This window comes from Misgurnus anguillicaudatus, chromosome 19 (assembly GCF_027580225.2).
Source record: "Misgurnus anguillicaudatus chromosome 19, ASM2758022v2, whole genome shotgun sequence".
Lineage (NCBI taxonomy): Eukaryota > Metazoa > Chordata > Actinopteri > Cypriniformes > Cobitidae > Misgurnus > Misgurnus anguillicaudatus.
In genome coordinates this window covers 7,659,810-7,731,898 of record NC_073355.2, presented here as the reverse complement: position 1 = coordinate 7,731,898, position 72,089 = coordinate 7,659,810, and the positions used below count along the sequence as shown (strand labels likewise).

General features: G+C 39.6%; 3 long non-coding RNA genes across 3 annotated transcripts; 1 reads left to right on the top strand and 2 right to left on the bottom strand.

Moving 5' to 3' along the window:
* Nucleotides 1–9,775: 9,775 nt before the first annotated feature.
* On the bottom strand, nucleotides 9,776–12,011 carry LOC141350810 (uncharacterized). Its single transcript, XR_012358938.1, has 2 exons — nucleotides 11,389–12,011; nucleotides 9,776–10,761 (listed from the first exon to the last, which is right to left on the bottom strand). It is a non-coding gene; the product is annotated as an uncharacterized lncRNA (long non-coding RNA).
* A 16,769-nt stretch (nucleotides 12,012–28,780) lies between these two features.
* On the top strand, nucleotides 28,781–33,713 carry LOC141350809 (uncharacterized). The gene is made up of 3 exons (XR_012358937.1): nucleotides 28,781–28,981; nucleotides 29,064–29,287; nucleotides 32,489–33,713. It is a non-coding gene; the product is annotated as an uncharacterized lncRNA (long non-coding RNA).
* Nucleotides 33,714–37,917: 4,204 nt separating this feature from the next.
* On the bottom strand, nucleotides 37,918–50,543 carry LOC129424280 (uncharacterized). The gene is made up of 3 exons (XR_012358936.1): nucleotides 49,989–50,543; nucleotides 39,651–39,791; nucleotides 37,918–39,532 (listed from the first exon to the last, which is right to left on the bottom strand). It is a non-coding gene; the product is annotated as an uncharacterized lncRNA (long non-coding RNA).
* Nucleotides 50,544–72,089: the final 21,546 nt, after the last annotated feature.

The window sequence follows — 72,089 nt, the reverse complement described above, 5'->3', positions numbered from 1 at the left end:
TAAATGCATGAAAAATTGCTTATTTACTATCTCCGGAGAAATCTAAAGAACTTAACAAAAGTCTGGATGCTCTCCTGTCAGTGGTCTCTTCGCATTTGGCGAGCAAGGGAACTGGAGCTTTCCCTGTCTCTCGAAGTAGCTCAGGTTAGTTTTTGATAAACGATTTTGATAATATGACATTGACGTGGTCTGTTTGTTTGTCTGTCTGTCTTCTTTTGTAAATACAGTAACCATAATCAAATGATAAGACAAACCCATATACCACATGCAAAACTGCAGCTCTTGTGGGGTGTTCCTGGTCTGCACTGGTCAGTACCTATCAAAGGCAGTCCAAGGAAAGAAAACAGTGAACCGGTGACAGGGTCATGGGAGCCAAGGCTCAATGATGCATGTGTGGGGTGCATGTGTGGTACGATGCAACAGGCGAGCTACTGTACCTGAAATTGTTAAAAAGTGAATGCTGGTTCAGATAGAAAGGTATATTAAAGCCCATGCCTCGACAGCTCAGGGCTGTCCCAAAATAAGGACCTACATAATATTAGGCATCTGGTCATAATGTTTTGGCTGATCTGTATATAACTATCATGACAAATGTCTAGCTTTTCAGGAGGACCTGTTCTTTTAACAACAGCATGCAAGCTTACCACAATGCAACAGAAATATCTGCTATGGATGAGTCTTAAAAAAACTTTTAAAACATTACATCTAGCAGTAACTAATCTAAAATGAACTTTAGACAACACCAAAAGTTGGTCTTTGCACAAACTCCCTCTGTAATGTATATTTTAAACATTTCATACACTGGGCCGTATCTTGCACCCAGCGCAATTGACTTTGTCAGTGACGCATGTATCATTTCGTATTTTGCACTGGCGCAGAGCGGGTTTTTCCCTCCACAGACGCACGTCGGCAAACTAGGGAATGAACTTGCGCTCCCTGGGCGGTTCAGCGCAAAAAAGGAGGCGTGCTTTAAAAAAAAAAAATAGTCTAAAGTCAGTGGCGCGTTGCCCGTGGTTCATTATGCTATTTTAAGGGCGCATGCTTGACCATAATGTATAGCGTGCACAACGCGCATTGCTTATCTAATCTACACAGATGCATCACTTATTTTTGCAAATCATAAATTGTTACAATAAAAAATATAAGATAAGGGAAATCATTAAATCATAAATTGTTACAATAAAAAATATTAATACATGAGATAAGGGAAATCATTGTGGTGAGCATTGTGGTGATAGTTTTTATTTATTTTGTGTGGCAGCGTTAAACAATTATCATGCAAATAACGATTAAAATATTTTCATAAGTTTGTTGTGTGGCTGTATTACGTTTATTTTATCTAAATAATAATTAAAATGTTTTCATAAGAAACCTTCATGTATGTGAACTTGATTTGTAAGTGTACTTTGGGGTTGGACCTTGCTTGCGTTTCTTGTGTCCGATTTCAAAGCCCCCAAACCCTTTCAGCAGTGAGGGTGGATGCAGCGATGTCCTCCTGTGTGCCCGGCATGCCCGATTTATGCTGGCAAGCTTGGGATCCCCCCGTCTCCTGACATCATTGTAGTGCTTGTTGTAGATTTTTGTAGTGATTATGAAAAATAATTTTCAGCAGAGGGTTCCATTGCCAAAAGATGACTTTATTGCATACAACAATAAGGCTGAGTTGGTGGCCAAGCAACTAAAGAGTCTTTTTCAGAATGCAACCTAATATACAGTTCTCTAAAAGTTGAAACCCCTCCCATGTAGTTGTTTTTAGCATGTTTTTATGTTTGACAGGTGTTGTGACTTCATTCCTTTCAAATGTCAGCCTATGCATTTTTAGCTCTGCTCTCAGTTACCATATTTTAAACCCTGCATACATTGCAGTCTTTACGACTGCTAGTCTTCAGCTTACAAGCTTGAGACATACATACTTGCAAAACACATTTAAATCTGAATACCATGTTCACCAAAGATATAGTTCTAAATTAAAAAATCTTCTTCATTCCACCCTTTGAGACTTTCACAAGTCTCACCCAAAGTGCAACTTCATAATCCAGTTCAATTTTGTTAAGCTAATTAATGGCCCAACTAAGCCATCTTTCCCTTACCAATGACTAAATCATGCTGCCGCACTTTGGTGGAGTGTGGAACAAACATCTTATCTTGGAGAAGTAAAAGAACCTACTCCTTAAATTAATAAACCTTTATGATCATGGAATATACTTCATTATGTCATTGTTGCTTTAAAATCAGAACTCATAAAAATATTCATCATAAGAGTGTAAATTAGTTAAATACCTTTTCAATTCTTATTATCTTTTTCTGATGTAGTATTACCATTTTCAAACTTTTGCAAAACCCATTTCTGATGCACTTTGTAATTTCTTATATGAAGTAACTTTTCATCTTGATATTTCAACATTAACATTTGTTTCAGTATAGGAAGTACACAGTAAAATAACAATCCATCCAATTAAAATAGCAAATCCTTAACCTCTGATAATTTGCATCATTTACCTTATACCTTTGATAATATTCATCCTTTAACCTATACCTTTAATCATTTGCATCATTTAACCTATAAATCATTTGACATACCAAAATATATCTTTGATAATTTGACAAACCAATCACCCAATTTCCCTAATTTTAAATCACACCAATTCCACATTAAGATTCTTTCTTCCTGTATTAGTTGCAGTTCCGATCCTAAACTCTTATTTGATAGCTTCAATGAATACCTATTTTGATATTGTATTGTTAGCATAACATTAATTTCCATACAATAAAACTATACCCCTTTGTAGTATCTCATTGTTTTTCTAAGATTGTTAAAACATCATTAGTTAAAGTTAATAAACCTTTATTGATTATAGTAGATATAACTTATTAATTCTAGATTAAATCAATATTTATTCTAACCATGATTTTATCTCATCTCTTGCTTAAATTGGAACATATAAATAGGAATATATACCAAACCAATTTAGAGATAAACTATTTTAGTTTTATCATTTGTTTTCTCTGTATTTTGTTCAATATACTTCAATATAATAATGATGATTTCTTAAATTAACCTTAGTCTTGTACATATATATTTCTTCTCTAATTGCAGAACCACCATAAGTTATCATTTCCCATCAAATCAAAATTAAACCAAAAGAATTCTGCTAACATTACTGTTTACAATCTTCATATGTCCAGTGCTATGATCTGATTCCCACATTCTTTTTACTGTATACTAGCATTGTCCACCCTTTCCATACCTAAAGCCAAAATTATTAAGGATTTATAATAGCTTTTGGAATTTTATATTTGATTTGTTCAAGTTCTATGTTATAGAATATTCCCTTTAAATATCCCTCATCTTTAGTTCCATCAGGTTTACTGTAGCATTTATAATCTTTAGTATATATTTTTTTTTTCCTATTCTGCCTTTTTCCTATTTTAATGCTTTTATTAACTTTCCAAAATTGAGACTATTTACCAAAATATGCCCTATAAAATGGATATTTAAACCAGAATTTGTCAATTTGTTAAATTGAACACCCCTATAATATCATGTTGACTTTTGATTATTATTACCTCTCATAATTCAGAGCATAATAAGCAATTGTTCATACCACTTTCTCTTAGCTTTGAAAATTACCCATTTGTACTATTCATTATGTTTTTTGTTGTTTCCCATAAAATGTCCAAAATATATTTTTTCCTTCCGTTGACGTCCTTTTCTTCTTTTGATGTCCTTGTCTACTTGTTGTTTTGGTTTTTTTTAGTATTCAATCTAGATTTTGTTCCTCCTGAGATTATTGTAGAATAAATTCTCACTGGTGTCCTCGCTGAAGTGTGACTGATCCTTGCTGATAGGTGAAAAGTTAATTGAAGAGAAGTTTGATTATTGACTGCAGTCGTGTGAATTTACCATATGTTGCTGATAATTGTCAAACTGGTTATAAGCTTTATTTTTCAATTTTCATGGCTAATTCCTTGAAGTTTTCTTTGTGTGTCCTTTACACATTACCAGCAACTTTGTCCCTGTGTATTGCTTGTGAACTCCACTGCTTTGCACTCATTGGTTGTTGCTCCTGAAAGTCTCTTCTCAATTACACATTTTTCTTAACTTTGTTGTTGTTGCTTGATATGCCCCGAGTGGTCATTACTTCGTTCTTTTATCTCTTTGTAGACTTGAATTGCTTGTCATTTTTCTGTTGTTGTCTTCTGTCTCATGTCCTTTTTTCTATTTTCTTTTCCTCAGCTCTCCTCTTCATTATTGTGTTTAAGTTCTCCTCTGCTCCTCAGCTCTCCTTTTGCATCGTGTTTTTGTTGTCCTCTTTTCCAGCTGGTATTTTAGGAACTTTGTGCAATGGCTCAGATGACATCAGATGTGCTCCTTCCCCCTGGCCTGCTGTTAGGGCTGCTCTCCTTGGTCCTTGTTTTATGTCACTCTCTCCTTAAGACCCTCAGATCCACTATATCCCATGGCACAATATAGCATATTATCTCCATCTCCTCATCAGGCTCCTTTTCTTTTTCCTGCACACAAATAGCTTATGCATACAGTTAGTTTTATCACATAAGATCTCATTTTTATTTGCAATTGTTCCAAAAGCTCCATCTGCAGTCGTTCCAGAGGCTGTCCTTTTTTGGGGATGAATTTTTGTTATCACATATAGTATAGCGCAGACATTGGTATTGGCATTGGTATTGGTATTGATATTTGCATTGATATTGGCATTGGTCGACCAATAAGCATTCCATGCAGTGTTAGTTTGCAGTCTTTCACTTGTTATTGCAAGAGACAAAGCATCCAGTCAGTTCAGTTTCATGCTTTCACATTTTGCTGAGTTTGACGTTGAAGGGATGGTATACTCTTTGTGATTAAGGCCGGTAAACACATCTTAGTCTTTCCTTTATTCTTTACTGTTGCAGTATTTGCTTTATTATTTTTAAATAAATGCTGATCTAGGGATTACTTCTTCTATATTTTTTATCCTTATTGTTTGGCACTAGCTTTACCTGTTGAACAGAAACTCAACCATAAATGCACTCAAATATTGAGACCATTTTTTTACATACGGAGAATAAAACCAAATTTTCCTCTTTTTAATCTTTTAATTTTAATTTGTTCTTTTATATCTCCGTTTTTAATTTGAACTTAAAAACCACCCATGTGGAAAGGTAACATTTTACTCTACTATAGAATGATTTATCCCCAATGTGTACATCAGGTGTCTTAAATGTCTTTCTTTGTCCTCCTTTAGGTGCCACAAAATATTCATAACATCCTGCTTGTCCCTCTTCTCTTCTATCTTCTAATTAAAGCTTTTGTATTAGCAATATATGAGCAATACTTCTGTATTGCATTCTGAGGCTTCTTTAGCTTCCAAATCTTCTGTGTTGTTCCCATTGATAAAATTATCATTACATTTTTATATAAGTTTAATATTTTATGATTGCCGTTTACTTTAATAATGTTCAATGCAGAAATTAAACCCCACTTATTCAGTACATTGATTATGTATACACTCATTCTTCTCTTTGTTCCCATACCGAATTGGATATTGTTTAGTTTCCCAAAAAACTCAAATATATAAAGCAAATATCAATTACAGTATTTGTCATCTGGGAAAACATTTGTTAGCAATGTGGATCTGGATATCAACTGTTTAGTCTTACAATCTCATTAATTGGATACTTCAATTAGTACTTTGTTCTCTACATCTTTTAACAATTAATACATCTTCTTAATCTTGCATGTTGTTATCATCTGCATTTATTGTTTTTATGAAAACTATTTCCTGACAAATGATTGACTATAACATATAATTCTAATGTGATTCTTAAACATTATGGAGATCCACTGGCTTTATATATTTTTTTTTTCCATCATATCCCATAAATTCTTTTCTTCACAATCTTTTCCAGTATACAAGAGACCTGTGGAAATAAGTCAGTTACATCAGTCATTATTCTATTAACTGATTTTCAACCATACTCTTTACTAATTCTTGTTTACCTTCCTTTGATGTTATATCAATTTCTTGTCATATAATTTATTTTGCCACTTTTTAAGTTGAATATCTTTCTCATGATCATATTATAATACAATGAAATTCCCACTTTGATAACTTTGCGTTAGAAATTTGTGCTTCAATACATTTTCCAATTTATTCGTTGTTTGTTGTACATCACTACTTATTATACATTTGCTTTGATTCAGTTAATATCACTTTAATATCATGCCTTACTTACTTTATATCTATATTCCCTATACCCTTCTGGAAAACACAAATTCCAATGGCTTAACCCAAATTATGCATATTTTGTTTAACAAGTAAACAGTAAAACAGGAGTGTGATTTTGATATGAGAATAGATATGGTCATGGTTTTGTTTATTGTGTATAGACATACATTGAATTACCACTACTTGTCCAGAGAATCATATTATTAACAACTCTTCTGGACCTTAAACTGGACTTTGAAAGGCTGCTGTCACCCTCCCCCCTTCACTCACAGAACTGGTACATGGACATAGTGAAAGTCTCTCTTAGCGTGGCCAGGCTTTTTGTAGTCCTCAGCATGTTTTCTTTGTCTCTCCCAGTTCAAGTTGTTTTCTTTCTAGGATGGTGATGCTGCAAAGTCATTTATGATGGGTACAGGATTCTGGCTTTTTGGAGGAATTGCTGAAAGTAGCTGAACACAGGAGTCATCACTGTTATTCACTTTGCATTTCAAAACAGTGTGGTCTTTCTAGGGTCTGGTTCTGGATTTCCCTCAGTCTCTTTTTTATTGTCTCTAAACAAAACTGGATTCTCTGTGTCTCCCAGTTTTCTCTTTGTGCTTTTAGAGTCCAAGCAGTGGCTGCCACACTGCTATGATATGTTCAAAAATAGTCCCTCCTCATGTAACGTTAGTCCACAGGTCAAAGGTTTCTTTCATTTCTCCATTGCCACAACTTAGTCCTTTTCCCAACCCCATGAATGCCTGAGGGTAAGTGATCAGCCTCCCAAGGTCCTTAATACCTTTATTAAACTAAGAAATTGTAAGGCCAGTAGCCTAAGCCATCCTTTATCTTTTTTTCCCATATCCACATTTCTCCATCAGATGACAACTCCTCTTTAACTCTCCCTCTCTACTCTCTTCTTATTTTACTTCATAATGCTTTCTAATGTTTTTCCTATTTTTATTTTTTATGTATATCTTCCTACCTCATCTTCTTTTCACCTTTTTTGTGTAAACAATGCATCTTGTCTTTTTACTCTACACTATTTACTCTCATACTCTTCCTGATAATGATTTAAATTTCTTTAATTTAGTATCTTTTTCACATTTTTAAGCTTTACTCCCAAACCTGTTTAATTTATTCTATTCTATATCTACTGATCCTTTCATTTACATTTTACCTATAATTTCCACAGTGCCCTTGAGTACTGGAAATCAACCTTCTACAGTATGCATGATAAATATAGAGTAACATTTAACACACTTTCTTTTGTTCCATTATCAACTTCCTTTAACATTCTATCTTATATATCTCCTTTATTCATGAATAATGCCAATGCTTTTTTCTTCAAATCCATCCTTCTTTTCTTTCTTTTGATTTAATATAGGTTTATTTACAATATCCATTTCTTCACACATTGCAACATCAAATGTTCCCTTCATGACAATTTCTTAAACACATTCTTTATCAGATTTCTGCCCAATAGATTTTCCACAAGAATAACAGCTATGTCTTTACACCACACCTGTTATTTCTCCATTCAATCTTTTCTATCTTATTTAGCAATTTTTTTTTTTTAACATTAGAAAATTAACAAATAAAACCCCTTTTATTCCAGTTAACTTTCAAGCTAAATAAACGACAACCATTTTCTCTCCAATATTACTTTTTCTACACTGCAAATGTTTTTCAAGCAGCTCCTTACTAATGTTTCTCTTTCAATTCAATTTGTTCTATTTGTCAGGTAATACTATTTTTCCCCCTTTACAATAGTATTAAACACAAATATTTTTTCATTGAATTAAGATATAAAATATAGATGTAAAAACCTGCTTTCAACCTATATATACCATTTACCTATAATTTTAATCTCTTATAATCTTTTATTACTTTATTATATAAATAATATATTATTATTATTTTACTTATATTAACCGGTATTTCACTTCACTGCTAGCTCTTTCATCCACAGCACTCAGTCAGGCCTGCACTCACTATTTATAACATACACCCAGTCATTCACACTTTAAACATGACACCACTTGTTTTTCACTGTTGAGGATCCTTTCCACTTTTACTCACACAAACTTTTTATCATGCATTAGGGCGGTATCTACAGAATAATATTTTATCCGTTCAGACCTTTATTATATAAATATATATATAAAGAGCTGTTTTCACAAAAACTAATTCTGCCCTTGCAGACCCCTATCCACTTTATAACACTTTTGTTTCATGCTCTGTTTATTTATTTTTTATCCATACACTCTAAAATATGCAGCATTTATGTTAAATCAACATATACATTTTTTGTTACCCTAACCTAACAAAGTAACACATTAATGGCTTGAAAAAGTACTTTTTCCTTTTGCTATCATTATTTTACAGTGTATCCGCTTATTTCATAAGCATTTTTAATAGTCTGTTCCAGTCTACCTGTATCCGTCAAGGCCCTCTTACAGAATAAACACAGATTATTTATTTTTATCCTTTTTTTTTTCCATAAGCATTTTTAATAGTCTGTTCCAGTCTATCTGTATCCGTCAAGGCCCTCTTACAGAATAAACACAGATTATTTAATTTTATCTTATTTTTTTTTTTCCATACACTGTAAATAAAAATGCAGTATTGGTGTCAAATCAACATCTGCTTAGATACTTAACCTAACAAATTGAATCATGGATTTGCTTCCAAAACCAAGTTACTTTTTCTTTATACAATTATTTACATTGTATCCGCTTATTACATCTAATCAATAGCCCTCTTGCAATAAGCATTTTTTTTTTTTTTTTTTTTTTAATAATCTGTTACAGTCTATTTGTATCCGTCAAGGCCCTCTTACAAATAAACACAGATTATTTTATTTTTATCCTTTTTTTTTCATACACTGTAAATGATACATTGTATTGATGTCGAATCAACATCTACTTAGTTACTTAAACTAACAAAGTGAAACATGTATTAGCTTCCAAAACCAAATCACTTTCATTTTTATACAATATGCATTTACAGTGTATCCGCTTATTACATCTATCAAAGCCCTCTTGCAATAAGCATTTTTATAATCTGTTACAGTTCATTTGTATCCATCAAGGCCCTTTTACAAATAAACACAGTTTAATTTTATTTCTGTTTAATGCTATCTTCGAAGCCCACTTAGCTATTAAACTATTATCTGTTCCAGGTTAATGCTGTCCAATCAAAGGCCCTCTCAGCAAAACCACAGATTATCCACCTGAGCTCAGGAATTTTTTCCTCTTTATTATTTCAAACAAATCACACCATACATCAAAATCCTTGGAAATGGAACCCTTTTTACCTTATATTAATCTTAGTTCTTATATTGGAAGAGCATTGTGAAAGTTTTTCCACCATAAACCAACCCAGATGAGCAACACAACAGTAAACCAGTAAATAAGCAAAAACTGCTTACCTGGCCCTGTGTATGCCGCTCATCCAAATTTAGCCCACAGCGGTCTTCCCCCTCCATGATCTTTTCCAATCCCATCCTCGTCGCCAAATGTTGTGGATTTTTGTAGTGATTATGAAAAATTATTTTCAGCAGAGGGTTCCATTGCCAAAAGATGACTTTATTGCATACAACAATAAGGCCGAGTTGGTGGCCAAGCAACTAAAGAGTCTTTTTCAGAATGCAACCTAATATACAGTTCTCTAAAAGTTGAAACCCCTCCCATGTAGTTGTTTTTAGCATGTTTTTATGTTTGACAGGTGTGGTGACTTCATTCCTTCCAAATGTCAGCCTATGCATTTTTAGCTCTGCTCTCAGTTACCATATTTTAAACCCTGCATACATTGCAGTCTTTACGACTGCTAGTCTTCAGCTTACAACCTTGAGACATACATACTTGCAAAACACATTTGAATCTGAGTACCATGTTCACCAAAGATATAGTTCTGAATTAAAAAATCTTCTTCATGCTTGGCGCAGCTGATGAGACAATTGCGTCTATTTCCTCTCACTTCTGTTTAACCTACGCTGATTTGGGCGGGTTTCTCCCATTCACATACAAAACAACTTCTCTGTCTTTGACTGCTCTTACAAGAACGTCGGTCTCCTCGGCTGTGAACCGCTCCTGGCGTGCACCTGTCAAATCCGTCATAATAATAGCAGCCCGCCATGGAACTTGCGCCCTTGCGTTTAAAGGGAATGTTGGATAGCGTCCTGATTGGTTTATTTGACGTTACGCCCAAACCACACCTATGAATAATGAACCTACTTCAGACCAACCCCTTATTGATTTGCGCCCGGCGCAAGACTTATTTCTCCCGCCGGGAAAATAGCAACAGCGCCCAAGATCCGCCCACAAAGTCACTTGCGCTTTGGACTTGCATTTCAGATCGTTAAAATAGGGCCCACTGTGTGTATTGGCAACTGAAGTACAATAAGGCAAGTATTGGCCTCTGGGAAGATTTTTCCATGATCATGAAGGAACTCTATTTGTGGGCTGTGGAGAAAAACCCAGTGGTGGCACTGTTGAAGCTCCAGTGGCAAACTCCATTAGCATCTCAAGGGTGATTCCATCACACTCTCCTTCTGCAAAAAGCAATTGTAAAGAAAATATCATAGTACAGTAAGCTTTTATTTAAACAATATTGCTCATGAGGAGTGTGAAATAGCTCCGCATGTGGCCTCGTGCCTCTGGCCTAATGACAGCCGTGATAATATAAAACTATATCACACGACTAGGAGAGCGAAATGTTTTTTATAAAACAGTTCGACGGAACAAGTTTGCTGTCACAAGTTTGCCGTCACAAGTTTGGTAAATGACAACTAGAAAACAACAACGTAGTGTTTAAAACCCTCTTGTGAGGAACTACTTTCTGGCGGCGGCTTTTGTCAAGTGTGTTTGTATAAGCGAGAACTGCTTCATTCGTTTTATACAACAACAATACTAATGGTGCTGTTCATGCCGACGTTTGCTTGTCGAATTAGAGTTAAATAAGTTTAAACAGCGGTTAAGTAGAGAGAGAGAGAGATGACGATCTATTCTAATCTAACGGTAATAATGTAACACTGTACTGCATGATTTGAAACGATTACACTGTAACATATGGTTTGTATGATTTACTAAATTCTGCATGCAACAACGTTATGATGTTTATCTATTCCTGGTTGTACACATCTCTAGGAATAAATCTACAAATAGTAATGTATACTTACTGGTTGTAATCCTGAAGCGCCGGCTTTCAACAAAGTAGGGACAGATCTATCCTTTAGGGGCAAAAGTATAAATATAAATTAGTATAAATCCAGCCTTGAAATCTCCGAGGTTAAGGAAGCAGTCATTACAAAAATGACAAGGGCATATATAAAGTTTCTGGCTGGAGTGCGAAGGAATTGCATTAAATATAAATTGTAACCACTGTTTTTTTCATCCTCTGCCTTTGGAATATTGTACAATGTTATTTTGCCCTCACATCTAATAAAACAGCATCTTCTAGAACAATAAATAACTACACAATTTCGTTATCAAACAGACTTGGAAAAACCGCCCCTTAAACAGTATTTTATAGTCTGAGCACATTAAGGAAACAGGGCGCCAATCTTTTTGGCAGGAGGGATAACAGCTCTATAAAATTCTGCTGGTGAATCATCAACTCCTGGCGACTTTCCAGTAGAAAGTTGTTTTTACAGCTTTTGAAAGTTCATCAAATGAGATCATTATGTCCAATGTCTTTTTGTCCTTGGGCTTTAATTTAGGAAGATTTTTTAAGAATTGGTCCATACATTAAACATCACAGTCTGTATTACCAAACAGTTCCTTATAATAATCCATACTCATATTTCTTACTTTCCTCTTCACATTAGCCATAGCATTGTAAGAAAACTGTTGACAAAAGACCTTTATCTGTGTTTTCCCCACTTCTCACCATTGAATCAGATTTTTTAAAGTTACTTTTTCTTCTGCCTCTTCTTTATCCTCTAATCATTTTAAATTAAATTGGTAATAAAAATTAGGTCTAAAGTTTTTAGATTATTGTAATCTAAAGTCACCTTACGATGATCTGAGAAACCATTTGCTAGTATTAACCCTGTTCATAGGGCTGCAAGATTAATTGAAAAGTAATCGAAACCGAAATTCAGAAACTTTAACTGACCCTATTTTATCATGTCGGTTATTTCATGTCAGTTTGTTTTTAATCTTGTTAATACTTTCCCTTTAAAACAGACGAGACGAGAATACATATGTTCGTCAAAGACCTTCTTTAAATGACTAAGACGATGACGTGATCAAAACATCGTAATATTTTTCTTTTTTTGCAAGTAAATAGTGTGTGGGATACCCTTTCTTTTTATATATATCTCTTTATCCAACGCACCTATCCAGAACTAACAGGTGTGCGACATTGTTCTTCTTACCAACAAACTCAAAATTGTTTTTATGATGGCTAGAGCCAACATTTTTATATTAAAGAAATATGTTCATATGCCAGAACATGACTGAAATTGTAGGTATGTGGAAACTAACATGTTATAGCAATAAGGTGCAGCATAGTTTCTCTATAAATAACTATCAAGTCCATCCAACCAATAGCTATACTTGTTTTTCTTTAGAGGGTCATGGCATGGGGGGTCTAGAGCCGTGAGTTGCCACATTAACAGGCTGTCACTGGATTTCATGGCTAAACCAAAAGAGTAAAAAAAGACTAAAAAAGTTCATAATTGTGCCATCCTATATCTAAATTGTAAATAATAATAAAAAATTCCACTGACCCTTTGGATTTCTTGAATCGGTAATGTTTTCTATTGCCGTCTGCAGATATAGCCAGCATGTCTGGTGTGCATGCTGGCATTTAAAGGGCTCCATCAAGCACAGATCTTCCTTTTTATAATTGCAGAAGGCAAACTCCCGAAAAACTCTGTTAAATGTATTGCCACAAATACTACCCATCTGGATAGAAGGATGAAACAGCTTTGGTTAATGAAAGATTTTAAAGTCTGAAATTTAAGAAACTTTCTAAATGAAAACAGCCCTTACCCGACCAGTGGAAAGAGATCGATGCTCAAGCATTTTGAGGAATGCTTGTTGGGATAAGGATGGGCTAGCTAACTTCATCTGCTTGAATGATGTGATCACATCAAACTTAAACAGCATTTGGCAGCTGGTGGTTGCTGGCCAATATCTAAATTCAAGCAAGTTACTAATCCCAAGAGTCCATTTAGAAGAAGAAAGTGGACAGCATACACTAGTTGTAAGGAGGCACAGGTTGTATGGACCTTAAAACAAACATGTGTTTACCATTTGACCAGTATTTGTACAGCACAGGACAACACAACACAATAGTTGTAATCCATTGTTATGCTTAACTTCATCTGGTGGGATATAAAAGGTAGAAGGAAGTGACAAGACATACCATTGATTGTCCCCAAGACAGTCTGCTTTCCTGGGATGATTTTGAGTCTTGGTTTGGACCGCAGGAGCAGATTTGCAGTGGTGGAAGAATCAGAAGCATACACACTGCAGTAAGTCAAATTTCAGAAAGTAATATCAGTAATGTCTTCACATTTACTATACAAATGAAAAAAACAGATAAAGGAAACAGCAGACATAGTTTTTATAGTTCCACTGTACATGTAGTGAACATTATGAAAACATGGTAAGAGGACATACTAAATTATCTGAACATACCTTGTTCACCTTGAAGTAATAGCAGTCACCACAAACCACCACAAAGGATCTTGGTGGAATAGGATTGAAAAAAACATCAAACATAACTTCTCTATTAGGCAAATTTTTTTTTCTGTGGAACAGAAAAACTGAATTCCCAAGGGAACACAGTCCAAGCACCGGACAACAGCATCAACAGTTTTGCATTGTTGACAGCAATGCTGGTTTACAGTCTCTGCAGTCAACATGCAATTTAAAATTTCTGGCATCGCAGCCTTGAATTTTTTTCAGCGATAGCCTGTTTTTTTGTCCACACAAACATGGTGGTTGTGTCTTCTTCCACCGATGCAGAGACAGTGACTGAATTTAGTGAATTTATTTGTCTTTTAGTCTCTGAAGATGTTGATCTATATTAATAATAAAAGATGCTTATAATAATGATAATAAAAAGACAAGACAGTTACAATGATGCATTTAATAAAGCAAATTTGCAATGTCTGTAACACTTTGCAATAAGGTTCATTAATGCAATGTGAACTAACATGAACAAACAACAAACAACTGTATTTTCATAAGCTAATGTTAACAAAACATTATTAAATACAGTAACTGTGCGTTCACACTGCACCGGCGAGAGCATCAAAGTGGCCAGAAGTCATTAATTTTTAATGAGAGTGGCGACGGGCTCCGGCGTGCATGTACAAGGTGAGCGTCAAGGAGAGTTGAAATCAGCTCAACTTTATGGTAATGAGACAGAGATGCTCACAAGTCTCTGAGCTCGAGTCCAAGTCAAGTCTCAAGTCTGAGCTTGAGTCCAAGTCAAGTCTCAAGTCTCTGGGCTAGAATCCAAGTCAAGTCTCAAGACTTTGAGCTCGAGTCCAAGTCAAGTCTCAAGTCTTTGAGATCGAGTCCAAGTCAAGTCTCAAGTCTTTCAGATCGAGTCCAAGTCAAGTCTCAAGTTTTTGAGATTGAGTCCAAGTCAAGTCTTTGAGATCTAGTCCAAGTCAAGTCTCAAGTCTTTGAGCTTGAGTCCAAGTCAAGTCTCAAGTCTTTGAGATCGAGTCCAAGTCAAGTCTCAAGTCTTTGAGATCGAGTCCAAGTCAAGTCTCAAGTCTTTGAGATTGAATCCAAGTCAAGCCTCAAGTCTCTGAGATCGAGTCCAAGTCAAGTCTCAAGTCTCTGGGCTAGAGTCCAAGTCAAGTCTCAAGTCTCGTTGTAACAAATAAAACTCTAATAACAAATAAAGAAATTACAAACATTTATAAAAAAAGAAAGTTGCACATTAAGTAAGGTCTAAAATTAGCATTAGGTACAGAAATCGAAGTGATTTTCTGTATTCCTTGGGTTGTTTGATTAACATTAATGACACAGACTTAAGTAGGTTAATTGAGGTTACTGTCTCTTTAATAACAAATAAGCACAGACTGGTTTCTGACTCTATAATTCACTTAAGACATAAACAAATGTTTTTATTAAAAAAAGAATAATGTGAGATCATGTTGTGTGCAGTGATGAAGTACTCGAGTCCTGGACTCGGACTCGAGTCACTATTCTTTGGACTCGAGTCCGACTCGAGAATCTATTCTCTGGACTTGTGACTCGACTTGGACTCGCGGATTGATGACTCGTACTTGGACTCGGACTCAAGGATATATACAATCGGACTTGAGCATTCATGACTTTGTTTTTGACTAAATATGTTATAAAAAATTATATAAGGTGTAACACTTTCCCTGTTTCGTGCCCAAGACCGGTCGCGATCTCCCTTCACAGACACTGCTACCTCTCGCTCTCTTTGCTTGACAACACACTCACTGACGTCACTCACTTTTACGCTCGTGCAATGCATGATTCACGGGCTAAATGTTCACATTTGTAAAATGCAGAAAGACATGCCCCGGATCGTGAAGTTCGTCTACGCGAATTTTCCTTCTAATGCTGGAAAGAGCAGCGCTAAATGTTGTGTGTGTAATCGCACAATAGAGGAAAAGACTGGGACAACCTCAAACTTTAACAGACACCTGTCACGGATGCACCCAGAAAAGCAAGTAAAATGTTTTCCATTGCCTAACGTTAGCTTTTTTTTAAAAATATTACTGACTAATGCATATATAACAAACAGAAGAAGCTAGGGTAAAGTGTTTCAATACTACAATATATAGTGTAAAAACGTCTGAGTGCTGCCCTCTTCAGGTTGAACGGTGGCTACTGCAGTTGAATTTTCCTATTGGATTTTTTTTATTTATTTATTTTTTTAAAAATTGACAGTAATATAAATATTACATCAATGTATCCAAATATAAATTGTATGAAAATGAACAAACATAACACAACATTATATAATTTAAAATGAAAATAAAGATATTGTTGCTAGGGAGGAAACAAAATATTATATAAAAATATGATAATAATTACATGCCTTAAGAATCTGACAGGCTTTCTGGTTTTTTGAGGGTAATATTAGATCAACATAGTGTACAATTTCTAATTTTCCTATTGGATGTTGGGACCAAAAAATGACTCGTGACGTAAGCAGGTTCAAGCTTACCACACCCTTGTTACGAACTTAGTTCGTCCCTCTATCTCCGTTGGGATCTGCCCACTTTTCTTGCATTTTTCAAATATTGCCAGTGGGTGGAGTCAGGCTCTGACCAGGGGTTTAGTTACGCTTTAAAGCTGCGGTCGGCAACTTATTTTATCATATTTTTTGATCATATTCACTGAAACCAACACTATGCTCCGATAGAACAACATCAACTAGACTGTTTAAGAAAAAACCCCGCCCTTCTAGCTCCACCTGGAGCCTGTTATTTGTTTTGCAAAAATCCACCGCTCCCGGTTCATTTGGTCCAATCAGCGCAGGCTGGTTCATTTGGTCCAATCAGCGCAGGGCTGTGTAAAATCTGCCTGTCAATCACAGTACCTGCACGCGCCACAGATCCCCCCCTCCCCCTCGTGCGCGTTACAATATCACGTGCATCCGCCTGAATTCATAGTTGTTTTGGTTTGAACAGCGTGATGGCGGAGAGAACTTTCAGTAACAAACTTCCGATTTCTCGGTTAACAACTAGAGCTAGGAAAACAACCAATGAAAAGAAGGAAACAAATATAGAAAGCGACTGTGATCGTATTAAAACTAGGATCAATATCGGACCGGCATTTGAAAGGAATCTACGAGATTTCAAGCTGGATGCAGAGCTTGCCACATTTCTTCTCAACAGGTAATTGTGCTTTATCAACCATTGATTGTGTTTCGGAGTGTTATGTAAGTAATCTAAGTATTCTTGCTAAGTATGCATTCACAATAATACTTTTGCACACGCGCTGACGAGAACGAGCTCTGAGGGAGGTTGCTCGGAGGTAGTGGGGGAGGGACATGAAATTGTAAACATTTGGAAACTGCTCAATCCTCCAGAGTTGCCGACGGCAGCTTTAAGTTATCAACAGACGTTTCTAGTCACTGTGCCAAGGTCACCCACACAATCTCTCTCTCTCTCTCTCTCTGCATATCGTATTGATTTTTAAGTTTTAAGTATCTTTAAAATACAGTGTCCTGTAAAATCCAGGTTTCTTTTTTTCGCTGAATGTTTTTCTGTAATACAGTGTTAAAGGATTAGTTCACACAATTATGGAAATTTCCTAATCATGTACTCCTCCTACTGCCATCCAGGATCTTTTTTCTTCAGTGGAAAATAAATTGTTTTTTTTAAAGAAAATCATTTCAGGATGTTTTCTTAATGGACTTCAATGCCAACTCAGTTGTTTGTTCTTGTTTCCTCAAAAAACAAAATACAGCATGATTAAACATGCAATTTGTAAATTTTCTACACTAGTTCTCAATCACAAGTTCACAACAATGGAAGTACACACATGCTTTTGATGGCGTCGTAAAGTTGCAAAGTGTGTAGCAAAGTGTATATGTCAAATCAGTAAATAAACTCCCTTTGCAATCGTGACAGTGGTGTCATTTTTGTTTAATGTAGAACCTCTTTAATACATTATATCAGTTTTTTGAAGGTCCCAGAGTGAAGACTGTGGGATTTGATTTTGTTTTATTAATCGTGCTGTTTATAATCTTAATTTATGTGTATTGTTACGATATTGATTTCTGTGCTGACCACAAGAAAGTTGTCTCTGTGTCTGGAAAGTTACCAAGGAGGGGGTGGCTGATGTGTGTGTGGGAGCCAGGGGGGCTATAGAAAAAGCCCTGAAGGGAAAACACACAGAACAGATAGTTTCAATAAACAAGTTGTTTGCTTTATAACTATGTTATATTTAGAGAAAGTGAAAATTAGTATGTTTAACTAATGCATGCATTTAACCACTTCATGAACAATGGAGTATTGTTGTGTTGTTGAATAATTATGTTTTACATATTTACTGCCAAAAGTGTTAAAGTTACAAAGATGTCCAAATAAGGACTGTGGAAATTGATTTTGTTCCATTTTATATTTCTTTAATTAATCATTTTATTCTACAAACACTGGGTGTTTCATATATGCATTGAGCTATTATGTAAAAACGAGGTGTTTGAGTTTGAGAGTGGAAAGCTACCAGCTTGGGTGTGTGTGTAAAACTGCAAGAAGGATTAGCTAAAAAATGTGGATCTGGAGATTGTCACAGATAAGAGAGAGACCAGAAGAGGAAAAGCAAACAGACAACTATGTATTAACTAATGCTTTAATATTCACAGGACAATATATGCAATTTATTTCTTACTTAATCAGTATTAATCAGTGAATAATTGATGTAATAAAGATATGATGTTGTCTTTGATAAATGTGTATTAACCAATGAAATGAAGGTTGCATACAGAATAATTTAATGGGGGGATGGCAGCTCAACTTTGAAGAACAGAATCTCCTGCGCTTGTTCTTTGTGTGTGTGTGTGTGTGTATTCTTCCCTAACAGATGGTTTTTTAATAATGATTAAAGTGTTTGCTTAGAAGTAGTATTGCAGTAAAAGATTTAATATGTGTTTATCTATCTAAAGAAGTTAATGTGTGCCTTATTCATATAACCAATTTTACGAATAATGAAATGATGTCATGATATTGAAATGTGTTTTACATAATAATCACTTTCATTTTACAGCTTATGTTTTTTGTATGAATAAATGAATGTTTTATTAATGATTTGTTTTTAAGAAAGCATTATAATATGCTATGTGAGGTCAATCATATGTGAAGTGGAGGAGTACTAGGGAGGAGGTGACGGACTGCATGGATCTCAGGGTTGTGTGGAGAACAGTTTGTTTTTTCTTTGTCTGTGTGTGTTTATCTTTGCCTACAGGCTAAAACTGGGTGTGGTGATGGAGTCAGATTGACGAGGGGAACGGCCTTTGTGGGTGGAGATTCTAAGAAGAAAGAACGACGATAAATACTCATGTTTTTCTGTCTTGAGCTGTGAGTCTGTCGAATCCTGCTGTTAGGACGTGAGACAACCCGGCATGCTGTAAACTTTTTCATATCTGATCAATAAATATTCAATTTAGATATTTGTGTCGTTCTCAAATTATGAACATGCTTTGGACGCCTTAAAGTCCAACAATTGGTGACCCCGACGTGATTGGAGGGAAAAGAAGATTAAGAGAAGTTTCGAATTGCTTAAGATCGAGTAAGGCAGGACTCCATTTCAACACAAAAGACCGGTCTTCTAAAACAAAGGTAAGCAGAAGCCTGTTTTATCAAATTCTGCTATTGGACATATACCAAATTAATTGTGTTGATAAGGAGATCCAAACTGAAAGTAATAATTGAATAAAAGATCAGATTGAAAAACTTAAAAGAATAAGAGATATAAGTTTGGGTTAGAGGCCCTTAAGGTATTAGACATTATAAATTTATTAGTTTGGGTTAGAGGCCCTTAATGTACTAGACATTATAAATTTATTAGTTTGGGTTAGAGGCCCTTAATGTATTAGACATTATAAAGTAACAAGTTTAGTTAGAGGCCATCGGGTTAGAGTCCCGTAAATTTTTTTTTTTTTTGGGTTAAAGTCCCTCGGATGAAAGTTCCGTAAATAGTGAATTGGTGTGTCCGGATATTTTTTAATTGTTTTAAGTTTTGCCAATACTCAGGTCAGTAGTCGCGCAGGTGTAAGTCCTGAAAACTACTGGTGTATATATCCTTTTGTTAGATAAGAGTGACGTTTTGTGCTTTTTTGAAATTTTGAATGCTTGTAAATTGTGTGAAAATGGCTAAATAAAAAAAAAATGTGATGAGTATGGTTGCCTAAAAGTGTATGTGCAATGGAAAAAAGGCAAGTAGTTTGGAAAGGGACCAACTGTAAAAGACTTAGAAACAGATTTGAGAATGGGGACGAGAATCGCTTTTGTTGCAGCTGAAGTCGAGACGATTACAAAGAAAAAAGGGGAAGTTGACAGTTGTGCTGTGAGCAAGCAAAAGGAAGTAGAACAAGGAAGCACTGAGCCGGTACCCTCAGCCCCACCCATGGCTCCTCCTCAAGTGAAGTCACTATACCCCTCAATGCACACACCTCCTCCTTATGAGGAAAAGTCTGTTTCGATCTCAAAGCAACAGCCGGTGTTAACAGTAAACAGCGGTGAACTAGATGTTGCATTTGATGAAATAAAGGCCCTGAAAAGAAAAATGGAAAGATTAGAACAAACAATTATGACACAGGGAGAGATAATCACAACTATATTAAGATTACAGAGAAATATAAATGATAACAACATGGGAAAGAGATCTTGTGTATTACACAGACAGGGCCATAAACAAATCACACAAACAGAACTTGTAGAGGTAGATAAGATTAAGAATGAGCTTTTGAAACTGCAGCTGGAACAGGCAAACACAAAAAAGAAACAAATGCCCCAGCAGGCTCAACCAACACCAGTAGCTATGACAACTAGTGTCCCGGACAACGTCCAATATCCCAATCAGCCCATAGATCCATATAAAGGCCCACCCTATACAGGAAACCCGTGGGAGGGATATAACGAACAGAGAAGGGGAAGGCCAAGAAGGAGTAGTAGACCAAAACGGGGAGGTTTTGGAGGTTTTGGCAGGAATACATGTTATGTGTGTGGACAGGAGGGTCATTGGGGACGAGAGTGTCCCATGTATTGGTCACAGCCCCAAAATTCAGGTGCGAGCCCACTTAACGGACCACCTGCGGGGGGATGGGGTCCCCGAGGAGGTGGTGCCGGGCGTGGAGCAGGTGGCTATGGCAGGGGGCCACCGAGATCGCACAACCCATCACAACCAGATTTAATGGCGCCTATGCACCCAACATGGGGCCAAAGGGAGTGATGCGGATGAATGACGGGGCACACAGGAACCCACCATGAGGGGAATGGCTGAGCCCCTCATGGACAAAGTGGTAAACGATACACCACTAAAAGCTCTAGTGGATACTGGAGCTACATACTCCACTGTAAAAAAAAAAAAGTTTTCAACAACGGTGGGGATAATGGGTTTCTGGTAAAATTGAAAAGTGACTATCAACAAATCACTACCCTACAAGGTAGCAAACCAGTCTAGTTTGCACACATTTCTGTATTCCTCCAACACACTAGTTAATAAGAGATAAGGACCTAGAAATTACAATGACCTGTCAATGTTGTAATGTGCCCCCGGACGGACGGGGAACAAATGAATGGCTAATTAAACTATGGTGAGATAGAGCCTTATGTCTGACCCAGGACCAGAGACTTATGTTGTTATTTATTTATTTTTTATTTTTTTTGGGCCTTATAAACAACAAACAATAGAAAATAAGGTATGTACCAATATATAAAACGGTGTTCTAGATAGAGTTTACCAAAAATCCTGGCCAGCTTAAACTGAAAGTATGTACATGAGGGTGTAAACATGACTGATCTAATCACTGAGGGTGAGCCACATGATTGCATACTATTGACTGAAAAAGCAAACAAATTGAGAGATTGTTTGTTAACGGTACCACTGACAACTCCCCCACCGGTAATCACGTTATTTATGGATGGCTTTGTTTTAGAGCATCAGATGGTATGCTAAAGGCAGGGTTTGCTGTGGTTGACCAGGTTGAGGGTGATTTTGTGACTAGAGTGAGTGGTAAATTGGAGGGTAAGCAGTCAGCACAGACAGCTGAAATGATAGCTGTTGTCAAAGCCTTGCACTACACTGGTGAAGAGAGGGTGATTATTTATAGTGACTCTGCATATGTGATTGGTGCAGTATGGAACTGCCATATGGCAGATAGGTGGGTTTTAAACTAGGAAAGGCCGGCCTATAATAAATGCTAGCGAAGCCTGACACATACTACAGGTTGTGAAGGTACCTAATGAAGTGGCTGTTGTCAACTGCCTAATAAGCCACTTATATCCCCAACCATGGTTTCCCAAGACAAAGTTAGATCTGACAAAATTGACAAACACGCACTGGAAGTGACATATAGTTTCGGGGCTGCTTATCGCCCCAATGCCAGAGCAAAGCTGAAATAATGAACCTGACTTTGACATTAAAACTTGACTTGACAAAATCTGTGCACAGACAAAAATAACATGGCTTGACGCATTGCCAATTGCATTAATGTCTATTCGCTCTTCTGTTAACAGGATTTCTGGTCTCACTTCCTTTGAATTGCTTACAGGTCGACAGTCTCCAGGCCCACGGAACGCCGTGGTGTAGGATCCAATCCTGCCACTTGCTCATGCTGTTTATTTTTACAAACTAACTGCTATGATTAAACATTTTTCCTGCCAGGCTACACGACACCGGGACAACGACCAAGCTGTTACAAATGATGATTGAGTGAAAGTGAAGGTGTTCAGACGGTGCTGGGCCGAACCGAGACGGTCCAGGCTATCAAGAGTAAAAGCAAAAACCTAACATTGTGTCCAGCTACAGGTCAAAAGCGACACCTGGTTCCATCTCTTTTCTTGTGTTAAATGTGATTATCCCAGCAGGTCTCTTACAGAAACCGGTGTGGACCTGAGGACTCAGGTCCAAGAGAGGGAGAGTGTTGAAAGTGAAAGTGAAAGTAAATCAGCTGGAATACAGAGAGAACAAACAGGAAGTGAAAAATCAGGGGTAACACTCACACAACACCAACAGCAAAGTCAATAAACACTCTGTAAAATTGTGCATAAAAATGGTGACATTTTTTCCAGCCCAGCAACAGAACCTTTAGCACACTGCATAGACTGTGCCTATGGAGCAGGTATAGCCGTACAATTCAAGGCCAAGTACGGAATACAAAAGGTTGTAAGTCAGAACAAACACACAGGTGAATGTGCAGTTACTCATGAGGACGACGGTGGACTGATTTTTCATTTAATAACAAAACAAAATTGTACTGATTTACCAACATATGAGAATTTTACCAACAGCCTCAGATGTATGAGAGATTGGTGTGAGAAAGAAAATATAATAAGTGTATCCACTCCCCGGTTGGGGTGTGGCTTGGATAAATCGGATTTCCACAAAGTGCTGGGAATCCTGACAGAAGTGTTCATGGACCTGAACATCACAATTACAGTTTATTCATTGTAAACGTCATATAAGTTTATTTTTTCTTTCCCATCGTTTTACTTCTTTTGCTATACTCTTACCTGTTATTAAGTTTCAATTTAAGAGTGTTTTTTGAATTAAGCCAATAGGCATAAGTGTATTTTTTCCACAGAGATGAAGCTATATGGAAATTGGAAGATTCTGTGGGCCCTAGGGGTTATAACTGCAATTATAATCACCATAATATTTAGCATAAACAATGGAGGTAATCTGAAAATTGACATAAAGTCCAAGACAACACCACAAGATCAGTGCTTAAAGAGATATGGGGGAATTGAATTGAATTACACAAAAAATTCAAGTACGTCATACACCTTTGATTTATGCAGTATGATAGACTGTGGAGGGCAATAGTAACCTCTATAGTAGTGTCTATTGGTCTATTAGTGGCTATCCTGGTGACCTGTGGATGTTGTTGCATTCCTTGTCTCAGATCTCTGTGTAACAGGCTGATAGTGTCTGCAATAGAGAAAAAAAGAAAATCCACCCCCATACAGCATGCCCCTATTAGGCCTACAGAACCTGGATGAGGAGGAATAAGAAAATGTGTGACCTCTTTCAGAGGTCAAGAGAGGGAATTGTGGGATTTGATTTTGTTTTATTAATCGTGCTGTTTATAAGTCTTAATTTATGTGTATTGTTACGATAATGATTTCTGTGATGACCACAAGAAAGTTGTCTGTGTGTGTGGAAAGTTACCAAGGAGGCTGATATGTGTGTGGGAGCCAGGGGGGCTATAGAAAAGCCCTTAAGGGAAAACACACAGAACAGATGGTTTCAATAAACAAGTTGTTTGCTTTATAACTATTTTACATTTAGAGAAAGTGAAGATTAGTATGTTTAACTAATGAATGCATTTAACCAATTCATGAACAATGGAGTATTGTTGTGTTGTTGAATAATTATGTTTTACATATTTACTGCCAAAAGTGTTAAAGTTACAAAGATGTCCAAATAAGGACTGTGGAAATTGATTTTGTTCCATTGTATATTTCATTAATTAATCATTTTATTCTACAAACACTGGGTGTTTCATATATGCATTGAGCTATTATGTAAAAACGAGGTGTTTGAGTTTGAGAGTGGAAAGCTACCAGCTTGGGTGTGTGTGTAAAACTGCAAGAAGGATTAGCTAGGAATGTATGTCTGGAAATTGTCAGAGATAAGAGAGAGACCAGAGGAGGAAAAGTAAACAGACAACTATGTATTAACTAATGCTTTAATATTCACAGGACAAAATATGCAATATATTTCTTACTTAATCAGTATTAATCAGTGAATAATTGATGTAATAAATATATGATGTTGTCTTTGATAAATGTGTATTAACCAATGAAATGAAGGTTGCATACAGAATAATCTAATGGGGGGATGGCAGCTCAACCTTGAAGAACAGAATCTCCTGCGCTTGTTCTTTGTGTGTGTGTGTGTGTTTTCTTCCCTAACAGATGGTTTTTTAATAATGATTAAAGTGTTTTGCTTAGAAGTAGTATTACAGTAAAAGATGTAATATGTGTTTATCTATCTAAAGAAGTTAATGTGTGCCTTATTCATATAACCAATTTTACGAATAATGAAATGATGTCATGATATTGAAATGTGTTTTACATAATAATCACTTTCATTTTACAGCTTATGTTTTTTGTATGAATAAATGAATGTTTTATTAATGATTTGTTTTTAAGAAAGCATTATAATATGCTATGTGAGGTCAATCATATGTGAAGTGGAGGAGTACTAGGGAGGAGGTGACGGACTGCATGGATCTCAGGGTTGTGTGGAGAACAGTTTGTTTTTTCTTTGTCTGTGTGTGTTTATCTTTGCCTACAGGCTAAAACTGGGTGTGGTGATGGAGTCAGATTGACGAGGGGAACGGCCTTTGTGGGTGGAGATTCTAAGAAGAAAGAACGACGATAAATACTCATGTTTTTCTGTCTTGAGCTGTGAGTCTGTCGAATCCTGCTGTTAGGACGTGAGACGACCCGGCATGCTGTAAACTTTTTCATATCTGATCAATAAATATTCAATTTAGATATTTGTGTCTTTCTCAAATTATGAACATGCTTTGGACGCCTTAAAGTCCAACAAGACATGTAGGCACTCTCAGACTCGAATACGGGACTCGAGACTCGACTCGGACTCGAACACTGGGGACTTGAGACTCGACTCGGACTCGAACTCTGGTAATGGTGACTCGGACTTGGACTCGAACACTGGGACTCGAGACTCGACTCGGACTCGACAGTTGGTGACTCGAATACAACACTGGTTGTGTGTATGTGCCCTGTCAAGAATTGAAAGATTTTATGTTGGCTTACATGTATGCTCATTTCAGATATGGGGACTCGATTTTGAGACTCGGACTCGAGTGCGACTTAACCCTCTGGGGTCCGACCATTGTGGGACACTGTCAGAGGTTCTGACATGCTCTTACATTTGGTCTTTTTTCAGTTGCTTTAAACATATTAATGGCAAGTGTCTCATACCACTGTGTTCGGCACAAACTGGGCTAAAATATTATATGAGCTACATGTATGTACATGTTTGTATTTTTGAGAGAAAAATGTTTATGCATGGTTTTTAAAAAGCAACATTTTTAAGTCACTGATATAAGTCCACAAAACCCATACTAAACATGTTTTAACAAGACTTTCCTAAACAGAATCTAGTAGTCTAGAGTTTTTTCTTTTAAATGATGTGAAAATCATTATGCTTACTCATTCACATAAACCAATACATTGATTTAGAAATTGTTTTTGTTTAGAGGGGCCGTATGCGAGAAGAATTGATTGACAGCTAGCAAACAAAGGCTCGCATAATGAGCTGCATAATGAGGCAGGAATGTTGGGAACTACAGTAAAGAATGTGAGGACAAATGTATACATGTTTGTTTAAGGTTTATTAAGAAGTTAACAATATAATCAAAATAGAAATGAAGGTCAGTAGGACATTTTCAGTTTATTTAGAAACAAACTCAATTCAAAAACTTAACTTGTATAAGAAACTGATAAACAACGGAGCTGCTCATGTGACTCATGTTACCATATAACTTTATGTCCAAAAAGTGTTATGTCCACTTCATAGTTTTGTACTGATGAGAGGGATGCAGACCGGTAAGAGAGTTATGGACAGCTGTTAGCATAAATTGTCCACAGAAATACCCTTACATATATAACTAATTGGTAGCTATAACTGATAGTACATTCATATAAACTATCATGTACATAAACTAAATTCAGAACATCTCAGATAAACATCTGCAGCGATTAGTTATATAAAAAACTGTTTTCAGATGACTGTTTTCAGATGTCCATCCCCTTATCATCTAGCTTCTGTTTTAAACGCGTTTCTGTAAGCGTGTATGAACTTTAAAAACACATCGCATATGGCGTCCATGTGCGCAAGCTCGCGTCTCTGTGTAACACGCGGTGCTCATAAAAACGGTGTCGCGTGTAAAGCGCAATGTATGGAATTACCTTGCATGTAAACAATATGGAATCATTTTACAGCAAATCCCGCAGTGCAGCATTACTCAAAGTTGCCATGAAGGATACGAAAGTGAATAACTGTGTCTAACACTGTACAACATGTAACAGATATCCGCCATTACAGGAGGTCAAGCGTACTCGTTTGTAAATAAGCATGTAAACATGGAATCATATTACAGCATACACTTGAAAGATACAGTGCATCCTTACTGAAAGTTGCCATGAAGGATATAAGTGAATAACTGTGTTTAACACTGTACAGCATGCAACAGTGAAATCCGCCATTAAGTGAGATCGCGTCCTCGTTTGTAAATAAGCATGTAAACATGGAATCATATTACAGCACACACTTAAAAGATACAGTGCATCCTTACTGAAAGTTGCCATGCAGGATATAAGTGAATAACTGTGTTTAACACTGTATAGCATGCAACAGTGAAATCCGCCATTACGTGAGATCGCGTCCTCGTTTGTAAACAATGCTAAACTTTTTCAATCCGAAGCGTGCAGTCTGTTGATGCTTACTGTGTGTGGGCTGAACTGCACAAGCCATGAGCATATTACATGATAGCAAATATAAATAGTATAAATTAACTGTTACTTACTTCCAATATCCTCCTCCAGTGCGTCCTCCATTGTTCTTCTTAGGTAACGTTAAAGATAAATGCTTCTCTTCCTCAATGTCCAGACATAAATGAAGAACTTCCTCACGTGTGTGTGTATAAAGTTTATAATCCAGACATGCGGTAAAGTCTTTAAATCTGAACTTAAATCAAACTTTACTTTTTAATGTTTGAGCTGCTCTTCATTACCATGTCAACAGCTGTGGGCGTGACCATAGTAAAGATAATGAAGTCAGCCAGGAAAAACAATACTCTCTTTACTTCAATGCAGATTATATAAACAGGCATTATTTGTTTTCGATTATAATTTTTGTTTAAAAGTAGACATTTCAGGCTTTCTTTGGATATGTGTATCATGTTTTTGTGACAAGTATTCGCGGAGTTCAATTGATTTTTGTAACGTGATTTGAGAGACAGCTGGCGGAGACAGGAATGTCTGGATGCACACCCTGTTTATTTTCTTTATTTGACAAAAACACAAAGATCTCTTGTTATTGTGAATGTATACATATTAAAGAAGACCCTTTACAGTTTCAAATGATGTCAAACACGTAAGTGTATGATTATTAATGATGGAGTATTTTAAGTTGATTCTGCCATGATAAGGAGAAAACACATCAAAACGCGGCGCCGAGGTTTGTCAAGGTTTTTTGCTGCTTCCAGCCATTGTCTGAATGCCTCATATGCCATTTGCAGATTTTTTTTAAAGATAAATAACAAAAGGATAAAGAAATAAAGAAATACAAAAAGGGAGAGAGATAAACACAAGAAAAAAGAGAGAAACAGAGAGGGGAGGAACAGTTCATAGAAAATAATAAAATGTGTAAAATGCATGATTGCTTGCTTAACATTCAAATTATTTGTATCCAAATTGGTACATTTTAAAAACTGTTTGAAAGATATCACTGTTTTAAACCTGCTTGTGACATTAGAGTTCTATGAAAATAATTTGGTAAATTGTTTAATAACTTTTGTCTCCCTTCTGTAGCCTTAAGACATAAACAAAAATGTGTGTAGAAATTACAGTATTACTGGGTATTAGTGGCAACTAGCTGCCAGTAACTTACTGTAGATTTTACATTTATGTTATTTACTGGCAACAGTTTGTTCAAAGTTAAATGAACATGAAACATTTTCCGTCTTTACCTTCTACAGTAAGTTACTGGCAACCAGCTGCATAATTACAACTACTTTTTTACAGTGATTGTTATTTACTTTTGTACTTGATACAGTATGTTTTAACTTCTTGCCAGAGGACAAATTAAAGCTTATACTCTAAACACAGAGTATAAGTTCAGATCAAATTAATACAGATTAAAATGCGTAGCACATTTATGGTTAAATTTCATTTTAATTAAGGTAAATGCAACATTTATGATTATTTAATTGTGTTGTTGATGAAAAATTTCTTATTTAACAGGACAGACGAACCACCTCTTATTGATGGACTGTTCATCGCACAAGATACCAAAGTATCTGTCTTTGTTGAGCAAATAAGAAGCCAGATGTGTAGTGTAAGGATTTATTCAACTCTATTAACCATAGTTTGTAAAAACTTGTCCTGGTATTACATGTACCATATTGTTTTAATTTCAGAGAACAGGTCATGATGTCTGTGGGCCAGCAACATTTACAGCAGGAAGTGAAATATCACAGAGATCCAGGGCCAAGGTGGATGAAACGGGCCTTGAAATAGCGGTGTGCAGACATGGAATCTTTTTGCAAGGCTTGAATCACTATCGTGGTGAAACATATGCCTACCCAAAGGAACTGGCACGAGCTGCAAACATGAGATTCTTCTGTATGGACATTGCTTGCAGGTAGATAGCCATTGCCAAATGACATCTGATGTTTTACAGTTAGTAATCTATGCCATGCATGGCAAAAACACCATGGCTAGCTACAAATAACACATTTAATATATTATGGACTTAGAAGGTTAATATAGCTACAGGGTGCATCAAAAAACACAATTCTTGAAATTTGATATGGCTGGGTGCTATAAGTGTTCCAATACATGTAGAAACAACACATGCAAAATATTTTTCCAGTACATGATGATTTAGGGGTGCCACCGCAGATCTGTTTTTGTTGGATAAAGTTGTTAACAGTGCTCCATGCTGGCCATGAAGATCTGTGGTAAACAATACTACAGCTCAAGAAAACTGAGTTGATATTTCTGTGTTGGGTATGTATTATTACATATTACTATAATACCCGTTGGAGGAGCATCTTACAGTGGTGGTTGGAGATGCAGCGTGGCTGAAACTGCTTGGTGTCCCGGCGTATAGACCCTTTTACAGCTCATGTGATCAAATAGCCTGCACGCGCATCTAGGCAACAGAAGTGGTGTTATTCCCTATTGGTTCTAACGTGTTAGCCACTCAGAAAGTTCATTAAAACGGTTTCCCAGCATCAAAATGTCTGGTTGTTGCGTTTGGTTGCACTAATATAATATACTAATATACGTATATATGTATGTGGCAACTTTATTTTTGGCCATCTGCTAACGTCTTCTATCCACTCCACTATAATACACGGATCTCGTATCTGTGTAGAAAAAGTTGATAAAGTCAACTTTTTAAAATAACTTTGTCTGTGTTGCTTCACTGTTGATTCTTAAGGGCTCGTTATAGTCGTGCGTAGGTCATACGGCGTAGCAGCGACGGCGTAGGTTCCGTGTCGGTTTTCATTTATACTTTTGCGTCGTCGTCCGCGTCGACGTGAAAACACACGCGCGACCGCTGGTAGGCAGTATCCTTGCGTGTAACCACAGTAGCAGCACAAACGTGAAAGAAGAAGAAGCTTAGCAAGTTAACCCACAAACGAAGAAGAAACAGCAACTTGTTTTGTATAATTTGAGAAGACCAGCAATGATGGAAGTAAATAAACAGCGACTTTTGATGCAGTTTGAGTTAAATCACTCCTCAACTTGGCTCATCTTTGTTTTCACCGTCACAAACGGAAATACCTATGACGCAGTTTTTTACCTGACGGGAGGGGTTTTAGTGGACCAATCACAGTGCTTGCGGTCCGCGTAGATCTGACACGCTGTTAAATTTTTTGTGAGGTGCGCGTCAGGCTACGCAGAGCTACGCACAGGCTACGGATAGCCTACGCACGACTATAAATTGCCCTTTACCATACTTCAGTTGACTAAATGCGCGCGCATACACTGCCACGTCATCACTTTGTACAAACAGTAAACTACTATAAGAAGCAGTCCAATGAGGCATGTGGAGTGATCATTGCCTGGTTGACATGCAAGTTGCTGTGGGACTGGTGCAGTGCTGACCAGGTTGTCAACATGGCATTTGACACCACTACGTCAAACACCGACCATCTCACAGCAGCCTGCATCGCCATACAGCTCTCACTGGGCTGACCACTGCTTTGATCTGGGTGTCGGAACCATTCGGTGAGGTCCTCCTGAACCAGGTTTTCACAGACCTAAAGGGGGAGTCATCATGCTCACCAGAGGTTACCTTGTTTACACATCTGTAGGCAGTTTTACATGAAGGTAACCAACAGCCAAACCTTCTCCGCTGCAAACGCAAGCTAATCCCTGAATAGGATGTTACTTTTGGGTAGCAGGTGGGGAGACATATCTGCGGAGAGACGCACTGGCTAGGCTCAGAGTTCAGGTTCCATTTCCTCTCTCTTTCTCCCTGGTGATGTTGCTCAGTGAAGCAGACTCTGGCACAGACTAATCAATTAAGTTTGAAGTTAAGTTAGTGTCAGCTCTTACCATTAGGGCATGTTAGTTGCCAGTAAGTTAGCCAATATCACTCTAAAAACAAACGTGCTAAATAGCACCAAAAGTGGTTCACTGTCTCGTAATCATAGTGGAACTATTTTAAGTGCCATATAACACCTGTATAGATCCATGTTGTGCTATAGACCCCTTCACAGTTCACGTCACAGGCGGTTCCCACTGCGGATGTCGGGGTCAGAAAAGTCATTACAGCAGATTGAGTTGCGTATTATTCGGCATCGTCAAAAATGCCTACTTGCGTTGCATCTGTGGCGGCAAGCAATTAAAAGTGCAGACTGGGACAATGCAAAGATCAAAGAGGCTTGTGTTTGTAGTGCTCACTTCATTTCAGGTAAGTCGTCATTTTTCAGCCCTGGTTGATTAAACCAGAAAGCCTAAATTGTATGAACAGTTTGACCCCATGCTGCGCGCGCACCCGATAGTCATTCAATGTTTACAAACCTTGAAAGGGTCTATATAGAACCATATCTGGTGCTATAGTGGTGCTATATCACCCCTGTATGGTTCTTCATAGGTGCTATACTAAAAATCGTTCCCCTATGATTACGAGCCAACAACCACTTTTAGTGCAATTTAGCACTCGTTTTTTTATTCTTTTAAATGTGTCAGTATCGCCCCTTGAGTGGTACAATAAAGTCAATTAAACTTAATATGTGTTGCCGACATCCATCACTTGTGCACAAAATTCAGGGTAAGGCCACTTGAACATGTCCCATTGACCTCCATTCATTTTGTCTATAGGACAATTGAATAGAGAATCTTAAAAGTTGAATTCTGAGAAATGCCCAAGTTGCCCAAAGGGCAAACAAACTTCTTTTACTTTAATAACCCTATAGAACATGTTACTGTACAAAAGTTCACTGCACTCAACATTTCCAGGTCAACCTTTTGCCGATTAGACGAAAGATTTCCCATTTTTCGAAATTTCGCCAAAGTTCATGTGTTAGGTGGCACCCCCAAATCTCAATGGAATTCCTCAAAACATTGTAAAAGTCATTTTTATGTTAATTGGAACAAAATGCAATGCCAGCCAAATTAAAATTTCCCATTCAAATTTGATGCACCCCTACAATGTTATCAGTTTACTTCTACCACAGATTTGTCTTGCAGATATAATTCAATATTACTATGGTGTTCATGATTGTTTACAGGAATTGTACATAGGTAGTAACATCGGCCCTGGTTTGTCTCCTTATCATTTTTGCCATGCACCTCATGCATTTACTAAGTGGTTTTCCCATTACAGGTATTGGCCTTATTTGGAAAAGATGGCAGAGAAGTTGCCTGAGCTCCAACCACAAACTATGATGAAACCTTTTCTGTCTGTAATGCATGCTAAGGCCACACTGGCAAATGTGAGGTACAGAGTTAAGTTTATGTCACAATGGATCTGTTTCACAGACATGGCTTAGACAAAGCCAGGATTAGGGCTTAGTTCAATTAGGATATTTAAGTTACACTATAAATGTACACTAGAAAAGTAAAAACATTACTGGTGTACATCTTGAGACAAAACATGCTTTAAGATATGTCAGCACAAGTTACTTTCCATTAAAACCACTCAAATATGCATTTTAGTCTGAGACTAGCTTAAGTCTTGTTTGTGAAACTGGGGAAATATGTTTTTAGGAGCATATCCTTACAGCATCAGAAAAACATTTGCTGGATTCCTATCTCTTTTAATATGCATGTTTCAGAAAAGGTTATCCACATTAGTGAAATACTTGCAGTGGTTGCCAAACCAGTCCTGGATGACCCCCCAGCTTTGCATTTTGTACAGTATGTCTGTAAACACCATTCATATTGCTTTATTTTTTTGCACCAAATAATACAACAGAGACAATTATATACAAATAAAATGCCCGTGAATCCTTGTGTTGCAGTATAACAGATGTATGTGGAAATAAAACAAGATGTATCATCAGTGCTTAGTTTTGTATTTCATAAAACACTTCTGCTAAACACAACACACAATTCTCTATGTAATACAAAAATCTAACAGGAAGTAATTTGATTTCCTTTTTCAAACACAACCAAACAAAATACCACACTAATTTATCAGTGCCTCAGACTATTCACATGTACAAATGCTCATTGCTTAGCTTAAAACCAACCCTGATTTGGTTGCTTGTTGGGATTAAACTTTTATCAACTTTACTGAGCAGATTTGTCAGTACAGTCTGTAGATCAACCCTGCAAGAGACCAAGACGTCTTTCAGTCAAATAAATATTGAACTGCTTTTAAAGGTAAATATTACTTAATGAATGGAATAGTTAAAGTCATGTCAAAGATATGCTCATATATTATTATGTAACTTACAGTGTAAATACATTATTTATTTTATATTGTGTTTGGATAATTATTATCCATTATTATATCATATAAATCTGGTTAAAGTGCATTCTGCATAATAATTTGGAACAGCATATTTTTCAAAGTATTAAAGTATCTTTTGACATTTTTATTTCATTTAAACATAATAACATCCACACTGTCATATAACTGTTGAGGGTAAATAAAAATGTTTAAACTGACTGTATTGGAAAAATAAACAAACATGGCATGTGCATAATAATTTGAAACATGGTGAAGTGATGGTGTAGTGATGGCGAAGTGAAGCTTTCTTTAAGCAGCGAAGCTTTCAATCCAATTGTATTGGAAAAAGGTTAATTACTTGAGGCTTTTCTAATCTGAGCTTGATGAGGACATCTGCTGGTGAAAGCGTTGTATCACAGAATGTTCCACAGCTTATGGATGCTTATTGGCACAGCTTATGGATACTTTGTGCTTAATTATGTTTTATTAACAATCAGCAGTCAGCAATCAGGTGTCCACCTGTTCAGCATAACTATATAGACACACCTTCTTATTTGTAAGTGTGAGCTTGTGAAATGGACATTGTAAGTGTTCTTGAATGAGTGAAGCTTAAAGTGAAATGACAGATGAAATTGAGAGTGATATTGCTTAATGAAATGCATACATAGTGGGATGGACATGAATGTTGCTATAAGCTTGGGGGAATTAATTGTAGTGATTTATTAGTAACTTATGTGGTTTGATTTTTATTTAGGAACAGGATTTTCTCCACAGTGCTGGGGCTGAGCCTATTCCTCTTCTTGCTCACCACTTTGCCAGGCTTAGAAAATACCCGTTCACAGGGCACAGAAGAGGCAGGAGAACACATAAAGCTCAGGGCCAGCATGTATCAATGGGGATAAATGTGCTTGTGCCAAAACTGAAGTGGATTTTCAGAGCTGGGAATGTTGGGTTCACTCAGGTAGTGCTGAACCTCAATGGTGGCAGTGGCACTCTTTACCGTTCTTGTTTCCATTACCTGTTGATCAGGAAGATCCTACAGTCCTGTCCCTAACAAGTGGAAAAATTCACAAGATTTTAAATGTGCAGTAAAATACAATTGGGCCATTTTAGACTTTGTGTCTGCAGCTGCTGTAGAGGTTTCCCCATGCTCTGGTATGGGGTCAGATGCTGTTTCCCTTACCTTTGTTGGACACTTGGCTGTAAGCCTTTTGATAGCATTCTGGGCAGTGGATGGATTGCAAAACCCAATGGTTTTAAAACGTGGATCCAGGAGAGTGGAAAGGGTCACTTGGCTTGCAGTTTCATAATGAGCCAACCTCTCAGACACATTTTTTCTACAGAAAGTTCAGCATTTTCATCCTTTAGTGGACCGTCTGGTACACCAAGGCACTCCCACATTGTGTGGTATTCTGCTAAGGATAGATGAGCCAAATCTGTCCTCAGGGACACCAGTGCAGCACCAACTGGTTCATGCTGTTCATAAAGTCTGAAGAGCATGTCAAATGGTGAAGTTTAAATGAACTGCATTTATGTAGCGCTTTTAACAGACCTATGGCCATCCAAAGCGCTTTACAAGTTGCCTTACATTCACCCATGCACTCACACATTCATACACAGACGGCGGTGTCAGCCATGCAAGGCGCCAGCTCGCCGGTAGCAGCTCGTGTTAGGTGTCTTGCTCAAGGACACCTTGACACTTGGTCTGGTGGAGCCGGGGATTGAACCACTAACCTTTCAGTTTGTAGACAACCTACATAAACCACTGAGCCACTGCCACCAAATGTGCTATTCCAGCGCGTGTCTACTTCCTACTGTAATTTATGAGCAGGTTTGCCCATCTGTTGCTGAAAATTGACAAGTCACTCTTTTGCAACAGTGCTTGATCTAAAATAAGCAACAATCTTCCTTGCTTTGCTCCTCATGTCTTGCAGCCCGGAAAGTCAATAGCTTTTTTAACAATAAGGTTTAGGTTTAGCATGAGCTATGCAAATGCTATGCCTTAGCTGTAAATTGTTTGCACATGCTATCATATTAGCAGCTGCATCAGTGACAAGACATCTAATTTAAGACTGAATCCCCCATTCCTCAATGAGAGATGTCTTCATGTCAACAATGTACTCCCAGCAACATCATAGCAAGTTGTTCTTTACTGTCAATGAAATGGCAAGTAACAGCTAAATATTCAACTTTGGGTGAAAAGTCAGAAATGTCTGAAGTCTTACACGTTCACAAGAGCCTCATCAATCCTGTCTTTATTGTTTCCCACAAACACACACACACACAGAGAGAGAGAGAGAGAGAGAGAGAGAGAGAATTCTACAATGCGTACAACATTACATTTTCTCCAATTTCACAAAAAACTTCTAGTTCTAGTAATTCTAAATGTTATCAATCCTTTCAGTGCATTCTACATTGGTTGGCCCAACCCCTAACATTTGATTCTTCCTAGTTTTCCATATGGACATCTTAGATGAAGTAAATCACAAAATTCAATAAACACTTTTTCCTTCTTTCTTGAAAGCTGTATTTTGGGCCACTAATAAAATCCTGGTAAGATAGCGTTTCACCAAAAATCTTGTGTTAAATAGTAAAAAAAACTTCAACCTAAGAGGGCGTGCACACCAAAGCTTTTACACCCGCAGCCGGCGCATATTTTCAATTGTTTCCAATGGAAGCTCAGCGTTTATCAAAAAAGACTGCAGCTGGCGGTTTCTTTTGCACTGAAAACCGGCACGCTTTCTTTTTTTTCGCACTCAGTGCTGAGCTCAGAGAGTTGGAAACTATTCAACTTTGAGTGAAAAGCTCCGCTCATCAATGTCAGTTCTTACACGGCCATCCAATCACAGTGGAGGAGGGGCAGGACATTACCACAGCAACCAACCGGCTCACAGCTGAAGTATCAGAGCTACCAAAGTGTTCAACTGAGGAAAGCTGGCATTTAGCTGAAAAACACCTGCTGGAGTTACCCCCGTCTTCACTCGCGGCTCCGAGTCAGAAGCGAGTGGTCTGGAAAATTTCACTATCTGGATGTGTGAGAGACAAACCCGACTCATCGTTCGGATAGAGACAACTAAAATGTTATTCTATCCTGCCGACTATGCCAAAACTGTTAGATCAGGTCTCCAGTGGACTCTCCACTCCAGTCAAAATATTTACCATCCAGTTCTGGACGCCAGATCATGTCAGAAAATATAAATTTACTTGTTTATAAGGCTTATGTCAGAGGCTATTTTGGGGATTTTTGCCTGGATTTGGCCTACCCAATTTCAAAAGCTTATCATACCCACAAGCAGAGGTGCACATACAAAAGTTTGGTATCATTTTACAGGAAACCCTTTGAAATTACATAAAACACTGTTAAAAGTGCTCAACATGGTTGTTTGTGTTGTCAGTCCTCTAATTAACACAAAAATAATTAGGCGCTTTTTGATGTTTTTAAAAGTGTATAACTCTGGCCCTGAGAGGGAACGAAACCTGCAGACAGTTTTGTTTGATTCCAGCAATTGCCAGCTTACAGGGGAAAAAGGAATTTTTTTCTCTATCATTATAAATGCAAAAGTTATTTTACTCCAACTGATGGGTGGAATAATACGCTTTTTGTATACTTTGTATATATATTTCTGCCTAAAAACATTTGAAGTGCTCCCATAACCACATACAGTGGAATAAATGCAATATCTTTATATAATTTTAAAGAAAACCCTTTGAAGTTACATAAAAAGCTGCTGTTTGTGACAAATAGTGTTATTTATGTGGTTTTTCATATGATAAAACACCAAATTTAATTTTTTTATGTTGTGAATATTGCCTTTGATAGTGTATAACTCTGGTTCTGTGTGCTCTAGCAGACTGCTGACAGTTCTGGTTGTTACCAGCAGCAGACAGTAAACACCCAAAAAAAGAATGAACTCTTTAGCATGTCGCATTCAAAAGATATTCTTATTTTACTGAAGTGTGCGAAAATACATTTTTCATATAAATATTAATTTTTTGTTTTGCACATAATAAATAGCAAGGGATTATTCATGCACACAACCAATGAAAATGCTGTGAATGGACTCATTTTTTAGAGTAGAACCTAAGACAAAAGATGGTGTATCATTTGTGGCTATCTGTGCCATCTGAGGCAGTCCACACTCAAGTTTCACATATGTTTACAAAAGACAATTTTTTACCTCATTATTAATTCGACTATTGTAGGATATGTGATAATAAAAGGACAAAAATAACGCTGCAGCCTTATTCCTGAGAGTGAGAGCTTTCATTTGATATAAAACTTGCCCATGTTTGTCATACTTGAAAAATATGAAATATGTGAATATTAAATGATATTAAAAAATATGTGGGGGGGGTGATAGTGTAAATTAAGTGTAACTAACTTTCTTACAGTAAAACATATTTCAAAGTGATGCATATCTGCAGAAAGTAGAGAGTCTAAGCTTTCAAACAGTATCTCATATGTGGTACTGGGTCCATGACAGACCATTAAAAATTAAAGGAATATTTTATATTAAGTCAAAATAATATAATTCTGGACCCGGTACAGGGTCCACAGAGTCAAACAAGTTAAGAGGTTGATCTATCAAAGCTAGAAAATAACACAAGCAGGACACGAGACTACATTTATGATGATAAAATAGGAACATAGTTTTATTGATGGACAGTTTCAGTTGCATATGTTTTAATGTTCAAACTTTGTCCTACCAGCATGAATTCAACATGCCTTGTTATACCAAAACTGCTTAATAGCAACATCCCATAAACCTTGAACTTCCATAAACATTCTCTTTATCTATCTCTGTTTACACAGACAGGACAGCTCATGAAACTTCATAAATGTGGGACAATAATGAATATAATAATATATATAAAACATAGAAATATAATGAATGAATGAATACATGAATAAACAATAATATAATGATAAAATTATAATAATGAAATTGATTATAATAAAAATAATATGGAATAATCAAATAAACAATTATATGGATAACTAATAATTATAATGTGATTATGATGATTATGTAAATAAATGATTTGGAATAAACAAAACACAATAATAAAAACGTTCTGCACGTGAGGATCTAAGATAGGATCCATCACAGCAAACTAAAACGTAGAGGTGAAAATGCTTTTGCAGTGGCTGGTCCTATACTTTGGAACACCCTGCCCTTGGAGATCAGACTGGCTCTTTCCTTGTCAATTTTTAAATCCTTTTTGAAAACCTACCTTTGGTTTTCTTTGCTTTTGATGTTTAATCTTACCCCTACCTTTTTCTGATCTTAAATTTGTCATCAGCCATTTGAAAATGCTAAAATACATTGCAGAAAAAACACTAGAGACAGAAGGAAAATATGAAACAGGGAGAAAAATAATAAAAACATGCAAATTATGACATACAGAATGCATGACATTATACAGATCGTTTTAAAGCTGATTGTAATAATATAACATAACATTTAATAATTGTCCAATTTCACCACCACAAACAAAAAAGAATAAATATGATTTTGTATTGTCTAAAACTTAATACCAAATGCTTTACTGGATACTACTATATGCCAAAGAAAAGGACAAATTCTCTTAAACATTAAACCATGCATTTCTGTTGTTTACAGGAGAAAAACAATAATTGACAACAGAAAACTTTGTAATAAACAACGTTTTAAACTCACCACAAACAACATGAAAACAAATTCATACAAATAAAAGTTAGTATTGCATGCCATCTCATATGTAAGAGTTATTACAACAGAAACCAACGTTTGCCAAGAATGGACATAAGCACAATAACAGTGATTAAGTAAAGAACAAAATAGGTCACATCTATTATTTTTGCTGCTCTGGTCCAGCACAGTGAGGCCCTCTTTTCAGTGTCACTGGTACATGTTGAGTCTTCATTTCCACTGGTATCTGTGTCCATATGGTCTCTTACACCACGCAAGGCGAAACTGTCGGTGCTGTGTCCTTTGTTGGTACAGTTGGTTTTAAAATCAAGGTGTAGCTTTTCAGTTTTTTATATAAATTCTTAACTTAGTAAGTAAAGATACAAGAATATATTACCAAGAACTGGGTTGACACTTACCATCTTGACCACTTACAACATCTCTGGTTTCTATTGATATTGCTGATTCGGTCTCTTTTCCTTTAACAATCAGAATATTCACAAAGATGGTCTCCAGAATGCTTAAGCCAATAAGTACAAAAATTGAACATGAGTAAATCCCTGTGAAAACAACAAACTGTGAGGGAAATACACTAACAAACATATCAAAATATAGCCATACCTGTCAACACTCCCGTTTTTCCCAGGAGTCTCCCGTATTTCACACCTATCTCCCGCCCCTGCCCGTTTTGTTATTTCTCCCGGAAAACTCCTATAATTTAAACGGCCCTACCTCGTTATATGAATAATCACATCACTATATTATTCCAAGGTTGTCCAGTTGCCAGATCTTGCATGAAACGAATCCTACTCGTACAATAGACACATCATACAATTTTGAACCCATTTTTAACCGCAACCTGGCAACCTACAACTCGGTTGTATCTGCGCAGGTAGACAGGGGACGTTGAATAACTAGACTGCGCATTTGCTGCTGGATTGTGGGTCAACAGCGCTACCATATTAGTGGTGGCAACTTTTTCATTAATCTCATAATAAATCTCATAAAAACGTTTCGTTTCTGTGACCACGTGCAAATGCAACTGCAAGAACCAACAGGTGGATGACATCAAAGTACCACGAGAGCATTTCGGAAGCAGTCTTCTGTTATGACTTCTCGAACTGCTCTCACGGGACTTGGATGTCATCTGCCTCTTGGTTCTTTTGGCACCACATGAAGTTTACCCACGAGTTTAACAAACCCTTTGTATCAGCCACTGGTTAGATCAGCATAGCAGTCAAAAACGGGATGCGAGTAATCACGTCCGCGAGAAATCATTTACCCACAAAATACAGGACACCTATACTGTGCAAAGAAACGTAAGTTACCTGGCTGTTTGGTTTTCTTGTCCCACAAACTGAAAGGCTTGCCAATTTTCATCATTTCGCTAAGCCAAGTCAATCTCCATTGGTCTTTTACACCTTTATCAATCTCCAAAACATTGGAGCCTTCCTGCATTATAAGTTTGTCCATGCTATCTGAAATAAAGTTTTTACCTCATCTTACGCGCTACAGCCAGAAAACCCGAAGTGGATCCGGTGCGTAGTGATTACAGAGCGCTTACAGTGGAGAGAGGAACGTGATTTGGCTCCACTCCAGGCTTTGATCACATCCCACTTAAAAAGGTGAATACACATCATCTTTATGAAAAGTTAATTTAATAATTTTGCAATTGACAGAAATCCGTCTAGAGACGGAGAACTTTAATCCATGTATAACTTTTCAGTTTTCGTTTTAGAGTGTACATAATATACAAAGAACAACTCCCGCACACCATCTGCTCGCCGAAAAAATGTACCCAACGAAAGCTGCGTTGCAACGCCCGGACCAACCGATCCCCACCAGGCAACTGCAACTGTCACAAACATCATCAAACACAAATGGACAAATGTCCAATCACAATGTAGAAAAACAAATCACATGATAGGTGCAACATTCAAAATAGTCACATGATTACATCTCAATTCAATAAACTCATGATATCTTTTATTATAATAAAAACAACACGTCAACTTAAGCTAAGAATTAGTGAACACAAAAGTTCAATCAGAAGAAAGGATATGAATTACCCGGTAGCGACCCATTTTAATGCACTTAATCATGACGTTTCCTCACTACGCTTTTGTGGAATTGAAAAGGTGAATATGCCACCTAGAGGTGGTGATATTGATTTACTATTACTGAGACGTGAACTCGATACTCTTCAAACTTTATCACCTTTAGGGTTAAATGATGAAGCACTTTTTAATGTGATGCTTTGAATTGTGGATTAGACTTAGATGGACGCCTTAAAGTCCAACAATTTATGAGTTGTGTATCGGGTTACATATATTAAATGATATCATGAGTTCATTGAATTGAGATGCAATCATGTGACTATTTTGAATGTTGCACCTATCATGTGATTTGTTTATCTACATTTTGATTGGACATTTGTCCATTTATATTTGATGATGTTTGTAACAATTGAAGTTGCCTGATGAAGATCAGCCGATCGAAACGTTGCAACGCAACCCCCACCAAACACATCCCTTCAGCAAGCAGACAGTGTGCGGGAATTGCTCTTCGCATATTCTGAGACTTTTTGTCGTCTTATCCTACGCACCTATCTATTGACTTCAGGTGTGCGACGCTAATTTGTTTAGAGTGTACATAATAAAAAACGATGCAATGAATGAATGTACTAAATTAACTTACGAGATAGTTAAACATCGCTACTCATTTAAAAAAGGGGAGGAGACCGCCAGAAACTCAGAGTTTACAGAATAAAACCCGACCAGCAGTGCATTTCCCAAAAGCATCGTTGCTAAGCTGTTAGCAACTTATTTGGTTGGCAAAGGGAATTTGGATTGCAACCAACAAAGTTGCTAACTTAGTTTGAACCCAACCTGGGGTGTGCCTCCCAAAACCACAGCCGCTAACTTAGTTAGCAACTATGGTTTTGGGAAACACACCCCAGGCTAGGCTCAGAGAGTTACCCTGGAAACAGATTCTGAGTATAAGTTACCTCTCCTTCTGAAACAGGCTTGACTTACCCCGCTGTTTTGGGTTTCACCTATACTACCTCCCATTCTGAAACGGAAAACCCAGAGTTTCCCTCATTTCAGGGTTAACACTCTGGGGTTGGCTATGGTTTTTAAAAGGTAACTTATACTTGTGAAATTAATATAATATATATATATATATACACACAATGTGTGTGTATTTACATTTAAATTGAAAAGTAAACCATATCATGGTTTTACTACAGAGAAAGTTACATTCCTGTTGAACATCCCCACAATGCTCATTATGTGGCTCATCATGCAACCCTTTTGTCTCTCAGCTGTCAATCACTGATTATTCAGGAGCTTTCCCGCCTACACGCATACAGCCTTTCCCAAGCAAAAGTGTCTTAGAAATTGTAAATCAATATCTTGCTTTATGTGAAAGAGTAGGCCGAATGATTTTCACATCATTTTGAAGAAAAAACTCTAGACTACTAGATCCTGTTTTGAAAAGTCTTGGGAAAACATGTTTAGAATTAGTTTTGTGGACTTATATCAGTGACTTAAAATTTCTGCTTTTTCAAAAACCATGCATAAACATTTTTCTCTCAAAAATACAAACATGTACATACATGTTGATTATATGATATTGTAGCCCAGTTTGTGCTGAACAGTGTTGGGCAAGTTACTTCCAAAGTGTAATACATTATATATTACAAATTACTGTCATTTGAAAGTAATTAGTTACATTACAATATTACTGTCTCTGAACTGTAATGAGTTACACTACTTTTGCATTACTTTTGAGTTACTTTCATCAAAAGAACAGAAGTATGACTAGGCATTATAAAATGTTAAAATGTAGTTTGTTGCTGCTTATAAATCTAGAAGTTATGTGTTGGCCCTCGAGCTTTGAAAAGGCACAGTGAAGACTTATGGCAAAATACAGTAACAATCACGGTCAGAATTAGTGATGGTCAACCCGGATCCTTTCAAGGATTCGGGCCATTCCGAGTCACTCACCAATATGATCCGGGTTGTGCGAGTCATCCGAGCCACTTGAATCACTTGGTCAAAATCTCCCAGTTCCAATCGCTAATACTAATGCAACCAAGCAACTCAGATCACGCATGCAGCTAAGTTACGAGTCTACGACTCCTCTGCTCGCAAAAAAGGGCTCATGTGACCTGAGGAACTTGTAAAAAAAGCATGCATGTCCGTGGTAACATTATCAATAACATAATTGTAAAAGTTCGGTGTGTGTTTAGTTTCATTTCATAACGACAAATATATCAACACCACGTTTAAAAGATGTGAGGCTTTGTTGAATTGGGACGTGAGAGGAACATGTCCTGTTTCAGATTGACTTACAAGATCCACGATAGGCTTCCGTTAATGCAACCACACAGTCACTCATCCGCGCAAGAACATGATCTTGTGAGTGAGTCCCAGACAGAGCCGCTCGGCCGATCCTGCACGGGTCCTGTGAGTGAACCACTCACGTCACTCTGAGTGACTCAGTCAACAAGAGGAGCCGTGTACGTCCGTCAGTGGCGGATCTTTACAGCAACACTGCTGCAACAGTCCTTGTATTTAACATTTTTAAACATTTGCAGCTTCTACCCAAAACATTGTGCCAGTCAAATATTGCAACAGATTGGCCTACATGAGTCAGTGGGTTAATAAAACGAGCAAGGCTCGTTCCTCCTAGTCCAGGATTCAAGCTCTATGAGTTGAGTCACTCTCTGAGTGAATCCCCGAGCCGCCGACCAACTCATTGTCGCGCGCACGCATCCCTTTGTACTCGGACTCGGAGCTGTAGAAAATTACGAGTGAGCTTTTGGCTCACTCTGTACTAGAGGATGACACGGGAGTGGATTTTCACTCCTGTCCCGTCCCACTCCCATAGAAATAAATCTTGTCCCGTCCCACTCCCAGACCAAAGTTTAAAAAATTATCCCATCCCATCCCGCTCCTGGTAAATTGACTCCCACTCCCATCCCGCTCCTGTTTAAACTGACTCCCGCTCCTGTATCGCTCCCATATATTTTTTTCTTCAACTAGTGTTAAGTTCATACAAAGAATTTGATTTAATCTGCTCTCCATCCTGTTTTGGACCAGCTGCTGAGCCGGTTTCTAGATTTTATACAGAAAATGGAATACAGCAAATAAAAGAAAAACAATACATAGTTCACTCCATGTCTACAATAGTTTAATAAACCCAAAGTCTGGAGTCCAGAACACAAGAACCAGACGAATAATTGGATTATGGGTGTTTAATTCACAGTTGCAGTATGGGCATAAAACCTTCCATTAATATCATTTAAGTATCTGTGTTTGTGTGGTTCTGCAACAACAAATAATAAACAAGAATAAAAGCCTTATGAAAAACATTAATATACATTTGTTTAAATAACCAGCATTAACAGCTGTAATTAAGTTCAAAATATGCAAAAATATACAAGATACCGCGAAATGGTGTCATATGTTCTAAAATGTGACTAGCACATGTATCAGATAACACATACAGTAAATAACTATATTTGTTAGAATTGTTAAATAACTGTATAAGTATAAGAACTATACAATCTCCAATATAAGGAAATAATACTGAATAAATATGTACAAGATAAACTAACACAAATATAAACTGGGTACCATGACTATTAATGAGAAGATTCGCGCTATCTAACAGCTTCATTTACATTATCAATGATAACTGACAATATAACATCAATATATGCACACAATATATTAACTAAGTTTATTTATAGAAACTGCATATTTGTGTATAAAGTTGGGTATCATAGTTTTATTACGATCCCGGTCCCGTCCACTCCCGCTGACATTTTTTCCTGTCTCGTCCCAATCCCGTGATTAATAGTGATTTTGTTCCCGATCCCACGGGAATCCCGCGGGACCCACAGGATTCCCGAAAAAATGTCAGCCTCTACTCTGTACCCCCAGTCGACATTTGGTGATGTAAATTAACTCGTTGTTGCAAGTTATAGAACATATGGCAGCTTATGTAGAGTTATGTGTTGTAATTCTGTTGTAAACATTTGAAGAGCTTTGTGTTTGATCCAATTTCTCATTTTTAACGCAAAATCTGAGAGGACTCAACTGACTCGGGTTAATGGTCACTAAGGACTCATGGTTCTCGAGTCATTTTAGGGATCGGGTTAAATGATCCGAGTTTCGAGTGACTCGCTCATCACTAGTCAGAATCATAAACATAGACAAATGATCTGGTAAAAGTCTGGTAAATTATGGTACACATACCAAACACAATAGAGCCCACTATAATGCAACCTATAGCCTAATAACATGGCAAGACACGCAACCTCTTTTCATTTCTATTCTTAAGTGATCACTCTTAATTCAGATTCACAGCACAAACCTGGCATGCACTAGATTGACACAACTTATCAAAAAGTGCTATTGGAGGATTAGGCCTCAAGGAATACAGCTCATTTCAGTACAATATAAGGATTACATGTAGACTAACATATAAAACACAGACAAACAGAGGAACACTGCTTTTTACCAAACAATGAATATAGGCTCCCATACAAAGGCTGGTAAAACTTTAAAAAGTGATGTTTAAATGTATTAAATTATATTTAGATAACCATGTTTAAGTCTTCACTACTGTTATGTTGTAGTTTAGGTTGCTGTTTGTAATAAAACTGTAGATAGCATAGGAATAGCCTAGCACTGTAATCATAGCAAAGCTTACCTTGTTATTACTGGTGTGATATATGGATTTTACTGGCAACATTTGTAAAAGTCTCTTTACTTCTGAGGTTCAAGCAGCACAGGAGACCGATAGAAACTTTCTGTTGCTTTTACTTAGTGCTCTTCGCAAAATTATGCGTGTGCGGTGCTACCGGACCTGATTGCGACCACTTTAGTCAATGCCGCGGACTTCCACATGTCTATATTTGACGCGCACCGCGTCCAAATCGCATTTCAAATACAAAGTTAAAGTAAAAATTAACATGTTGCATACAGCACGTGGAAACAGACATACGCTGCGTCCCAAACCGCCTACTTCCATACTATATAGTAGGCAAAGAGTACGAGAAGTAGTGCTTTTCGCCCACTATATAGTATAGAAGTATGCGGTTTGGGACGCAGCCATAACTATTACACGCAGCTTTTTCATTTGTGGATGCTGGTCGCGCGCATTGGTAAAAAATAAAAAAAATAAAATAACACAGTCTAATTTTGAAATGCATTGTTGTAACGCGCTAGTTACTAAGACTGAAAAGAGTAAAATATTACCAAAATGTTATTAGTAATGCGTTATATTACTGCGTTACAGCAAAAACTAATATATTACTGTAATGGGTTACTCCCAACACTTGTGCTGAACGTAGTGTTATGAGACTTTTGCCATTAATATGTTTTTAAGCAACTGAAAAAAGCACAAATGTCAGTTGATGTCAAAACTTCCCCAGGGCCCTAAAAACCCCTTAGACCCCAGAGGGTTAACCAACTCAGAGTTTTCACTTAATCATCTTTCTGAAATGAGCCCCAGAAGATCAATACATGCACAGTTTAAAATGTTTGTTTATTTTTTTGCTTTAGGTATTTTATAAAATGGGTAAGAGCGTCATCTAGTATAGATAATAGCGGAATTACAGATTACCATAAAAACTCTTCAGAGAAGGGTCATTGGCAAGGAAATGTTTTCTCTTAATTGATGAGATATGTTGAAGAGATGAAAAGATGTTGGTTTGGCCGGATGTTGATGAAAAACACACAAGCAATTATGTCACAGGAAAATAAGTGAACAGTTTCCCATGGTCCTTACCAGTGCCCAAACCTGTGTACACGATATACTAATTCACAACCTTGGGAGCTGATCGAGACACAGCCAAGAACTACAACTGACTTCCACAACACTGCATAGACATTAAATCTCTCTTATTATAAACCAGGCTGACTATTTTTGTCATTTGTCTGCAGTTAAAGGAACAGTTTGTAAGAAATGTATATCAATTAATCATAAAATGGCCCTGATATGTCACTAGACATTAAGAAATTATTTTCATTTCAAATATTTATATCACTGACAAAAGTGGTCCGGCCAGGATATTGTCATTTAAAAAGTGGAGTTGCAGCCCTCAACTGATGTTTATGTTGTCATTTTGTGTATTGGCCAGCAGTTGTGTGATTGCAGTACCAGTTTTAGCCACAAGTTTTGTGATTGCAATACCAGTTTTGGACACAATCCTACATACTGTTTATTTAACTTATTTATTTTTATTTTTAGAATTTTTAGTTTAGATAGCTGATTGAAAACATTGAAACGTGTTTACGTTTTTATTTTTGTGGTTGTTGTTAATTAAAATACATTATTTGTTGCAAAGGATGTTGTAGAAAAAAATGGGACATCACAAACTCTTTCTAATTGTCAAGAGAATTGAAGCACTACTTTTTAAAGTGTTTTAATGTGGTTTAGACTAGGGGTTGGCGATATCTCGATATTCAAACTATGTCGATATGTTTTTAAAACTCGAAATGTAATTTGACATATCGCATATACCGATATAATGTTTATATTAAATTTTGATTTCTCAAATTATTCAGTTTTATTAAATTACACTTGTCTATAATTCAAGTTTATGGATTTCAAATTCAAATCATTTTGTCATATTTAAAGCTCCATACATTGCTACACTATTACGTTTTTTTTTGTCAAGGACCTAATTTAGATTGATGTGTGTGCTTTAGCCTGCTTATTATAATGTTTTTAACTGAAATGTGAGAACCTCAATATGACGTATGCGGTTGACAAATGCGATGTATGGTCACCCTACTCCAGGTGTTTATCACTAATGACTCAGCATCTGAATCTGTTGATTTGATTTCAGGTTGACTAATGCACTACCGTAGCCAGGATTCACAATGTGGGTTGGCCCCAGAGAAAATCAGGTGGGCCAAGCCTAAAATGCATCTGTTATCAAAATATACCAACACACAACTACACCTACTTGATTATATCACCGTTTAATTAAAACAAAAGCCTGTATGTCATCTTAAGCATTAGCACGGCGGCCACACACGCAGGCGCACACACACACACGCACACACACACACACACACACACACACACACACACACACACACACACACACACACACACACACACACACACACTCACGCACACAACACCAACATCAAATCAGCAGGACAGTAATGGATAGTACAGTAGTGTACGGTATGTAAAAACAATGCTTGGTCATAGTCTGGCTCAGCGACCACATAAATCACATGAAGAATAACTGTGACTATTCAACTAAATACATAGCGGGCAACTACATAGTGGGAAAATGTAAATTGGCTTACTTTTATAACAGGGGTTAATAGTGAGGACCCGCAGCAGATGGTTCATTATTGGAAAGATATTGCTTCGGCATGTATCAAGCACCTCCACAGGTAAAGGAAATATCCGGACATTTAGTACTTTTCAGCTACTGAGCAAACACCTCATGGTCAAAATCCTTAATGTTAAATTGTGCATACGTCCGGCAGGTAAAGTCTTTTGCCAAAGGTGTTGGACTGAGGCAAGCAAGCAGCAGCAGCTCTCATTAACCCGTAATGTTACGGAAATTATTTTCCTCCTGCTGCCGACATATTTTGGAAACAAAAACTAAAGTTTGGAAACTTTATTAAGCTGCTCTGTTTCATTTTAATTTAACATACTTAGCAAACGTCTGTGTTCCTCTGTAAAATGTGCAACGGGTAGACCTGTTTGAGTCGTGACTCACTCGGATCTTTCACCCGGATCTTTAAATTAACTCATGAGTCGCGAGTCTCTAGTATCATTAACCCGGATCAGTTGAGTCCTACTACAATTAAATGTAAAACCATAAACAGCGCCACCACACACACAAACCTCTTGCAACATTATTTATGAGACTTTGCTCACTCTACAAATCCACTCGTAACCGGCCGATCTGTGCGAGAACTGACCCGAAATTCTCACTCAGAGCCAGAACATTGTGGACTCGAGAGACATGCGAATCTGCAATGTTTCCAGCTCTAACTTCAGAATCTCTCAACTCGTAACAGGCTGATCCGTGCGAACTGTCTCTTGAGTCAGAGCCGGAAACACTGCAGACTCAAGACTGCAATGTTTCCGGCTCTGAGTGAGAATCTCGAGTCAGTTCGCGCGAATCAGCCGGTTAGTGGATCTCTAGAGCAAGGGAAGTCTCATGAGTCTCATGGTCTGCGAGTCTGCAATGTTTTATGTTTCTAGCTCTGAGAATCTCGAGTCGTGAGGATCAGCCGGTTACAAGTGGGTGTGTACTGAGTTTCCTTGCCGATTTACTAATACTGACTCAAGTGACTCACACAACCCGGATCACTTTAGTGAGTGACTCACAATAACCCAGATCCTTAAAATGAATCGAGTCTGCCAGGCCTAGCTTGGGGTGTGTGGGGGAGGGGCGAGGGGAAAGGCACTATATATTACACTACTATACTCACAACATTAACTTATTCATTATCATTATTTGGCAAACAAGAGGCAACTCAGGGTACCTTGCGAGGCAACTAATATAGGTCTTACTGGATAGGCCTAGCTGGCACAGGTGGGTGTGCCATACTTTTACAGAAATAACCAATTGTACCCAGAATGCAAGTTTTTTACAGTGTCAACCCCTGCTCCTGAAAGAACATCTTCCCACAGGGTTTATCTTCAACCTAATGAGATTAAATGTAGTTTTTCATGTTTTATAGACAATCATGTAGACTTACCAATTAATGGGATTTCACTGACAGAAGCTGCCAGTCTGTCATTAAGAATCTGCAGTAACACGGAAAGGGACAGCAGTAAAGTCACTTTAAAACTCAACTTGTCTCCTGCAGATGCATTTATGAAAAAGGATGCCACATCCAGCACAAGGAAACAAAATACTGGAAAAATTAAGTTGATTATATACAGAAGAGGTCTCCTCTTTATGGTGATCTGCAATATAGAAATAAAAATAACAGAAAAGTGAATCTATCTGCCTGTTCATCCATTTATCTAATGAAGCAAAGCTCTTTCTTGTATTATAGGAACATGTGTTTCAGCAGAAAGAGATATATTTTAAAGGGGACAGAGAATGAAAAAACATTTTACCTTGTCTTTGTTGAATAATGGTAGTCTACCCACATTCACAAACATACAAAAAGTGTTAAACATGCTAAACATCTCAGTCTCATAGAAATTCCTCTTTTAGAAATGTCAGCCAGAAAATGGCCCAATCTGAAAAACTGATGCTTATGACACCACAGGCATCTAACTGCCCATCCACTTTAAAATAATTGGCTACATTTTTTGAGTGGCAGCAAAGTCAGCCAATCAGTAATGAGATTGCAAGGGGGAGCCAAATAGGCACAAAACCACTTGTTTAAAATCCCACTCCCTAATAGAGCTATCTGAGAGAGGTTTTTAGGAAGCTTCTAACGCATTACAGACCCAAACATTTTTTTTTGTCTACATGTCACAGAACAAGGATAAATACTCTGTTCAATCATTCTATGTCACCATTAATTTTATCATCACTTTATCTCCAGTCTGATCTTTATCTCTGTATCTGCTTTGTGATTAAGCACAAGTGAACTCAAAACTCAGTTAACAGTCATTAATAATGTAGATCTAGTGAAACAGTTGTAATGACTGAGCTAGATCAGACACACAATAACGTATTATATTTCATAAATATAACTGCAGACTCTCACCCAACAAGCAGGCTAAGCCCAGGGGTCTGTAACACTACTCCCAAACTGCTTTTAACACTCCAAAGCAGAACAGATCTCTCGCGACTATGGCAACACATCAAGATTAGAGTTTTGTGACCACAAAAGAATGTGAGAAGATTTTGTGACATTATGACCACAAAAGAATGTGAGAAGTTTTTATGACAGACAGAGAATCGTTCTATTTAGTCCTGCATGTATTCACTTATAAATGTATAAGGGAAATGTCTTAATCAACCATTTCTAATCTCATCATGAATTATGTTCTTGGTGTTTATGTTATATCAGTATATTAACCCAAACTAGTTTAAATGAATTTAGTATTACTTACTTAATCCAAATCATATCTAGACAATGTTTGGTATCTATGTGTTCCATTTTTTGTTTCCTGAAGGATAATATGCATTATGTTGGGAAACTCTTCTCAATATTAATATTATGAAACTCTTTAACATTTCCACCTTAACATCAAATCGAATTCCATATGCAAAACACCTTGTTGGAAGACAAAGACAGTTAACTTTCCCTCTGAAAGTATGACCTCTGATTGGGTCAGATACAGGTGTGACTTCTTCACAGCATAAAGACCCCTGCCTAAGAACACACCCTGAGTTGCTAGTTGTTCTGAGTTCTTAGGGAGTTCGAGTCTGAGTTCTTATCTAAATTTGATGTGTGAAGCAACACACAATGTATCTTTCTGGGTAAATTTGAGTCCTTTCAGGACTCTCATCAGGATGAAGATGCAAAACTAGATGTTTAGAAGTTTGTGCCAGGCCTAGGCCTTGTCTTTTCATTTACAAAGGATCATCTTCATCAAGCCGGGGTTTTCTCTCATCAATCCTTTCAGCCAAGATCAACTGAAGTCTTATCAAACTCCATCAGGACACTTTTTTTAATGGGCAAGACATGCAAGTATCATACTTAGTCTTATTCACTGATGCATCACGCATCATAATCCTCTTTTAACTAAGGTGCATTCAAAGTAAGTAACTGATGGTTTGTTTTAGGCTTTCTTTTCTCTACTTAAACCTTTACCTTCTTCCGATGCTGAACTGTATGAATGTTTGCGTGTTTGTATGTTTAGAATACACTCTTAGAAAGTACGTGTTCATTTTTTACACATCTTTTACACATTTTTTAACTCAGGTGTTAATTTCAGACCCTGTTTCTAGTGTATTGATACAATAATATAAGATATAATTAAATAAAGATATATAAAAATGATATCCTATTCAAACTGGGGGACATGTGAATTCATTACATTACATAAATTGGCCATTTTATATACAGGTACCTGTACTTAGTAAAAAAAACTTTACATTGTCAATGAGGGCTATATCTTACTGCACTACTGTTAAAGGCGGAGTCCACGATGTTTGAAAGCCAATGTTGATATTTGAAATCACCTAAACAAACACGCCCCTACCCCAATAGAATCTGGACCTTCTGTTGATAGACCCGCCCCACACATACGCAAACCGGCATTTGATTGGCTATAAGTGTGTTTTGGTAGTCGGCCCGTCTCCTTCTCCAAACCGTTTTTCAAACATCGTGGACTCCGCCTTTAAATCCAACATCATGCTGTCTGTGTAGAAACCAAAAATGCATTCCTCAAGCAAGATTACTGGTGGGATTTATTTTAGCATCAGGCGCAATCTCTTCTTGAGTTGAACTTTTTCAACTTGCGCGGAAGACGTGTTTGAGGCAAATAACGCGTGTTTGCATCAATAACAAGCCCAATTGGAGTCATTTGCATTGCCTCACGCGAATTTGCATCTTTACATTGATGTTGTATGTAATCTACACGCACAAATAATTAATCCACACCTCAGATTTAAAAGACAGTCGTGCTGCTTCTTTTTGTTGTTGTAATTCTGTTGGGTGTGTGTGCGCGCGAATGAAATCTGATACCAGCATTGCAAGCAGAGTTCAAGCAGAGTTCAAGCAGCTGGCGCACAGTGACTGGATATCAACTCGCTGTGGCGTTTGTAAGCGTGCAGATCACGTGGACGCGCACATTAACAAAAGTGCAGGGAATATAAAACTGACAGATTTGGATGGATAAACCGAAAAACCGTAATTCACATGCGCGTATTGGACCGTGGGGGTCGAACCGAACGGTTCAATAATGTATTGAGAATTGTGGCATCCCTAGTCTTTAGTGTCTTACTAAACATTCGCTGGACGAGTGTTGGCCAGACACCCAAGACCTTTATTTGATCCACATACTTATAATTGATTACAATCCATTGTAAGTACTTTACATTTGAGCGTGCATTTGTTTCCCTCAATTGGGATGGTGGAGAATGTTTTTAAAATATTAATAATTAATATAATTAATTATTAATGATCAAATGCCCCTCCTTTAAAATTGCTGCACAGCAATGAGCTTGTAAACAGGAAATAAATGATAAGTGAATAACTATAAATATGAGTATTATTATTAGCATCATGATAGTTAATGATGTGCCCTCTGTTCTGTACCTGATATAATACATGTCCATAGAAATAATCACCAATGAACTGTGATGTTACTTCGAGAAGTTGCCACTCTCCTGGTATCCGAAGTGACTGTTCGTATGATAGTTCGGGCCACGCTCCCAATACTATTTTAGCTGTGGGTAAATTGAAACAAATCATGAATAATCATTAGAATTTTATTAACATTATGAATTACTTAAATAATGGATGTGCTTTTTGTAGCTTTGCCATGTTGACTCAAATAACATGATGCCAGTTTAATATACAATTATTTGTAGGATGAAGAAAGGATCTGTGATGTCATAAGGGTGAGTAAATTATGAGAGATTATTTATATTTGGGTGAACCTTTTAGATTTACCTTCAAGTGATAAAGATCGAAGAGTTAGGTGGCAGGTTTGTGTGTCAAAGGGAAATCTGTACAAGTCCATGCTACAGACAGTGGTCAAAGATAAAACTTCAGCCTTGAACAAGCCGCCATCGTAGTTTAATCCGATGTATGGAGACTCCGATGCAAACTCTGTCTTTATGCTGAATAAATAAACAAAACAAATGTATGCAGACAGATATTTAAATCAAATCAAGTAACACTTACCCCAGTGGTTCTCAAACTGGGGGGCTCAGTTTTTTAAGAAGGGGTGCACTTTACACAATGGGGGTGCACTGCATGCCGAAAGTTTGAGAACCACTGCCTTACCCACCTGGCACCAATTATAACATCAAAAGAATGTTGGACATTAACAACTTTTGGCTAATGTTGGATTTTGGTTGCAAATCAGATAGATTTCAAAACCTTAACTTGACGTTTACAAAAGCACAAACTGAGAATGAACAAAGGTTTAGCTGTAGTTCTTGATGATGTTTTCATTATAGTGATCATTGTTTATCTTAGTTGGTCTCTTGACATTTGGCTGTTATTAAATCATAATTAAGGATGTGCCGGAAACCAAATACGTTATTCGGAAATGCATGGAAAATGGCTTCAAGATGAGTAACGAATTCATCCGAATAACAGGAAAATCACTTGTTTGCTGGAACAGCACTACATTATAAACCCCTTAAAGCAAAATTAATGTGTGTGCAAAGTGAATAAATGAAATGACATTAGTTAAAATTTCTACTTTCTCTTATACATCTGTGACATCATCACTGCTTGCGCACGTAACCGAGAGGCAGAAAGAAGAGACGTGCCTTGTGTTGGAGATTAGTAGCGGTGTCTGTAAGTCAAAATTCAAAGGAGTTGTTGGGTAGTTAATTATACCAACAGAGCCAATTCTGGGTGCCTGATGTTAACATACCAGTAGATGTGACTATTACGTTACTAGCCTAACATTATTATTCATACATGTATCACAGTAACACTGCAAAATTAAAGACAGAAAAACAGATCCAACTAAAATCAAGTTTTCTTTATATACAAACAATAAAGAAAGCTTCAATACTTAAGGTTGTTGCAGTAGCGGACCAGCTCACCAATCAGGCTTTCTGCCTGCTGGATGCGTGTGTCACCACTAGGGGCTGGCTGTGTTTGACTAAGCCACGCCCCTTTTTAACTCCCACCTCGAGGAGGTCCCCAAAGCCGACCCAATGACCAGACAAACACGGAAACAGGTGAGTAAAATTTAAAACAAGCTTTATTGAATTTAAATACTTAAAAGGACTGGGAAAAATGGGGAAAGGGGAATTTAAAACTAATAGGCTTCTTCTCCTCCCTCCAGGGAGACTACAGCCACGGGCAGACAGGGGCAAGAGCAACAGGGGTGCCAACCACCATTAACGGGGAAAAAGGGAAACGTCAGGCTCCCGCCTGGACCCTGCTAGCCGTGGCGCCCTCCTTCTTCTTTCCTGGAGGCAGACAATTTTGGTGTGACTGGTAGAGGTCTTTCCCACTGTCCGTGCCCAATTGTTCACTCTCGCCTTCCTCTCTCTCCACAGGCGGCCACTAGGACACAAAGACACTGTTACTGGACTTCGAATGTTTCTCACCGGTTCTGCGGTTTACGACTTTCTGGGTAGGTATCACGTTCACAGTCTGTTCCTCAATGATTCACTCTCGTTTTCCTCTCTCTCTCTCTATAGGTGGTCGCTAGGACACAAGACACCGTTACTGAACTCTGAATGTTTCTCACCGGCTCCGCTGCTTACCGCTTTCTGGGTAGGTATCACGTTCACAGTCTGTTCTTCAATGATTCACTCTCGTTTTCCTTTCTCTCTCCACAGGTGGTCGCTAGGACACAAGACACTGTTACTGAACTTCGAATGTTTCTCACCGGCTCCGCTGCTTACAGCTTTCTGGGTAGGTATCACGTTCACAGTCTGTTCTTCAATGATTCACTCTCGTTTTCCTCTCTCTCTCCACAGGTGGTCGCTAGGACACAGAAACACTGTTACTGAACTTTGAATGTTTCTCACCGGCTCCGCTGCTTACAGCTTTCTGGGTAGGTATCACGTTCACAGTCTGTTCTTCAATGATTCACTCTCGTTTTCCTCTCTCTCTCTACAGGTGATCGCTAGGGCACAGAAACACTGTTACTGAACTTTGAATGTTTCTCACCGGCTCCGCTGCTTACAGCTTTCTGGGTAGGTATCACGTTCCCGGTTTCCTCTGTAGGTCAGCGGGGGGCGAAGGTCACACACCACCTCGCCGGGTCGAGCGCTGCCCTATCCCCACTGCCCGTAGGCCGATCGAATCCCGGACAGGGGCGCCCTTTTGTAGAGACCACGGGGGCGGCGGACCCTTTCGCCTCCGACTCTGCGACAAATACAGACACAGGTAAGCTTACACCACGAATGCTTTCAATATTTTACTCACAGTCCTTGACAGCTCTTGGTCTGCGTCCCTTCGTACTCTGAAAACAGCGCACAGCGTAGGGTGGCAATAAGGTCTGAGGTCGTTGGCCCCTCCGTCCTCTGCCCAGTGGAGAGAATGGATGGTGCGGGGCTTCTCTGACAAGACACACAGCAACCCACAGCAAATACACAGCACCACTCCAACGTGAAAAAGCTTATGATTTGTAAAGTCTCACTCACCACACTGTAAGTGCAACACCACAAGGGAAACGCCCGATGTCCTCCACTGCGCTTGGGGCTAACATAGAGGTGATGGCAAACACGACCAAACCAGAGTCTCGTTGCTGTGGCTGTTTGGACGTATGCTTCTAGCGGCTCGCCCACCGCGCTGATTATAGGGGTAGGGCCGCCTTCCTAGTCCTGGAGGACTCCAACGATCACACAAATTAAATTTCTGCCCGTTATACTACACCAACGGGCATACTCACAGCGGATAGCCTTTGTTTACGTTGTGCAACGAGGTCAAATCTCTTCCCGCTTTACTCCTTCCAAAATACTAGTTGGACCAAAGTTCCTTTCTACCCATAGGGTTCTTCGTTAAATCCAGCCGGTCCACCGTAAACTGTAACAAGAGAGGGGGGAGAGAGAAATACAGACAGCCACCACGTCTAATAATGAGCACAGCTCCGTTCCTCAGCACACACTAAGCACCTCAACTGTCATCTAACTGTGCTTTTTATACTCCTCTTTGTACTCCAGTTATCCAATTACCCGGCGATCTCTTTAACTAGGCACAGCTGTGCCCAATCGGCTGATTACAGCCTTCGCGGAGCCGCCGGATGTCCGGTGTTTCTGTTTTTCCGGTCGGGGCGGAAACATCCGGGCGGAACCAAACTTCTTCAACTTTTGGTTCCGCCCTGAAAAATCGTCACCCCGTGACATCCTCCCCCGCCAATGCATTCTAGTCCCTGGAATGCCTTCGAGTAGTCCACTCACCATAGCGGGAAGGGGGCCGGCCGCGATTCTCCCGTTGGGAGCGCCTCACAGGGGAGTCAGGTTCGGCGGGCTCGGGCACAACCTCAGGTTGTCTTTGGGCGGCCGGGGGTTCGGCTGGCTCTGGTGCTGGTCCTGGCTGCCTCTGGGCGGCCGGGGGTTCAACTGGCTCAGGTGCTAGCTCTGGCTCTCCTGGGGCGGCCGGGGGTGGTGCCACCACGGGTAAGCCTGGTACCACAGCCCATCCTTCCATCCAGGGGGCCGTCGGTGCCGGCTCCGCAACTACCTCCTCCGTGACCTCGGGATAATTTGGACAAGGGCGAATCATGTTTCGGTGTACCACACGTTCAGGGCCGGCCTTTCCTTCCGGCCGGATGGTATACACCGGCTGTCCCGGTCTCTGCTGCCTGCAGACTACGTACGGGGTGGCCTCCCAACGGTCGCTCAACTTTCCTTTGCCTTGCCGCCGGTTGTCTCGTACCAAGACTCTCTCTCCTGGTAACAAGGGGGCTTCCCGGGCCGTCCGGTCGTACAACCGCTTGTTCTTTTCTCCTGTGGCCCGTATCTTCTGGGATACCTGCTCGTAGGCAAAGTGCAGCCGTTGGTGGTGGCGCCCCACCCATTCCGTCACGCTTCCTTCCTCCTGGCCCGCGGCCGCTCCCAGGACCAGGTCCGTCGGCATCCGCACATGCCTACCGAACATCAGATAAGTGGGGGCATACCCCGTCGTACTATGAATGCTGTTATTATAAGCTTGTAAGAGGTTCGGTAGAGCACTCACCCAATCGCTCTGCTTCCGTTGATCCAGGGTCCCTAAGAGCCCCAACAGGGTTTGATTAAACCTCTCGCAACAGCCGTTTCCTTGAGGGTGATATGACGTCGTATGGGTCTTCGTGCACCCATACAGCTGGCATAATTCCCGGATCACCTTTGATTCGAAATTGGCCCCTTGGTCTGAGTGTAAGAACTCTGGACATCCGAACGTTTGGAAGACGTGCCGCCATAAAGCCGTTGCGGTGGTACTTGCCGTCTGATCGAGGGTGGGGACTGCCCATGCGTACTTCGTAAACAGGTCGGTGATTACTAAGATGTTCGGATAGCGGTCCTGTGGCCGGCCCAGTGTCAGGAAATCCATCGCCATGATGTGGAGGGGGGCTTTGGCACATATGGGTATCATCGGCGCTCGGGCCTCTCGTCGAGATTTGAACAACATACACCTGGGGCAAGCTTGGACCAAGCTACGTACTGATGCTTCCAGCCCCGGCCAGTAGAAGAACCTGCGCAGCAGCGATACTGTCCGTTCTTGTCCCTGGTGCCCCAGCTGGTCATGGTAGGCGGACACCAGGGCTGCTGCTTGGTCGGCGGGCACCACGATCTGGCGCACCTCCTCGTCCAGCTTCGGATCACTAACTTTTCGGCAAAGCACCCCTTACTGTATCTCCAGCTTGTCCCACTGTCCCAGCAGTCTTTTTCCCGTCTCTGTCTGGGTCAGCCTCTCGGACGACGTTGGCCGCCGGCCTTGCTCCACCCACATCTTCACCTGCCACAAATCCTGATCCTGGGCCTGCCTTTCCTTCCACCGGCAGGGGTCCCAACCCCAGCTCCCGGGTACCGCCTCCTGCTGGCCTCCTGGTGCTTCCACGACCCCTATCAGATAGCCTTCCCTCTGGCTTTCCTCTTCTTGGCCATCACAGCAACCGGGGCTGTCCACCTCTGGCAATCGGGACAAGACATCCGCGTTCGTGTGCTCCCGCCCGGGCCGATACTGCAGTTGGTAATCGAAATTGGCAAGTTGTGCCACCCAGCGCTGCTCCACAGCCCCCAACTTCGCTGTCTGTAAATGTACCAGAGGATTATTGTCTGTAATCACCGTTACCTTAGCACCCCAGAGGTAGTCCTTAAACTTCTCACTCAGGGCCCACTTCAGGGCCAGCAGTTCCAGTTTGAATGAGCTGTAGTTTGCATCGTTCCTCTCCGCTGGGTGGAGGCTTCGGCTTGCGTAGGCGATCACCCGTTCCGTACCCGCTTGTCGTTGGGCCAAGACTGCTCCCAGCCCCAGGTTGCTAGCGTCTGTATACAAGAGAAATGGTTGGGTAAAGTCTGCATAGGCCAAGATAGGAGCCTGTAACAATTCCTGTTTCAATCTCTGAAATGCCCCCTCACAGGACTCATCCCAATCAATAGGGGGTGACCCCCGTCCCCGGTTTCGCCCTGTGCCGACCAGTAGCTGGTTAAGTGGCTTGGCAATCTTCGAAAAATCTTTTATGAACCGTCTGTAGTATCCCACAAACCCTAGAAATGACCGCACTTGCCTCACAGTCTTGGGTGCACTCCAATCTCTTACCGCGGAGACCTTCCCAGGGTCTACGGCCACCCCAGCAGCGCTGACCACGTGGCCCAGGAACTGGACTTCCCGCCTCAACAGATGGCATTTGTCGGGTTGCAACTTCAGCCCATATTTCTCCATCGCCTGGAAAACCTCTTCGAGGTGTCGGAGGTGGGAATCGAAATCTGGGGAATACACAATTACATCATCCAAATATACCAAGACTGACTCCATTAACTGACCTCCAAGACAGCGCTGCATGAGGCGTTGGAACGTGGCTGGGGCGTTACAGAGCCCGAAGGGCATCCGTTCCCACTCGAATAATCCGAACGGGGTCGTGAAGGCGGTCTTCTCTCTATCGGCCTCGGCCACTGGCACCTGCCAATATCCACTGGCCAGATCCAGAGTGGAGTACCAAGCAGACCGTGTGAGACCGGCAAGGGAGTCTTCAATCCGGGGTAGGGGAAAAGCGTCTTTCTTGGTCACCAGGTTAAGCTTCCGATAGTCCACACAAAACCTCCAAGCTCCCGACTTTTTCTGCACAAGTACGATAGGGGCTGCCCATGGGCTACTGCTTTCCCGGACGACGCCCCGCTCCAGCATACCCTGCAATAGTGAGCGTACCTCTGTATACAAGGTGGGTGGGATCGGCCGGTACCTCTCTCTACTGGGTCCTGCATCTCCAGTCGGAATATGATGTTCCACCACCTTAGTGCACCCATAATCCTCCTCGTGTCTTGCAAACACATGTTGCCATTTCTGAAGGAGGGCTTGGAGTCTTTGTGTCTGCGCCTGTTCCAACTCTTCCCCTTGCAGGGACTCACCGGCCAAGTGTCTCGGCACGTCCCTCCCCCCGTTGTTCGAAGGGGCTTCCATCTGTGTCAGGGCCACCTCGATGACGGTGGGGCACACCTGACGGAAACTAACATCTCTCTCCTCCCTCACCTGATGGGGTGCAACCCCCGTTAATCGGGCCAGCCGCTGGTGTCGGTGTAAGTGTACTGGGTAGGGGTGGTCATTTCGGACCTTCACAGGGACCCTCCCCCGGCGGACCGCCGCTAGGCCTCGTGCTACTTCCACTTGGGGGCAATCGGCGTGAGGTTCAACCAATACCCATTCTTCGGGGCCAACTCCTCGGGGGGCTACTCTCACCCACACCATGGCCTCACTCCTAGGGGGGATGGACAGAGCAAAGCGACACATCACTCTTCCTACCTCTTCCCGGCCTCTGCGGACCTGGGTCATCTGGACCCGACGACAGTCGGCTACTACTTGCTCCCATAGGGGCCTCTCGACAGGGGAGATCCTAGGGCCGGGCTTAGCCCGAAATAACTCCTCCCAACATTCGGAGAGGACGTTCATACCTAATAGGGCTCGATGGACACCCAAACATCTGTCCTCCACGATAATCACTCCTTTTTGGGGAACCAACACCCCATGAACTTCTAAGTCCGTCAGCCGGTAGCCAATGTAAGGGATCTCTAGGCCGTTGGCGCCCCGCAACGTCAGCCAGGGGGCCTCCCCTCCTTGGGTTCTCTGCTTCCCGAATACTTCCTGCGAGAGACTTTCCGCAAACAATGTCACTTGAGAGCCCGTATCTACTAGGCACTGTACTGTCTTGCCACATACCTTCACCTCCGCCATTGGGCTGTGCCCAACCATCTGGTCTCTAGAATTATCACGTCTTCCAGGGTCTTCTCGAGGGGTCGTCTTAAAAACCCCCCTCCGATGCCCTGCGAGGCCCACACTGGCGGCTATAATGCCCTGGTTCTCCACAACGATTGCAGATTGGCCGCCCTTGGTCATCCCACTCGAAGCGGGGCCGGTTCAGACGATTCGGGCGTCCCGGTGGCTCTCGGCCCCTCTCAGAGTAGACTCGCTCTCGGGGTGCCGGCCTCGGTTCCTCTCGCGCCCTACTTTGGCGAAGTTCTCCCAAGAGGGTCTTAGATAGTTCCGACATCTGCTCTCGGACATCTTTCAACAACTCTACCCTCAGGGCTTGCTTCCAATCTGCGTGTTCAGGTGGCGCTGCTGTGTTTCCACTTACAGCTGCACATACAGGGGTTTCGTTTACTTCGACCTCATCACCCTCCAGGGCCAGCGCCTCCTTCTTTAGATCTTCGAAGGTAAGCCCGGGGTCCCTCCGAAACTGGACCCTCAGACTTTGTCTCACGGGGCCCTCTTTCATCCCCAGGAGGAACTGGTCGCGTAACAAAGCCTCTCCGTCTCCTAGCCCATGGTCTCGTCGGGCTTGCAGGCGAGTGAACTGCTCTCGTAGCCTGAGGGCAAAAGCTCTGATAGGTTGTCGGGGGCCTTGCTTACAATTAAAAAATTGTGAACGGAGGACAGCTACGGGGGTATGGTCACCATATTGTTCAGCAAGGAACTGGAACACAGTCTGGGCGGTGGCTCTAATTGCTTCGGGGGCGGCTTGTACCTCTCGCCGTGCTTCTCCTTCTAGGGAGTTCAACACAAACTGGAGCCGCTGGGCGGCGCTAAGGCCCTGCAAGTCGGCCAAGTACTCCAGTTGGGCCTTCCATTCGGTCAGGCGTACCTCCGACTCTGCTCCTCCATATCTCTGGACCCATGGGCTGCCCATGATAACGGACGTGGCACGGGGTGGGGCTGCAGGCCCCGCGTTGTCAGTCATTGGGTGACCTTGGTTACTCAACTCGAGGTGGGACCCTGCCGACTACGCCAAAATCTGTCACCACTAGGGGCTGGCTGTGTTTGACTAAGCCACGCCCCTTTTTAACTCCCACCTCGAGGAGGTCCCCAAAGCCGACCCAATGACCAGACAAACACGGAAACAGGTGAGTAAAATTTAAAACAAGCTTTATTGAATTTAAATACTTAAAAGGACTGGGAAAAATGGGGAAAGGGGAATTTAAAACTAATAGGCTTCTTCTCCTCCCTCCAGGGAGACTACCGCCACGGGCAGACAGGGACAAGAGCAACAGGGGTGCCAACCACCATTAACGGGGAAAAAGGGAAACGTCAGGCTCCAGCCTGGACCCTGCTAGCCGTGGCGCCCTCCTTCTTCTTTCCTGGAGGCAGACAATTTTGGTGTGACTGGTAGAGGCCTTTCCCACTGTCCGTGCCCAATTGTTCGCTCTCGCCTTCCTCTCTCTCCACAGGCGGCCACTAGGACAACAAAGACACTGTTACTGGACTACGAATGTTTCTCACCGGTTCTGCGGTTTACGACGTTCTGGGTAGGTATCACGTTAACAGTCTGTTCCTCAATGATTCACTCTCGTTTTCCTCTCTCTCTCTCTATAGGTGGTCGCTAGGACACAAGACACCGTTACTGAACTCTGAATGTTTCTCACCGGCTCCGCTGCTTACCGCTTTCTGGGTAGGTATCACGTTCACAGTCTGTTCTTCAATGATTCACTCTCGGTTTCCTCTCTCTCTCCACAGGTGGTCGCTAGGACACAAGACACTGTTACTGAACTTCGAATGTTTCTCACCGGCTCCGCTGCTTACAGCTTTCTGGGTAGGTCTCACGTTCACAGTCTGTTCTTCAATGGTTCACTCTCGTTCTCCTCTCTCTCTCCACAGGTGGTCGCTAGGGCACAGAAACACTGTTACTGAACTTTGAATGTTTCTCACCGGTTCCGCTGCTTACAGCTTTCTGGGTAGGTATCACGTTCACAGTCTGTTCTGCAATGGTTCACTCTCGTTTTCCTTTCTCTCTCCACAGGTGGTCGCTAGGACACAAGACACTGTTACTGAACTTCGACTGTCTCTCACCGGCTCCGCTGCTTACAGCTTTCTTGGTTGGTATCCGTTCACAGTCTGTTCCTCAATGATTCACTCTCGGTTTCCTCTCTCTCTCCACAGGTGGCCACTAGGACACAAGACACTGTTACTGAACTTCGAATGTTTCTCACCGGCTCCGCTGCTTACAGCTTTCTGGGTAGGTATCACGTTCACAGTCTGTTCTTCAATGGTTCACTCTCGTTTTCCTCTCTCTCTCCACAGGTGATCGCTAGGGCACAGAAACACTGTTACTGAACTTTGAATGTTTCTCACCGGCTCCGCTGCTTACAGCTTTCTGGGTAGGTATCACGTTCACAGTCTGTTCTTCAATGATTCACTCTCGTTTTCCTCTCTCTCTCCACAGGTGGTCGCTAGGGCACAGAAACACTGTTACTGAACTTTGAATGTTTCTCACCGGCTCCGCTGCTTACAGCTTTCTGGGTAGATATCCCGTTCACAGTCTGTTCTTCAATGATTCACTCTCGTTTTCCTCTCTCTCTCTACAGGTGATCGCTAGGGCACAGAAACACTGTTACTGAACTTTGAATGTTTCTCACCGGCTCCGCTGCTTACAGCTTTCTGGGTAGGTATCACGTTCCCGGTTTCCTCTGTAGGTCAGCGGGGGGCGAAGGTCACACACCACCTCGCCGGGTCGAGCGCTGCCCTATCCCCACTGCCCGTAGGCCGATCGAATCCCGGACAGGGGCGCCCTTTTGTAGAGACCACGGGGGCGGCGGACCCTTTCGCCTCCGACTCTGCGACAAATACAGACACAGGTAAGCTTACACCACGAATGCTTTCAATATTTTACTCACAGTCCTTGACAGCTCTTGGTCTGCGTCCCTTCGTACTCTGAAAACAGCGCACAGCGTATGGTGGCAATAAGGTCTGAGGTCGTTGGCCCCTCCGTCCTCTGCCCAGTGGAGAGAATGGATGGTGTGGGGCTTCTCTGTCAAGACACACAGCAACCCACAGCAAATACACAGCACCACTCCAACGTGAAAAAGCTTATGATTTGTAGTCTCACTCACCACACTGTAAGTGCAACACCACAAGGGAAACGCCCGATGTCCTCCACTGCGCTTGGGGCTAACATAGAGGTGATGGCAAACACGACCAAACCAGAGTCTCGTTGCTGTGGCTGTTTGGACGTATGCTTCTAGCGGCTCGCCCACCGCGCTGATTATAGGGGTAGGGCCGCCTTCCTAGTCCTGGAGGACTCCAACGATCACACAATTTAAATTTCTGCCCGTTATACTACACCAACGGGCATACTCACAGCGGATAGCCTTTGTTTACGTTGTGTAACGAGGTCAAATCTCTTCCCGCTTTACTCCTTCCAAAATACTAGTTGGACCAAAGTTCCTTTCTACCCGTAGGGTTCTTCGTTAAATCCAGCCGGTCCACCGTAAACTGTAACAAGAGAGGGGGGAGAGAGAGAAATACAGACAGCCACCACGTCTAACAATGAGCACAGCTCCGTTCCTCAGCACACACTAAGCACCCCAACTGTCATCTAACTGTGCTTTTTATACTCCTCTTTGTACTCCAGTTATCCAATTACCCGGCGATCTCTTTAACTAGGCACAGCTGTGCCCAATCGGCTGATTACAGCCTTCGCGGAGCCGCCGGATGTCCGGTGTTTCTGTTTTTCTGGTCGGGGCGGAAACATCCGGGCGGAACCAAACTTCTTCAACTTTTGGTTCCGCCCTGAAAAATCGTCACCCCGTGACACGTGCGCACCCTGTAATGTTTGTAAACAGGAAACCCATGTATAGAGAAATCTGAGCTTTTTCTGGAGTAATATATCAATTCATTTAAAAATCCTAAAAACAATACATTAAACCCAAGTAAAAAGGTTATTGGAGGGTTCAAATAAAATGCTGCACTGATGATAAAATATTAGTTAAAGAGCCACTAAAATTACCACAAAAAAGTTTATATATTTATTGTTGTGGTCTACCACAATACTATTGTTTGATTACAGTTCAAAAAACGCAGTATTTTTCTCATATAGATATTTGCAACATCTCTCTCTAAAACGCTTGATTGCAGGGCGTCTCTTCAAAGCCCCACCCCCACAAACGCCAAGTATACTCTGATTGGTCAGGGATTCTAAACGATTGTGATTGGTCAATCCTTGTAGCGTTCAAAATGTCTATTACCATATCGGGTTTCGGCTTCTGAGTGTACAGATAATCAAACACAATTTTTTCTGTAAACTGCCTCTAGTAGGCTATTGCATTGGTATTACCTTGCAGTTTGAGCCTGAATCAGATTAGAACGTTTGCAGAAAGAAACAAATCTAACAGATACTCCTTCCCAAGGACGAATCGAGCAGGATGCTTCACAATGCTACATTTGTAACCACCTTACACTTCGGCTGTGTTGTGGCTGCAACAACAGGGTCACGAAAATTCAGACCTCTGTAATTTTTCCATATTCAGAAATAAAGGTAAACCCCCTGAATAAATAATCAGTGTATTACAATTCTTCATTTAAGTGTCTGCATAGATATTTAGTGTCTGTAATGTAAAACCGCTTTATGTCACAGTGGGGCTTTTTAGACTGAGTAAGAGCACAGGTGCAGCAGTCTGATCGTGGCCACATGTTGTCATTTTCGGTGAAGCTCTGCTGTGTAGCCTACTGAAGAGAACTGGACTAGTTGTCTGTCACATAATAACCTGTTACTCTCGTTCACTGTGTAAAAGCATGACGGCAAACCTTGGTGCAGAATTGCTTTATAATGATTGCAGACCAAACTCTCTCGTCTAAACACACTACATTTATCTGAGTGTCGCGCATGGGATTTAACACAACGTGCAGATAGTTTTGCGCCTACTGTTGTTGTACAACGTCAAGTTTATTATGAAAGTAGTCAAATACTTTCTTGCAAAAAAGGCGCAGTGAATACAAAATATGTTTTACTCTCTTTGAATAGACAATCTATCTATAAAGAAGTATGAATATATATGAATATATGTACCTGTCTTCCAATTCAGCACCATTCCCATGGACAGCAGCCGCTAACATCGTAAGTAAGAAAGGTTTTAAAGTGTTCATAGCATGCTATGTTTAATTAAAAACAACGTTATTGAGAAACACAGCACTGAGTATAAATGTAAGAGGTGTTATGAGGTTTATAGAAGCTCCGTCTCTCTCCACTTACAACTCACACTTTTACCGCGGCACGCGGCTCTTGTCAAATGAGTTTGTAAGTGAGAACTGCTTCATTCGTTTTATACACAGAATAAAACGAATTGTTTATGCATTTGCTTGTCGATTTAGAGCTATACAGGTTTAAACAGCGGTTGAGTTTAGACATACAGCAGGCAACAGTACGTTAAAAGGCTTAATTTAACGTGCACGCACAAGAGACAATCTATTTTAAAGTCCTCTGAAGTTTACAATGTAACACTACACTGCATGATTGTAACATTGTACAGTTTTGTATGATTTACTGAATTATCCACACAACATGGCGCAAATACGCTTGAAAAATTCACATATAGCATGTCAGTTTATTTAATTATTTTTAACTATTTGTTATATTTTTCACAGCACTGCGATCGTACACAACTAATAAATATACACATAATAATGTATACTGGTTGTGATCCTAAAGCACTAGGTAACAAATTAGGAATAGATTAATCCTTTAGAGGCAAACGTTGCACAAATCCAGCCTTGAGCTCTACATGTTCAAGGAAGCAGTGATCCCAAAACTGACAAGAGGAGAAATATAGTTTCTGGTTACAGTGCGAATGAATTGCATTGCAACTGTTTATTGCATAAACTGTAACCACTATTTCACTTACTCTTCATACTGTACAATATTATTTTACCCTCACATAAAAAACAGCTTCTTCTAGACATACTGAAATCAATAACTCCGCAATGCAAACAGACCTGCATGGGCTAGTTAACAAATCAGTTCTCTCTGACAACAGCAAGTGGGCGGGTATAAGCTGCTAGTGGGCGGGCTTTATTCAAATGCACACGTCCACGTCATTAGGTCACGGAAATAACTGTAGAACTACATCTCAGGCGTTTACTGTAGTACATTAAAAATGCCTTCGGTTAAAGGGAATATCTTCCTTTAAATTGGACTGTGAGCTTTGTAACTCTGCACATCCCTTTTATGCTCAAAACTGCTACATTATACTGTAACTAGAGTTAAACAGTTGAAATCCATGAAAGGGGCTCTTTAATAATTACAGACTCCGGCCACAAATGATCTTTCAGTTAATTCAAGTTAGCAAGCTTTATTGTCATTCCGCCAGGGTTCTGCCCTAGGCTTAAATAAATAAAAATTTATGAAAATGTAAAATTTTATAAGCAAAAAAACTGTAGCTTAGCTTAGGAGGGAGGAACATTCAACTAGGCTAGCTATAGATATGAATTGACTTCACTTTTCCACGTGACCACGCCAGAGGTCCATGCCCAGTTGAGTGGCAAACGTTCAACAAAATGGCTGGTTTTCATAGCGGGTGCTGCGAAAATGCCAGTAAAACTGACTATTATCAGCTTAAATAGAATTTAGTTGGACCTAAAGAAATAGTCTATCCTTTTTCCATATTAAACTATGTTATTACCTTAACTAAGAAGAGTTGATACATACCTCTATCATCTTAGTGCGTGCACGTAACGCTAACGCGCGCAGCGACACTTTGATAGCATTTAGCCTGAAAAATAAGTAAATAAATGAGCATTTAGCCTCATAATGAGAGGGAGAGGTAGAGTGTGCGCCGAGTCAAAGTACTCCCAAAAGTGCTATTCCGCCATACAATATAGTTACCCTTTTAAATCCGCTTAGAAAAGCACTATGTTTTATTTTGTGCCACCATACTTGCTCGTATAACTACTCGTCTTAAAGATCCACTGTGTACTTTTTTGAGTGAATTCTTAGCAAAAACCCATGTTTTCTTTCAAAAGTATGTGCTCATTCATGTGTAATTACTTGCATCCACTAATCAAAGTATTCTCGTAAGTGTAGAATCTGCTATTTAAAATACATATGGTCGAGTTGTTCGACTGGATGAATCCATGTTGTGCCTCCATCTTTGAAATACATTCACCGACGAGGGAAATTCCTGAAATTCAAGCGTCGCCTTTTGCGCAAAACTACACTCACGCTGGCTGCTAGCTGAAGCCTCTGGAGGTTGCATGTGTATGCGGTAAACATCATCAAGACGGTCTTATTTCAGAATATTAACAATTATAAAGCTGACAATTATTCTTAGTTAATTGTAAATTGATGTAATATGCTTATGACTTGCGAATGTAATGCTCAGTTAATTTAAATAAACCAGGCTTGATGACGTATGCAGCCTGCAACCTGTGTAGACTGAATCCTTCGGATTTTACAACAGCCCCACGCTGTGATAAACCTGCGATCTAATGCTTTGATTTGAAAGCCTGTTGAAGACCTATTCTCGAGGACATTAAAACAAGTCGCCAAGGAAGCGAAACGGGGATTTAAAACGACAGCGCGACAGGAAAAACAACAAGACCAAAGTCAATATTGGAGTTAGTTTTCCAAGATGGGGCTCAAGGTACACCAAAGTTGCCTACTTTCTATCTTCACCACAGGTAATTCAGCATATTCGTTTACATATTTACAGTCTATGTTGTAAACTTGAAGTTTTATAGTTCCTTGGCTAACTATAGCATGGTTATGCATAACACTTGTTAGTGTAAACATGCATGTGGTTTAATGTGTTCGAACAGCCACACGCTGTCTCTCCGCCCATTTATGTAATCTGAGGTACTGAGATAAATGTTTTTCATCTTTTCTGACCTCTAGCAGATAAAACTAACGCCGCTGATCTGCGCGTCTTTCGTTTCATTTTTACAAGCTTGTGAAAGTTGAGCGATCTTATTTCACCAATATCAGAGAAAGCTCTTACATATACACTGACATGTAACATGTTTACTTAAAACATAAGCATTAGGGTTGGGTACTGTTCACATTTTTACCAGTACCGGTTCCGATACCGGTACCTGGAATTCGATACCGGTACCCAGCGGTACCTTTTCGGTACTTTACTCTGACTTAAGTGACTTTCGGTGGACATAATAAGCCCAAACCTAAAAATTTATTTCAAAATGTTTAATAATACACACAATCTTTACTAAAAAAAATCCCTATAACATCCAGGGCATATGTCTTACATATAAATAAATAAAATAAAATATATAAGTAAGACAAATGATCAATGAACATAAATGTCATAAAAGCAACATAAAAGTAAACTTTTATGTAGAAAACAATACTAGCAGTTGTTTTTTTTAGAAAAATCATCATGTCAACTTTCTCAGGTAAAAGCCATGCAAGAGCGAGTGTTCTCTACAGCAAGGGCAGAGGTGGAAAAAGTAATAAAATATTGTACTCAAGTAAAAGTAAAGTTACTTTAATAATATTTTACTTAAGTAAAAGTAAAGTTAGTAAGTCATTTAACTTTACTCAGAGTAAAAGTTACTTTTTTACAGCGGGAAGAGGTGGAGGATTCTAGTATAGTTCAAAAACGACAAGGGAATATACATCTCAAACTAGTTGTTTTTAATTGTAGGAACATCTTTACAATTAAAGTGCAATAACAAAAAGTTAATAAAATAAAAAGCTTTTTTAAAGTAAGAAACATTTATGGAATTGTTTAATGATTTTTACATGTGAGTTATGCACTTTTGAAGGTGGTCAGCAGCTTGTAAATACAATCACTATATAGTAAGGTTGTAATTGATGTATTGCTGGTAACATACATTATTTTATTAAACTATATATAGTTTAAATGAGCATATAATGAGATGAGTGCCATGTCATACTTTTGACACGTTTATTGTCTTCTAACTTCCCTGACCTGGGTGACCTTTATTCTTCTCTCTCTCTCTCTCGCGCTCTCTCTCTCTCTGCAATGTCTAATGACCTGCGCATTCTCAAGGACGTTTTGAAGTTGTGTTTGACTTGACGCGAAGCTGCTAGACCTCGGAAGATAATGCGCATGGTATTAAAAACGCGTCGTGCAATTTCGTACTTAAGAGCATGAATCCTACCTTTCATAGAAATGAAACACTCGCTTCGCGTCAGTGGAAAGTGGTCGCTTAAATATGACCAGGGGTTTCTTTCATAAGATTTGAACTGCATTAGCGCGCGCGTGTCTCGTCCGTCTCCATGGTTCTTTTTGCGCGTTCCCCCGGGCCCCGCCCATTTACATCCGTTGCGCGTCTTTATCACCTTGCTTTTTTAAATATTTTTTACTCAGTAACGGATATGATTTAAAATGTAGCTAAGTACAATACTTTAAATAAAACATACTTAAGTAAAAGTAAAAGTACAGATTTTAAAAACTACTCAAAAAAGTAAAAATACACAAAAAAACTACTCAATTACAGTAACGTGAGTAAATGTAATTCGTTACTTTCCACCTCTGAGCAAGGGACACAGTGAGGATGTAGAAGAGGACTGGACACAGATACTTTTTTGCCAAGCTGGCCAGCATTGGCATTTGGTCCGCATGTGGTTGAATGTGTTCGAACAACCACACGGACCGCCTTCTCTCCGTCCATTTATCTAATCTGAGGTACTGAGCACAAAGTTTTACATCATTTCTGACTTTTAGCGTGAACACACAGTCTTTAGGCTTTCATTGATAAAACTAAAAGCGGCTGATCTCCGCAGTTTCATTTTGCGAGCGCATGAAAGTTCCGCAATCTTATTTCATTAATTGCGCTGAAAAATCAGAGAAAGCTCCAACATATTCATGTACAAAACACTGTGCAGCATGTTTACTTAAAACACAAGCAGCGCCATATTAGTTCGCGTCTATTTAAACAGTCATTACTCCAGCTCGCGTTAAAACGAAAGCAGAGGGACTTCCCTGCAGTCTCCACGGACCACCACTCAAAGTAATCAGGACAGCAGCGGTCGAAATTGGACAAAAGAGACGGAGTGGTTATGATAAATACCAGGTGTAAACAGAATTTGTCTCTCTCGTCCACTTGTGATCCGATCTACGAAAACGCGCCTTAATAAGCCCTCTTGTGCTTTTAAATACACATTGTGTAAGTGCTTCCTCAGGTTGGATGTATTAACACTGCCTGATTTGCACTTATATTGCAGGTAGCATTGTCTGCATCATCCACAGCAAAATCCCCAGAGTTAAATCAACTCCGCTGGCTGTACACACCGTCCCAATCCCACAGAGAGCCAAAAAGTAACTCTGAAGCAGAGTTAAAAGCTGCAATCTGCAACCCTATCCTCTCCATCACCATCTCCGTTTGAAACCCAAAATTGCATTTTACATTTAACTTGTAAAACTTAGGTTCAGATGTTGGCTGTTTCATTTAAAGTCACCATTATTGTGATCAGTGGTTGTTTTAGTAGGACTTGACCCTTAGTTGCTAACTTTTCCAGCTGCTATAACTATGTTTGTTTAAAACATGTTTTGCTATAGCAAGGAAAACACAACATACAATTCTATAGTTGTGTTTAGTACATAAAGTCTAAACATCATCAGCATCTAGAAAAATTATGTGCAGGTGTAGTGTTTGCACACTGATCGGAAGTACTCTTTTCCATTAATTGAGTAATGGAAAAGTTAATTTTCCATAAACTTTTCCATGAGACTGTAGTATAAAATACAGCACCCTCATACCAGTTTGTTATTCTGAACGATTTTGAAATGCTGATACTTAAATTTTTACCACTTTGTAGTGTACACACACAAACATCAAGAATCAGAGTATAAATCACAATGATGG